The sequence below is a fragment of the Corapipo altera genome, unplaced genomic scaffold (assembly GCF_003945725.1).
Source record: "Corapipo altera isolate COAL_440 unplaced genomic scaffold, ASM394572v1 113, whole genome shotgun sequence".
Lineage (NCBI taxonomy): Eukaryota > Metazoa > Chordata > Aves > Passeriformes > Pipridae > Corapipo > Corapipo altera.
In genome coordinates, this window is record NW_020884895.1 from 10,247,804 (window position 1) to 10,303,878 (window position 56,075).

Below are 56,075 nucleotides of genomic sequence, written 5' to 3' on the forward strand. Positions count from 1 at the left end.
GAAAGAAAAACAAATAAAAAGAGGAGGAAAGAAAAACAAATAAAAAGGTAGGGAAAGGAAAGAAAAAAAGGACGAAATCCCCCCACTTTTAAGTGGTTTCTGTTTGATGTTGGGCATCAAGCACAGGGTTCCCTAAGGGTCAACTGCAGAGGGGACAAAAAAAACTGGAGGTCCCCAGCCAAGAGTTTACTGTATTTACCAGATTCCAGTGGGTTTTGTTGTTTTGTCTTTCACTATTAAGTGTTGACTTGTTTTATTTTTAGATTGCAACATGAGCAGTATTCCAGAGGTTGTTCCATGAGTTGTCACCAAAGGTTAAAACACTCCAACCAGTGCCCTCCTGGACTTTGGGATCACCCACAGCGCCCTGGAAAGTGTCAGATAGAGCTGCAGAGCCAAGACCTTTCCAAATCCATGGACTGTGAAAATACAGCCTCAAAACTCACGATTAAGTACAGCTTCTTCTAAAATTAATCACTTTAGTTGGAAGAGGTGTTAATATGAATAAAGGCCACCCGCCCTGGATTTAAGGTCGGGATCAAAGCAGTCACATCATTCCAGGGTGTGCCCTGAGTGCCACCATCAGCTCCTGTTCAGCCACAAAAGGCAAGTTCCTTCCAGAAAAGAGAGCAATTAGGAGAGTATTAATAACCCAGCCAGGTCTTTTTGGCCATGAATAAATTACAACACAACCAGACAGTAAAACACGCAGCGGCTGCTGCATACGAGGTGTCTGCAAACTGTTAGTGCTGGGAAAATAGGATACAACATTGCACAACAGAAGGGCACCTGGAATCCCTTGGCAGTGATTCCTGAGCCCGTCCTTGAACTAAATCAATGCTAAATAGATGTGCAATGTTATCTGTGTGTCCATGGAAAAGTGTGTTCTTCACCAAAAACGGACTTTAAAAAAAGCAAACAAGAAGTTCAGGGTAGGCAGAGCTCTGCCCAGGCACAGGCAGTGACCTGGAGATCCAAAGGGTGATATTTACTTCATTTTGGGAATTGTTCCATGAACTATTCCTCCATTAAGATGGCGGGGGACAGGAATAGTTGGAATAATGGGATTCCAACCACTGTTTGCTTTGCTAAGGACACACCTGTACCCATCACGTGGGGCAGATACACAACCCCAGCACCAGTTCTACCAGTCTAGACCACTAGTTGGGAATAGAATTCCAGTTGCCAGCTGGGAATGCTGTGGGAACACCCCAGCAGCTGCACCCCCAGAAAGGCTGGCTCTGGCTAGGGTGGATTATACTGGTCTAAGTCACATGAAAGTATGGAATGAGTGACCTGGGACTCCAAAAACAGCTTCCTCGTGTCTTTAGTGGAGAAATTGAGGGAAAAAATAACTTTAGATCATTTTGGGCCCCTCACAAGAAGGACACTGAGGTGCTGGAGCATGTCCAGAGAAGGGAAGGGAGTTGGGAAGGGGCTGGAGCAGCTGAGGGAGCTGGGGGGGCTCAGCCTGGAGAAAAGGAGGCTCAGGGGGGACCTTCTGGCTCTGCAACCCCCTGACAGGAGGGGGGAGCCGGGGGGGAGTCGGACTCTGCTCCCAGGGAACAAGGGACAGGAGGAGAGGGAACGGCCTCCAGCTGTGCCAGGGGAGGTTAAGTTGGATATTAGGGAAAACTCCTTCATGGAAAATGTTGTCCTGCCCTGGTACAGCTGCCCAGGGCAGGGATGGAGTCTCCACCCCCGGAGGGATTTAAAAGCCCTGTGGATGTGGCACTTGGGACATGGGTCAGGGGTGGGATTGGCAGCCTGGATTAACAGTTGAACTTGATGATCTTGGAGGGCTTTTCCAACCTAAACATTTCTATGATTCCTTAAATTTGGCCATTTGAACACTTTCTGCACCACATCAACAATCTCCCTCCATACATTTGTTATTTGGAGAAGACTCCACATTGAAAAAGAGCTTTAAAAAGTATTCCAGCCATCTGGAATTCAGAGATGGCCCAAGGACTGACCCCATCCTAGTTGGCACATGGGAGCAGAGGCTGGAGAGCCAGGGGAGGGCTGAGGAGCAGGACATAGAAAGTTCCCAGAAAACAGGCTCCCACTCACACAGGGGAGAAAGAAGTGCTTGTAACTGGAGATAAAAAACAAGAGTAACATGGACCACAAAGAAAATTCTCACTTTAAAAAAAAAAACAAAAAGAAAAACAGAAAGGTAAGAGGAAGAAATCTAAATGAGAAAGAACATGTCCAAGGAGCATCAGGAAAGTGCTGTGAGGCACCTGCCTGGTCACAGCACTACCCCAGGAGAGGTCTGGGAGAAAATGCTGATGGTTCTGTGTTTCCAGAAAGGTCATCCTGCCCTTCTGGGCAGCCCCAGCACAGAAATCATCTGCATCAAGCAACAGCAACTTCTTTGGGAGGTCATTTTATCCTGAACTGATCCTGACTAACAGTGCCTTCACAGGGTTCAAACTTAGCAAGGTGGATAAACCTCATCCCTGAGATCAGACTGTCCAGTGCCCTGGTTTAGGCTCAGCCTAAGCCTGAGGGACATTCTCAGAGGCAGGTCAGGTGCAGAGCAGGCACAGTATGACCCATCATCCCTTCCCAACCCTCAGCCCCCTCCCCCTGGGGTTAAATGACAGGTTAAATTTACTACAAGTGTTAGGGAGTTCCTACAACCTCAATTCCTGAGCCCTCACAGGCTTAGTCTGCCAATCCCAGACTGGACCCTCTTTACCTCATCCTAACCTCCGTTTCATATCTTTAAGTTGCCTCTTTAGAGAGAGGGGGGGAAAAAAAAAACAAAAAAAAAACAAACTCTTGTTGGCTGCCAAGAGATGCTGCAACTCTAATTATGTCACAGATTAATTTAGTCTCCTTTGGGAACAGCAGGTAATAATTTGGATTTTTTTTTTTTTTTTTCAGTTTCAGGAAGGTTTTATGAACCTCTGCAAAAAAAATATATATGTTCAGGCACTTCTTTTTCCAAGTGATTTTCCTTAAAGTGACTGAGTCTATTACAACCAATTGAGTGGAAACATTTATATTGGTGGTAAACAGGGACAACAACAGTGACTAAGGGATGGCAAGATATATTTGGGAATAGCCAGAGAGGCTGTGGCTGTTTATAACTCTGATTACTGCTTTAATAGCTTGGAGTTCTTTTCCATTATTGTTCTTCAGCTGGAAGTTAAAGCTGTCCTTAGTTTCAAACTATAAATTCTCATATTCAGGGATGAGAGTTGGGATTGGGCACAGGTGAACCCAAGCCTTGGGGCATCATGGAAGCCTCTGGGCTGCAGTTGGAGCCAAATTTCTCCTCTCTGAGTGTGCCTTGAGCCTGCTAAAATAAGTGTTCAAGGCAGGGAAGGACCCTCTGGAGTCAGGGAGATAAATCCCAGAAGGAACAGAAGAGAAGCTGCACAACAAACACAGGATCAGCATCTAATCCCAGGACCATCAACATCTTTAGTGTAACCACAAATCTAAGAACCTGCTCCCTTCCCAAGAGCTGTTTAATCCTCCTGCCTTAATCCCAGTGTCAAAAATTCCACTGGAAAGGCCTAGAGAGACATATGAACACTCAGGGTGCTCTGGTATCAAGATGTACAAGGATTGTCTCAAAAGGAAGCCCATCACACTCTCCCATTCATTGCAAATGGTTTGTCCAGTTTTCCAAAGCTTTAGTGATGCATTTTGGAAGCAAAAATTCCCAAATCTGATGTTTATCACCAGCACAGAAGACAAATTTGCCCCTGGAGGGATTCCTGGTTAATGCACTTCCCAGTGATCTCCTACCAGTGCACAAGAGGAATTTTTTTTAATATGTTTAAGACACCCAAACATTGTGTCACTCTGCACAGTTTTACACCATGGGAAATGCTCTGTTCCCACGGGATCTGGAGCAACCAACCCATCCATAAACACCACAGCTGCAGTGTCAGGCCCAAAGGTTTATTTGTGACCCCATAAATATTTTTATTCCAATGCACCTCAGAGTTAAACACTATTTCCATCCTGTAGACACAAAAGGAGTGTTTTTAAATTAATTCTTTGTAAAACCAAAAGTTGCCAAGTCTCCCAAACAAATCTGACTCATCTCATTTGGAATCACCAGCAGGTAAACTTCATGGAAAAACCTTCAATACTGAATATCCAATGCACTGAAAATGGTGAATAGCATTTTACCCTCATGAAACTCTGCTATTCCAGAGCTCTGAGCTTCCAAACACCTTTTCTTGCACTGGGGTTTCTTTGTACACCAGCCAGCAGAGCCTGTGACTGCTTCCCATGTGTTAAACCCACAGGAATAAATCTTACCAAGCTTAAAGGCAAGTGGTTACTGCACCTGTTTGGTGGATTTATTACCCCCAAAACTTGGGGCATTGATGGGAAATGCAGGAATGAATTGAACAGTTCCACAGCCACCATTAGTTGTGTTATGGAAGCAACAAGGAAGTTGATAAGATGCTCCCCTGGGATACTTAACAAGTGTCAAAGCCTGGGTTGGAAGATGAGAGTCAGTGAAGATGGATATCCTCCCACACAGCTAAAATTCACTCTCAGAGCACAGGAAAATAAAGGAGGGGGGCGGAAAGGAGATTAAAATAATTTAGGTTGAAAAAGATCTCTAAGACTCTCAAGTCCAAACATTCCCTGAGCACAGCCAAGGCCACCCCTGACCTGTGTCCCCACATGCCACATCCACAGAGCTTTGAAATCCCTCTGGGGATGGTGATTCCAGCCTGTTACAGTGTCTGACCACCCTTTTCACAAAGATATTTTCCCAAAATCCAGCCTAAACCTCCCCTGGCACAAACTTGAGGCTGTTTCCTCTCATCCTGTCACTTGTCACCTGTCACCTTCACCTCCTCTTCTGTCATTTCAATCAGCTTTCTGCAGGTGAAGGTTCAAAGCTGACCCTGTTTTGGTGGGACAGTGGCCCAAAACCCTCCAACCCAAACTATCCAACAGCTGTTTTTCCAGCCAAGCCTCATGTCAGCTCCCCCAGCCCACAATTCCTGGCCAAAGCACTGGATAAACTGGGAGTGGAGGTTTTGGGGGGGTCTCTCCCCTGGACAGGAAACCCTCACTCAAAAAGCACAAAACTGAATTTTTGAGGAACGCCAGAGAGCAGAGTTACAGTTCATCATAAAGATTCAGTTTATGAATTTTAGTGACACAAACCACATCTCCCCCCTAAAATTGTCTGACCTTTGAGAGCCAGGGATTAAATCCTATAAAACCACCACCTGAGGGATGAAGCAAACTCATCTCCCTTGCACAGGCTGGTCTTTTGCTAAAGGTCACAGTTGTTCTACACCTACTTTAGAGCCTTGCTCAGCTTAAGTGATCCCTACATCTGCTTCCAGCCTGTTCTACATGACTTAATTCCTTCCCTCAGTGATGTTAACAACACTTTTGTCTCCCTTCTAAGCTGACACTGTTCATGTTGTCTCCTAATGAGACATTTTGCTGGTGTTACTCATTTGGGTGTCCTGGCACATCAGGATTTGTTCTTTCCTGCATATAAACTGTGTGAAAAATCAGCTTTAAACCCTTTGACTTTAAAGGCTACTTCCATTAAGCTACACTGAATCAAACCCAAGCTGCTCATCTCCTCTTGCTCCCATCTGCTTCAGAACATTGCAGAGAACATCACCTGGACTTTCCTGGTGAAAGAAATAATTATTGCTGCTCTAAAATAGCTCAGACTGATGTGAGAGGGACTGACAGTGTTAAAGGAACCATTGCACTGCAGACTAATGAGAAAAGAAGCCTTTATTTTTTGAAACAAATATCATTTTATGCTTGTGTGAAGCAGTATGAATTAAAGTCCCAATTCAGAGCTCTTTGGGGGCCACAGTCCAGCCCAGAAGCCAAATTTTACACCCCTAAAGTACTTGCAACAGGTTGTTATTCCTGCAGTCAGCATGTGCTTCTCAGCTTTGAGACTGCACCAGATATGGAAAGAGTTTAGATGTAGAGATTTAGGAAATGTGATTAATTTCTGTGTCAATAACCAATTGGCCCAAAACAATTCCCAAATTCCAGCTTACAGCCAGGGAAAATATTGGATAAAATATTGGAAACATAGATACCCAATTTTGATCCTCTTTCACCACGACTTCTTTCTTTTCAAGGGCTTAAAGGATTATTCAGGTGGGTGGACAAGTGGTGTCCATGGGACAGGAGCAGGAGGGAAGTTAAATTCTCATATTTCCCTGGTTCATTATTTAGACCAAGTATTAAGCAAGGGGAAAACATACTTTTTGTAATATAAAAAAACTTTCCACAGTCTCCAGGGCTTTGTGTGTTAGTTATGGGATGGAAACCCCCAGCAGCAGCCCCTCAGTGCTGCACAAATATATTTGAGGGCCCCAAAATGGTTTCGTTTGCTCAGTAACCACAACCCTGTTCTTCAAAATAACTCCCACATCACCCCTCTTCTCCCTGCTTTTTCCATCCAAAGTGAGCTCCTGTGCAAAATGAGGCACCTGGGAAGTCCCAGCACCTGCAAAGAAACCCAGAGCATCATTTTCTCATCTTCCAGGCACTGAAAGGGAAAACAGAAACCTCTCACTGCAAACCCACTGGATTTATCGATGCTTTGGGCTCCAGAATGTCTAATGAACTTCTCTTATTTTTTTTTTTTAAGGACCATCTCTAATTGTGTACCACTAATTTGCCATCCAAAAATCAATGGCAGGTGCAGACAACACCATTTGGATGCCTAATTAATTGAGAAGTCTCACAAATCAAGGAGGTGTCCAAGCTGCATTTACAGCTTCTCTGCCTCCTAATCCTGCACACATGGAGACACCAAATATGTGGAGTTTTAGGTTTTGTTTCATTTTTAACATGAGGTTTACATTAAAAACAGCGAGCACCGAGTCCCCCAGGGGGTCACAAACTTCTTGGGACTCTTGAGGTTGGGGACTAACACCCAAATGACACGCTGAGGTTTGCAGTCTCTGCACCCAGAGCTCTCACTGATATTTTATCACACATCCTCCGTGACAAAACGACATTTGAGCCAAAATAAAAACCAAAGCTAAGTTCAGGCATTTGATCCAGCCCTTTGATTTCTCAGCACAGCCCCTCTGGAAAGGGCCTGCCCACTTTGGCAGGCACACATGGGTCTGCAGGGTCCTGTGCCTCAGTGACACCTGTCACAGTTCATTTTATGGCTCCCAAAAAGCGAGGCTGAGAGTGAGGAAGAGCCTGGGAGGAAGAAATGGGCGGGAAGAGGTTGGTAGCAGCAAAGACAACAGAAAATCCTGTGATGAGGCACTAACAGAGGCTGCCCAGGGAAGCTGTGGGTGCCTCTGGATCCCTGGAAGTGTCCAAGGCCAGGCTGGATGGGGCTTGGAACAACCTGGCCCTGCCCATGGCAGAGGGTGGGACTGGATGGGCTTTAAGATCCCTTCCGACCCAAACCTGTCTGTGATACTCTAATTCTATGGTAACAACCCAAAAAAAACCCCACAGGGAGCCCCCAATAAGCACCAACCACTCCATTGTGGACCCAAGTTTGGCCTTTTATGCAGTTTCCAAGGAATAAAGTCATAAAATGACCTCCCTTAAGTGGAAGGGACCCTCTGGCAGTGCCCCACCACCACAACAGCCCAGAGCTCTCCAGCCTCACCAAAATCCCAGTTTGGCAAAGCTGACCCAGAGTTCAAGGATGATGGACACAGCAGCACAAATATCCCGAGCCTGGGGGCAGGTTTCCAGTCAGAGCAACCCATAATCACATCTAATTATGTTGGAAAACTGCTCACACACCCCTGACCCCACCACAGAGCCCCTCTCTGCACCCACCCCAAGGTCAGGACGAAAAGCAGGTCCCTCCCAGCAGCGGTTCCCTGGATTTTTCAGGGGACTCTCTGGCCCAGCCCAGGGTTTCCCGGAGTTTTCGGTCGGTTTGCAGCACCACATTGCCATCTGCTGTCCCTGCTTCCCCAAAATCCGTGTGGAACACTAATCACAGCCAGCACGGGACACGCAGAGCTGCTCAAAATGCCAACAGGTCCCAGAGCCGTCAGTTTGCAAATGGAATTCAACGTTTGAATTAATTAGTTAAGAAATACAAGTGATGAGCTTGTTTGGGGGGGGGGGGGGGGGGGGGGGGCCGCGGGGGGGTGCCCCGGGGCCCTCGCTGCCCACCAAAGCCACTCCATCACTGCCCTCCCCAGTTGGGCAGGGGGGGAGAAAACACAAGGAAAGGCTTGGGGGCTGGGAAAAGGGTATAGAAGGATCACTCAGCCATCGCTGTCACAGGTAAAACAGGCTCCACTCGGGGAAATTTATTACCAATAAATCAGAGGAGAGTAATGGGAAATTCAACTACATCTTAAAAAACATCTCCCCACCCATCCCTCCCTTCTTCCCAGGCTCAGCTTCACTCCCAGCAGGGGGGACAGGGATTGAAGCCAGTTCATCACTCGCTGTCTCTGCTTCTCCCTCCACAGGGTTTGGACTCCTCACCCCCAGCAGCCCCTGCTCTGCCCAGGGCTCCTGCAGGAATCTGATCCAGGGTGTGCTTCCCACGGGATCACAGCCCCCTTCAGACCTCCCCCTGCTCTGCTGTGGGGTCTCCACAAGCTGCAGGGGATTTCTGCTCCCCCATGGGCTGCACCACAAAACTCCAGGGAATCTCAGCTCCAGAGCCTGAAGCAGCTCCTGCCCCTCCTTCTCCACCACCCTGGGGGTCTGCAGGGCTGTTGCTCCCACATATTCTCACTCCTGTCTCCAGAAGGTGGTTTTTCTCCCTCACCTTCTTAAAAACTTTATCCCAGAGACACTGCTGGGTTCAGCCTTGGCCAGCACTGGGTCCTCTTGGATCCAGCTGGCACTGGCTCCCTTGGACTTGGGGGAAGATTCCAGCAGCAATTCGTGGAAGCCACCCTTGCAACCCCCCACCAGCAAATCCTTGTCCCCCAGATCCAACACACCTTGCAAGGACAGTCAGCTAAAGCATCACAAACAACAAGCAACCCAGGAGTTAACCCTGACACTTCAGGATGATGGTTTGCACAGGTGCATCACTTCTAAAACACTTTTTAAAAGCCCAGCAGTTCAGCCATCCCCCAATAAATCATGTCTCTGCAGCTGATAACATCTTGTTTTAGCAGCCAAACACACACCACTATTTTAACTGGTTCCTGAAGTGATACACCAAGTTACTGGCAGCAGATTTAACCTTTTGCTTAAATCCTGCACGAAAGCTCAGCAACCTCCTTGGGCAAACAACCTTCATGGCTTGGCCTGAGTTCTTCCTGAAGAACTTGCATGAAGGTCTTTATTAAGCACAGGTTTAAGTGGCAGCTTTGGGGCAAACCCAACCAGGCTTAGGGGCTGGAACCTGAGTCTTGACGATGGTGGGTAATCAGAATATTCTTTTCCAGAAAGTTACCTGGGCATAAAAAGGGGGAAAAAAATTGAATCTAGCCAAAGGGAATCCTTCTCCAGCAGCCAGGAACATGGAAAACAAGGCATGAGCCTGTTCCTGGCTGGTTCTGACTGGCCTAACTTGCATTCCTGCTCTACATCCATTAATCCTCTTTGCAGCTCCCAGCACAAGCTCAGGAGGGAGCAAACAGATGGACAATGACTTATCATTGGAGAGACTTGGATCAGCAACTTAGAAATTCAGATTTACCCAGGAAAAGCAAGTTAGTCATCCAAACAAATAGATATGCCCTGGGGAGAAGAAAAATCTGGATAGCAATAGAGCTAAAATAAAACCTTAAGAAAAAGTAGAGGCTCTGAGGATGCAGAAGGGAGAACTGGATGTAAAGTGAATTTTATAAAGAGAAAAGAGCCACAGCAACACAAAGCACAGAGAACTCTGCTAAATGCTCATTTCTTGTGTGGTTGTATTTATGACACAAGGAGGTAAAGATTGAGAACTTGAAAGCACTAAGTGTGTTTGTAAGATACAGGTCTGTATATTTGTGTTTTCCCCAACACTTTAATATTTCCTGGCCTCAGATTCTGCAGAGGAAAACTGAGGCTGCCGAGCTCCCAGCTGTGTATCAACAGTTGGATGGAGTAGGATATCCAGGATATATTATGGATCAGGATTTAAGATTAAAATTACTGGGGGAGGATGTCAGAGAGCAGGATCTCTTAGGTACTAAATTACATCAATCTCTGAAGTCATTTCTTAGAAATATTCCAGAGGAAACAGCCCTGCCAAGGCAGGAGATGGTGGGATGATCTCATCCCTCGTGGCAGGGCTGCACCATTACCTTGGGTTTGCAGCCCAGATCCCACGTGGCTGCAAATAGCACAGACACAGTGGGGTGTTCTCCTGCCCCCACTGCTTCCCACCTGCCCACAAATCCCCTGCCAGGGCCACAGATGCAAATTCTGGGCAGTAGGAGGTTGGCATCCCATCCAGCAAGAGGACACGGGGATGGAGGGATGAGCTGCTGGTGGTATTTACCCTTCACAGGAGGCAGGAGAGGGAAAAAAGAGGAGAGAGGATTCAGGATTGTCTCCAGGAGCCCATCAGACACCAGGATTACACCTGGCAGTGAAAGGCAGTACAACCAGTCCCTGCCCTGCTTCCATCTCCTTGGTAAACGAACAAGGATGAGCTACTCATTACTCCTGCTGCTGCTTCCCACTTCCCTGAACACCCAAACAGCAGAGGAAATGATGGGACATTTCCCAGGCATGTCCCAAGGGATTGAAGTGTGTAAACAATGACAGACAGCATTTAACTGCTCAATTGCAACATCATCAAGCATTTTTCACGTGTGCTATTTTATGAGCCTCTCCACTCAAGGGGAATGATGGCAGGAATGCCAAAGGATTAATCCCGCTTAAAAACTTAAATTTTCAGTACTCTTAATTTCTTTCAATTTTGGTTCAGCTTTTACATAGTTAATTATCAAACTGACCTTAAGTTCTGCAAGATTTTAAGAAAAGTCAGTTGTGCAACTGCTGTCCTTTTTGTGTGTCCTGGGAAACACACCCCAGGAGAGGCCCAGCCCAAAATACACAACAGGATCATTGGATTAAAGCAGGAAAGCTCTAAAGGCTTTTTCTCAGATATTTCCAGATGGAAGCTGAGATTGTTATTATTATGATTCTTAAAGCTAATGTATTGTTTAGATAAACACATCATCAATATTCAGTGACTCAAAGAAAATGTTAGTTAAAATATATGTAATTTTGGTTTTTTAAATACAACCCACAGCCTGTTTTGGCCACGTGGATTCAGACTTTCTCCATCAATAAGAATTCCTGCATTTTTCCCTTAAAACCTGGAGCTTTGGCTAACTAAGGATTTTAAGTGCTTGAAGAGCAGAAACCAGAAGAGGCTGCACCGGTAAAGGAATTACACACTCCTGTCCTAAACACGCAAAGATCCTGATATTCCAGCCTGCTTCCATCAGCACTTTATTCCCTCCCATTGCCTTGGAGCTGTGCTAGGAAACAGAGATCTCACCTTTACTCTGCAGAGAGGTTGGAACCTCCCCTTCCAGCTGTGTCAGCCATGGGAATTAACAGTTTTCCACAGGCAGAAATAACATGCCATCAACTCCCCTGTCCCCATTTATTATCCAGCAGAAGCAGAACTAATTAAATATCAGCCAGTGCTTTCAGCATGAGGGAGATGGTGAAAAATCCCATTCTCCCACTAACTGCCCATGCAGGGCCCTGAAGAGCAGAGTCAGGAACCCCCCAGCCTGGAGACACTTCCTCCTGCAATTTAGATTTTAATGGGAGAGCAGAGGATGGATTGCTGAGCACCAGGAGCCAGAGCTGTGCACATTGAGGGGCCAATAAAGGCACTGACCCATATTTTTCACATTTTATGGGATGAGGGGAAAAACTGCTGAGAGAGCTCATTCCCAGCTCTGCAATTCCACTGTCTGGGAAAGAGGAGGGATGTGCCACAAAGCTGCTGCTTTTCTGGGACAGTTTGAGCCACTGGTTAGAGCAGGGAGTTGCAGCTGGACCACTGGGCTCTGTGGTGCTCATGGTCAGACCTTTCTGGGCTGTTCAGACCCCTTAAAAAAAACCTCTAAAAGCAGCAGAGCTTCACTAGGCTAAAAAAAAAAATAAAAAATAAAAAAATTGAGTTTTCTCATGTAATTAGGTCCTTCCCTGTAAGTGAGACAAATTACAGAGGAGTTCATAAGTAAGAAGTTCTCATCTGTGGCATCAAATCTGTCTGATTTAGCCCAACACTGACTGCAGGTGTCTTGTCACAGTAGGGAAAGAGGGACAGGTACATCCCGCTCATCAGCTTCCAAAAGCAGAGCAGTTTGAGGAATATCAGTCTCCACCCACATTAGAGACTCAAAATCCATGTCTTGTGGCAGAGGAGAGAGGCTGGGGGTGACACTGGTACATGTGAAAATGCAGGAAAATGAACTGTGGGGCTGCCAAGAGAATGGCTGAAGTTAAAGATGGGGCTCCAGCAGAGGAGAAGAGAGTTGGGTTTATCCTCTTCCAGAACCCACCACCCAACCTGCCCTGCAGAGACCTTCCAGAACTCCAGGAACAAACCCCTAAGAGATGCTTTGAACGCTCTGGTGGGGAAATGGGCTCAAGGTTTCTCAGTAATCTCCTCACACCACCCACTCAGGTCAGTCCCTTTTCAACCACAGCCACCCTAAGAGGCCCTGTGCTCCAAACACTGATCCCTGATGCACTGGAAGCAGATGAATCCCTGGTTATTTTATTCTTTTACTTGGGGGATTTTAAGAAGGAAAAACAAAAACTGGAATTGAAAGTAAATTTTAGGAACACTGATTTTCAAGAGCTGTGGTTTACACATGACAGAGATACTCAAAGTTTTAAGAGGTCTTGTCAGGTTTAATAAGAATTTTCCTTTTATATCAAAAAAACTACACGACGTTTCCAAGTTTTTAGTAAAAGTTTATTTCTCTGTTCCTTCCCATTCCCAAGATCTCCTGCAGTTCCAGCTGTACTTTCCACAGCTCTCAGTTGCTTCACTCACTAAAGAGAAAAATCTTCTGAACGTACTGATAAGAGTTTTATCCAGCAAGAGGTGTTCAGCAGCATCCTGCAGGCTTTGCATCTAAATTACTGAGCTGCTGTTTATAAAGCCATTCCCCATAACCCCAATCTCACACCTCTAAAGCCCATTTACTGCCCTGTGTTACACAGCTGAATACCAAAGGGAAAAGGGCAAGAGTCAGAGTGAAAAAAAAAATAACAATTTAGCTCACAGAAAATGATCATATTATCCTGGCATTTTATTGACTCTTGAAAATGAGAGAGACAGAGACAGGTATCTTTATTGACTGGGCTGGTGCCCTTTCAATACCAAACTCATGAACTAGCACATTAAGGCAGCCACAGATTCATGAGCAGCCTAAGGCTTGATAAACAGTTATGGAGCAAAGAGAGTTTATTTGGATAACTAGAATTGTGACCATAATATCCCACAGGCCCCATAAAATAGAGTATCACCCATTTGAATCACAATCCTACTAAAATACCCCCCCCCCAGTGCTTGTGTTCTGAGCAGGGTCCTCACAGCAAGCTCCAGTTTTGCAGCCCTTTGGTGACTCAGTACAGATGTAATTTTGACTTGCTGATAATTGATTTATCATTAGACAGCAACAGCCTTAAGTTTAAGGTATAGAATGAAAAATTACAGAAATAAAAGTGGGCAAGAAGCAACTATAGAGGCAGTTCAGCAATAAAGCAAGAGATGTTTCCTCTGGCAGGGAGCAAAGGTGCACCAGCAACTTCCCTCCTGCCTCGTGGCTGCTTCTAAGAGAGGAGTAATTAAGAGTTATGCTGTCCAGAAGAGACACATTTACATTGATCTCTTACCAGAAGAGCATAAGGGAAAGAAAAATCAGCTCTCTGTGTTTATCTCTTCTTCCAGACACTCACCTGGCTCCCTCAGACAGAGCTGGGCTTAAACAGACCTCACACAGCAACCCCTGTGCAAAGAAAATTAAAATAAAACCTCTTTTCAGATGATCTGTCCCCCATCAAACACTTAAATCAAAAGCTGCTCGGGGAAGAAATGGGAATCTTGATTTTTTTTTTTTTGGCAGCCCCTCCAAGACAATATAAGTGTTCATCTGTTTTGTGCATCATCCACCCCAAACACAGGAAGGGACCCTAAAAATGAGTGTTCAAGCTGCACCCTACCCCTCCTGTGCCCAGGTGCTCTAAAGAAATCCCAGTAGGCATAAAAACTCTCATTTTCACCTGAATGAACCCCAGCTTTTCACCAGCACTAGTGAGGGAGGGAAAAGTTGGTTCTCCCAGAAGCAACACTATCCAAGGATTTGCTGAGCTGCTCTGACACAGGAGGAAACAGGCCCAAAACCCTCACAAATTGAGCAAGAGGAAGAATTTGAGCTCTTCTCTAAAACTCTTCTTGATTAGTAAAATATTTCACACAAACACACATCTCTGGAAGCTGGTCTGTTATCAAAACATAGTACTTTTAGACAAAAACTTTCTCTAATTAAAAAATCCTACCTGGAAAAAAGGACAGACTGAGGTAGGGAAACAGAATTATAATCCAATCAATCCCATCAGGGAGAACCCAAAACACCACCCTTGTCTGATCCAGAAGACACAAAGCCATTAGGACAGAGCTGGCAGATTTAAAAAATACTATTTATATTTTTAAAATAAGACATTCCAACCTATTTTGCTTGTTCCCTTCTTCTCCCACTACACCTTTGCACCTTTAGTCCAGACTGGTTTTTTTACATCTGACTACACAAGAAATATATTAAATATTAATAATTGCATTGACCAAAAAAAGGAACTGAACAGCAATGCTGATACCAATACAAAGACCAGCCCCAGCACCCAGCCCAAATTTGGGTGCTGGAATTCACAGCATCATGGACACACAGGGAGGAACAGGAACACAAAAACAGGTGACAATGACATTCCCAAGTCAGGATTTACACAGTGATCTCTGCCAGCCACAGCCACCAGGAAAAACAAAGAATAAAAAATACTCCCAGACATAATCCCATAATTAATTTAAAATCAATCAACCATAAAAAGGATTTCTAGAAAACCAAGATTCAAATATTGTGGAAACAGTTGCATTTTAACCAAATACTGAAAAAAACCCTCATCAATCAAAATAATTTAGCAGCTTAATCTCTCAAGTGGTGGTTTTTAGCTTGATTTGGGGACTATAATGTCACAATGTGATACCAAGCCTTTAACTTGGTACCTCACTCACCAACCCACAGTGTCTCAAGTGCAAATACCTGTTCCATGAAAGAAGGAAAAAAAAAAAAATCAGAGATATCTCAGTTCCAGGATGAGTTATTCCTCATTCCTTCCTTTTTAAATGAGACTGGAGAGTCTCAAACTTAAAGCAGATTGGGTTGGAGGTTGCAAAACCAAGCTTAAACTGAGAAAGATTAGCTAAAACAAAGCCAGTGCATTTTCTGCCCAACCTGAATTTCATCTTATTGAAATATTTCCTATAAAAGGAGCAAAGGATCAAAGTCCTGGCTGCAACAAGAGGAACTTCACCCAGAAGATAGAAAATCTCTGCTTAAAAGAGATTTACAAAAAACTAGAGCAATTCAAAAAAGACATTAAAATGCACCAAGTGATTCAAATCTACTGCAAAAGAAACTTTGCAACTATTAATAAACACATCTAAATTCAGGAACTTTTTTAACAGGTTATATTAATAGGAAACCCAACCTCATGACACAAAGCAGGAGCAAATCCTTCTGGTTTGAAATTAAAATTTTGCATGATGAAAAAGCTGAAATGGTTTCAAGGGATAGTGCTGAAACTCCAGCCTCAGAGCTGCAAAAAATACTGTGACAGAGCTTTTCCTGGGAATCAATAACAATGAATATACCTGGAGAACAATCCCAGCTTCCACACTGTCTCAGAAATACCCCCTACTGAGGAGCTCCAGCATTCTAGAAGCACTGGATAACTGGCAGTGATCACACCATAATCCACTTTAATTCACAGCAAAAGGTGGCTTTTATTCTTTTCAAGAAGGAAAACACCTTTCTCCTGCCGAGGAGTTGTAAGCAAAATTACAAGTCTCTGAAAAAAACAACTCGTATTTCAGCTGGAACACCTGCACTTGGATTATTACATTGTGTTTTCCACCCTGTTATGAATTCCTACATGGAAGTCATTGTGAATTCACTGAAATACATCCATATTTTGAAGCAAACTATAACAAAAACCAGTTGCCTACCTGGGATGCAGCATGTTCATCCAGGAGGGAAGGAGAAAAAGCTCGGTGAGGATCGCACCCTTGTCCCTGCTCCCATATAATCCCAGAACTCCCACCTGGGGCATATTATCCCATTTATTAACCAACCACCAACCCTCAGGATGCAAAGGTGGGCTTTGTTCTGGGGCAAATCCAGCTCAGCTGGGGAGATTCCTGATGGAAGTGGTGGCTTGGGAGCACCTGGAAAGCCACAAGGGCGAGAAGCTCAGGGAGACTCAAGGTAGTGGTGTAGAAACATCAGAACATTCTGACAATGTTTCTAAGAGGAAAATAGACAAATTCCCCCCAAAAAATTATGGAAATAAGTGCTAATCTGTGTGATATCTGAGGTAGGGATGAAAAGGCATGAAAACCAGCTGAAGGGAGGTGTTTCAATGGCCTTGTGTCAGCTCAGAATAATTTCATTTATTGAGAACAGCTGCTCTTCTGATTATTACCCTGAGCATTAATTGTCTTAGTCCAGAGTCAAAATGCTCCATTGCAGCACAGAGAGGAGACACTTTTACCAAACAAATCTGGCCTAAGAGAAGCAGAAGTGAAATGGAACAAATATTTTAGCTTTTTATTTTGTTTAGCGGTGCTCTGCAACAAGGCAAAGCACATCCTCAATCAGTTCATTCACTGCATGAAAAATGAGGAAAAATGTATCAAAATGAGGGATTTTTTTGAAAACTTCACGATTTATGGTGATGTTTAAATACAGTGTGAGAACTGATTTAAACAAGGAAACCAACTGGAAGAGCTGCCTAATTCACCCTGGGAGTGTTGGGATCAGACCCAAAATTCGTCCCAGCATTGGGAAAACATCCCTGGTTTGCAACTGCCCGAGAAAACAAGTAAATCCCAGTCCCTAACCATGGCACTTGAGCTTTATTTCTAAAGAAAACCAGCAACTGGGACAATTTTGTCGTTGTGTCATAGTTAATGTGCCAAAGCTGGTGTAAAGTTCCTCCGATGAGAGGAGGTGAGTTAATAAGGAAATATATCCAACGTGACAGCCAGAGGTTATTTAATGTCATATTTTATTTCACAAGATTTTGGTAAATCAGCTTTTTAAAAACATGCTCACAGACCCTCTGGGCCACCACAACCCCTCAGGACTGGTGTGAGTGCCAAAGTGTCTCCCTGGCTGCCTCCTCATCCTCCCAGCAGCCAAGGGATGATCCCACAACATCACTGCCCCATCAGGAGCTCAGAAACAGGAATTTTCAGTAGACTAATAAAGTGAATTATGCACCTCTCAGTACTTCTGAAAGTTTCAGATTTATTTGTGTCAAAGAACAATAGTTTTGGGGTGTTTTTTTTTAAACTCTCTAAATAACTTTAATACTCCTTTAGACAAACCTTTATATAATTCGTGACCATGTCTAAAGTACTAAATAATACTGATTCAAAGATAAAATAGCTTTAAATCTTTTCATGTGATTTTAAGAAACCTACTGCTCATGTTCACATCTGACTGAGCTCTATAAATCAAACTCTGCAATCTTTACCAACACTTTTATTTTTTTAGATTATCAGAACCAATTCCTGGTGGGGTTTGGACCATGGGAGGATTGCAGGATTAAAATTACAGTCAGGCCATGAGTTTCTTTACGTAATTTGAACAGGCCAATTACAAACCTGGAGCCTGGGATGGGAAATTCCCTTTCCAAGCTGGTCCTGCTGGGGTTTGGATGCTGGTTCCTCTCAACCATCACAAAGGACATGTCACTTCTTGGGGCTGCCAGTTAAAACTAATCCATATATTCACAGAGTCACAGAATATTCTGAGTTGGGAGGGACCCACAAGCATCAAGTCCAATTTTTAAGTGAATGGGGATCAAACCCACAAGCTTGGTGTTACCAGCACCCTGCTCTAACCAACTAATATTGCAAATATAAACATTTTTGTGAAAATATAATTAAAAGCAGCCACTAAACTGACTGATGGTCATTTCTCCTCTCGCAGGCACAGGGAAAATCCTGTTTTCCAGTGACACTGTGAAGTAAGATAACACACAGGTACCCCCAAAATGTCAAGCAGCGGAAGGAGTTCTGGAAAATTTATTCCAAAGTCCAGAACACTGCACTTACAAGGGAAAAACTCCTAGCAGTGCTGCAAAAAGCACCTCCTGTTCTCTTCAGGGCTTTTTTATCTTTGCCAGGCCCTCCCCTGTAGCCTGTGTGAGTTTATCTCTCCTCCCACCACAGAGGCTGTAACTCTCCTCTGGAACGCAAGAGGAGAAAACATCCAAATTATCTTTGACAAAGGTATTTTTTTCTTAGGCAGGAAAGGCTTCCTAAGCGAAACAAGGCCTAATCTCCTCGTTACAAATCTTCTGGAAGGGTATCTGCACTTGACAGAAGGCACCTTCTCCCTCTAAATCTACCTCAGGACCTCGAGAACATCCGGGTAGAGGAGGAAGCCCGTGAAGACGCTGTCGTCCTCCGCGCCCGCGTAGACCCCGTTCCAGTCCCGCGCCACCTCCAGCCACACCTGGTCTCCTGCACCGAGCTTCAGGATGGTCAGGAAGGAGGCCTGGTCGATCTCCTGCCCGTGGACGGTGTCCCTGGCCTTGGCCACCCTCCTGGTGCGCGCCACGAGGCCAACGCGCGCCGGCCGCCCGCGCACCGTCAGGTGGAAGGCGAAGACGTAGGTGCCGGGCACGGAGCAGTTGAACTTGCCGGTGGAAGGGTTGTAATCCCGCTGCTCGTTGTACAGGACCCTGTCAAACCTGATGGGCACGTTGGGGGGAGGGAAGGGCTTGGACAGCCCGGCGCTGAAGGCCGATCTCGGGGCCTTGGCGGGGTCGCCCCGCATGCCCTTGGCCCCGCGCGAGCCCTTCTTGCCCGGCGCCCCCCGGCCCCCCTTGCTGCCCGCCACCCCCTTGGGACCGGCAGGTCCCATCATGCCGGCGGGGCCCAGGTCCCCTTTCTCACCCTTAGTTCCTCGCTCACCCTTTTCTCCCTGTTTTCCGTCCACCCCTCGAATCCCCTCAGCCCCCGTGTCCCCTTTGCTCCCCTTTTCCCCCTTGGTCCCCCCTTCCCCTCTGTCTCCCTTCGCCCCTCTCCCCCCTGGCTCCCCACAGTAGCCCTTCTCCCCCGTGTCTCCCTTTTCCCCTTTGTCACCCTGTTCTCCCACCACTCCTGGGTCTCCGGGATCCCCCCTGTCCCCCTTGGCTCCTTTGGTCCCGTTCTCACAAGTGTCCCCTTTGGACCCCTTTTGGCCCTTCAGCCCAGGGAAGCCGTAGTTGCCCTTATTGCCTTTGGCTCCGGCTTCACCTGGAACAGGAAAATTGAAACCAACAGTGTTGGACTGTTTTGGAGACAGAGAGGCATCACCAACAGCAAATGGAAAGGTCAGGGCAATATTCCTGGTTTCCCAGACTGTGTTACGTACCTTGCAGCCCAGGTTTGCCTGGATAACCGGGATTTCCACTTGCTCCTCGCTCACCTTGCTCCCCTTTTCCTCCTAGAACATTTCACCATTAATGAATTCATTACTTGGTGCTGGTGTCTGCAGCCAGCAATCATCACACAGCAATCAATCCATTGGGATCATTTCCATGTGTCCCTCACTTCCCTGACAGAACAGACACCAGCAGTGTGTGTTTGCAAGAAATCCCTTCAGAACCCTCGGCTGAATCTCACACCTCAAGAACCATCTCACTTTGTGCTGGATTTCTGCCTCACTGGGAGCCAGTTCCTGCCGTTTAATGACAAGATGGAGAAGGTGACAGCATTCCTCATCCCAGGATTGCCAAAAGCCTTGTTCCAGAGGGGAATCGAGGCCTAAAAGACTGACTAAACAGCTCAGCATTCTGCTGCTGGAAGCCCTGTATCAGCTTTGCTGTGGGATTCTCCACGATCCAAGGCAGCCACAGGATCCTGCCAGAGGTGTGTGGGGCAGGAATCAGCTGCTCCAAGCCCAAAATGAAGGGCAGGCTTTCCTTTTGGTCACTCCTGATGGGTGATAACTGCTCTCCATCTAAGCTGAAATTATTTTGCCTAAGACACTTCAACTGAAAAGCAGCTTCTACACCTGCTTGCATGATGGATTTTCCCACTTATGTCCCTCATCCAAAGCAAACTGAACTCAGTTTTTAAACTATTCAGAACAAGGATATCCACTGATATCTTCATGAGCAGCTGCTCTTATACTACCTGAACATGCACCTGAGTTATTGCCCCTGCACTAATGCCCCCTAAACCTCTCCAGGTGTCAATCCCTATCAGGACACTCCTTTCTCTTGGAAAAATATGGTTTCTTTAAATTTTGTGGTAATTGATGAGGACAACAGCATTTGCTTTACCTCTCTCTCCTTTAGAACCTTTTGGACCTTGAGGGCCTGGAGCTCCTGGCAGACCTGGCAGACCATCATCTCCCTTGTCCCCCTTGGGACCTGAAACACAACCACATGAACAAAATTATCTCAGTAACTCAAAGGTTTCACTTTATAAATAACATCTGCAATAATTGCTGAGCAACCTGGCACTGGGGGGTGTGTGGAAGAGGCTTCCATCACTCTGGGAAGAGCTGGGTGTTTTATTTGACATCATACAACCAGTACAAATCTTACAGTTCTGCATTTCACCCTTGGCCATAGTTAAAGACTTTTTAAAACCAACTTTGAGCTGCCTCAGAGCCACGGGAGCTCAGACAGTGATAAAACTTCAGAAGTAATCACTTTTTAATATCTGAGTGCATCTAAGGAGCTCCCATAGCTTCGGAATTGGCCCTCTCCTTAAAGAGAATTAAGTCTGCAGATATGGAAGTCAGCACCTGGCTGACAGTTCCTCGCTGCAGAAAGGATGGGTTGAAAGGCAAGCAAGTTGGCTCCAATCTTTCCTTCATTTTTACATCCACCTGGGAATTTTAGAGACTCCCAGTGAATGTCTGGGAGCAGATTGTGGCAGATTCAATCATCCCAAGGACTTTTCCATCAACACTCCAGAGACATAAGAAATCAAACTCCCTTTGCAGCCACTGAAACTTCCATCAGCCAATCCCTCCCGAGCCATGGGAAGTGAGAATCCCTGGAGTATATTGTATTAAAGGAGAATTATTTCATGATTTTATCACCTTTCTTCAGCTGAACAGTTTCTCTCTCCAATATTAGTGCTCTTAAAGTGAACATTTGCAGACTAATGCACTATTCATTCGAGCAGGATGAGAATAAGGTGTATTTTAGCAGTAGAAAGAAGAGACAAAGTGTGTTTTATGAAATATTTATAAAGAGCTGCCTCTTGTGAGAGGTCCTTTATTTATTTATTTTTGGGCTCGAAACCAAAATTATTCCTGTACTTAATTTCCTCTTTTCCAATGGGGAAAAAAAAAAAAAGAGAAAAAAAGAGAAGGGTTTATTACAAACCTTCAGCAAAGATGCAAAACTGCTCCAAGGTAGTTTTGAGGCTCACAAGCCATGGTTGGAGTGACTGGGAAAGTAAATCTGTGACTCCCAAGGGCTCAGACACAGGGACAGAGAATTGAAGAGTGTGGCCACCTGCCAGCAGGGATGGGGGACAGGGCCAGCTCTGCTCGAGTCCCACACCAGTGTGATCCCATGGGAGGGAGCTCCTTTTGGGAGCCTTCCTACTCGCTTTGGTGGTTTATAACTCCTGGGATGTGACCAGAATGCACTTTTTTTGCTCTGGATTTACGCAAGGTGTGATCCCATTCAGCATTACATTGAATCATAGAATATCCTAGGCTGGGAGGGATCCCCAAGGATCACAGAGTCCAACCCTCAGCCCTGCACAGGCTGTCACCCCCTGTGCCTCAGAGGATCAGCCAAACCCTCCTGGAGCTCTGGCAGCCTTGGGGCTGTGCCCACTGCCCTGGAGAGCCTGGGCAGTGCCCAACCAGCCTCGGGGGAAGAACCTTTTCCTGAGATCCAACCTGACCCTTCCCTGACACAGCTCCAGCCATTCCTGGGTCCTGTCCCTGGTCCCCCCAGAGCAGAGATGGTGCTGCCCCTCCACTGCTCACGAGGAAGCTGCAGTTTGCTGTGACGTCTCCCCTCATTTTGCACACAAATCATTTCTTGAAGGAAAAGCTCCTGGGTTTGGTGTCTGTGAGGGTAGTGAGAGGGTGATCCCCGTACCTGGGGGTCCCTGCTCCCCCGGCAGCCCCCGGGGCCCCGCAGAAGGGGGGCAGCAGTCGCAGCAGTTGAAGAAGAACTCAGCCGTGTCCAGGGTGTAGTTCTCAAAGGGGAACATTGTGGTGGCCCCTCGGCTCGGGGGGGTTGACTCGGCTCCACCTGGAGCTGCCAGGACTGGGATTTTCCCCGGGAGAAGGGTGGGAGGGGGGCGAGAGGCCACCAGCTGTGGGGGCTTTGGCTTCGTGTACTTCACGGCCGGGGTCACCTTCAGCCCTGCACACACGGCCACGGCCAGAGCCAGGAACACCCAGACGGGCCCCGGGGAGCTCCACATCCTGGCAGCTGTGGGAAAACACAAACACAACAATAGATCCCTCAAAACACCCTCTGCCTCTGCCCCACAAAGCCACAGGACTGAGCCTTGGGGCTGTGAGGGTGGGCAGGCCCTGGCACAGGGTGCCCAGAGAAGCTGTGGCTGCCCCATCCCTGGGAGTGTCCAAGGCCAAGTTGGGTTGTAAAGGCCCTTAAAGCCTTAAAGGACCTTAAAGGTCCTTAGAACTAAAGGTCCCTTAAAGGACCTAAAGGTCCCTTAAAGAACCTAAAGGACCTTTGGGTTGTAAAGGACCTTAAGGACCTCAAAGGACCTGCCATGAGCAGGGACACCTTCCCCTAACCCAGGTTGCTCCAACCTGGCCTTGGACTCTTCCAGGGCTGGGGCAGCCACAGCTTCTCTGGGCAACCTGTGCCAGGGCCTCACAGGGAAGAATTTCTTCCCAATATCTAACTTGAATTTTCCCTCTTTCAGCTTGAAGCCATTCCCCCTTGTCCTATCACTCCATGATCTTCTGAAAAGTTTCTCCCAAACTTTCTTGCAAGCCCCCTTTAGGCACTGGAAGGATACCAATAGAAATCAGTAATAATTTCAGAGTCCTACACAACTGCACAATTTATATAAAGCTTTGCTCCAAAAGAACAAATGGAAACAAAATGACACATCGAGTTTCCCAAAATGAAGTATTTTTGAATCAAAGCATCAAGCACCAAATATTCCAAAAATTTCACCTTGATTTTTTTTTTCTGATTGATTTTCTGGACTTCCATTTTTTTAGTGTAAACTGTCACATCTGTTCTTTTGATTTTTAAGGTGTTGATTCAGCTGAACCAGGAAAAAAGAACACAGTAAAAAGGACATTATTTTTTTCCTATAGAACAGGTGATGCCTCTCAGGTGACTTGTCATAAAAAGCATCTTTGTTTCTTTTTTAAAGCCGTAAATACAAACAGAACAGAGTCCCTTTCTTGCTGAACCTGTAACCCAACCTTCCCTACAGCCACAGCACAAGAAAGTCTCCAGGAGGTATTCCAACTATCCCTGCCATCCAGGGGACAAAAGGAGATCCCATTCCAAATCAGGCATTTGCAGGATTAGAATCTTTCCATCTTTAAGAATTCAGTTTTAGAGGAAAGGGTGGTGGCTTTCTTTTTTTCCATTTTCACACAAAACCAAATCATGTAGTCGAAAACTGAATATCCACATAAAATTCCCAGTGGTCGCTGTTGTCATTCAACACATTCTTCACCCCCTCAATTCCAGTAAAGGTTAAAATTCTCCTTTTGAATAATATACTCATGCAGGAGTGTCCTGCCACTGCTGGAGATAAGTAAAACAAAAACATAAATTCCACACAGAAAGAACTTATGACTTTAAAGATCAAGGAACTTTATGGGAAGTGGTAAATCAGTTCTCAAATCCCAGTAATTTCTGTGTTTTGCTGTCACACCCCACTTCTGCTGCAAAGCTCTAAACCAGACACACTCCAGTTAAATAGACAGATTGATGGATTGCTGTTAAATACTGGAAAAATATAATTAATAACAAAATTATACCTTACTGGTCTGTTTAAAAAATAACATGCTCAGAGCAAGGAATCATTAAACAGATTTTCATTATAAGGGGCAAGACTGTTCCTAAAATAATTATTCTCTCATATGTGGAAGGTGTCCCTGCCCATGGAAGGGGAGTTGGACTGAGATGATCTTTAAGGTCTCTTCCAACCCATTCTGTGATTCTATATAAAAGCATTTTAATAAAACTGAAATTCTGGACTTTTTCTTTCCATTAACTCATCACCACTGAATTTAAAATCATTCATTTGAATCTCCCCCACTAGGAAAGATTGTGGTTCACGGTGGACACAAAGCAGGAAGAATTAAACTTTGCTGCAGTGCCACCTCACTCAGTACATCTATATTTAATTGGATTTAAATACCTCCTAACTGTTTACATATATCCCATAATGACGTGGGAATAATACACTTGTTCTTTTATCTGCTCCCTAAAATTCTAGTATTTAGATACTCCAGTTCACGACAGGTATTTAACCCCCATCTGCCAGTTTTAGATACCAAGGAGATTATTTAGATATCAAGATTGCATTTTCTGTTATTTAATTATTTCTAGTCCTTATATGGGAGAGCAAAAAAGCCAGTCCTCATGTAGCCATAGATTCCTTATAGCAAGTCATTTTTCTGGGGTCAAATCCCACTGCCACTACGTCTTAAATTCTACAAGTTCCTCACAAATACCCGTCCTGATGCCTGAACAACCAGGGTGTGCTCTCTCCTACCTTATAAACGCTCCTGCTCCCAGGAAAACCCCCCCTCCATGGCACTTGGAACAAGACAATCTTATTTTGGGAGAGAATCAGTTTTATTTGGGGAACAGCTGCTCCCGTGGCCAATAAGAGCCAGCAGAGGAGAGAAGGGGGGGATTGGCAAAGTCCCCTGAAAGGAGCAAGGTGACATCGATACCTGGGGACATTCAAACACTTCCCTGGGTTGGGAGGCTGCTCTTTACATGGGATGGGTTTGGGATCTTCCCCCAACAGCAGTTTTTTGGGGATTTAGGGAAGCTCCTCTTTAACCTCACACGGTACCACCAGACTCAGAGGGAATTTGTCCATTAGCTTGAGCAGAGTCCAGGAGAAAAGAGTGAAAACCAAAGCAGCACAGAAAAGAAGCCAGTTTTGCAATATTAGATAATTTAAGTATTAATGCTCAAGTAGGCAAGCAGGAAAAGAGAATATTCACACAGAAGTGGGGAACGTGGAATTAAATTGTGCTTGAGTTGAGTAAAAAGTGTTAAAAGGAAATCACAATTCCCATTTCTCACAGATTTCCCAGGATCTAGCAGCCTTCTGGAAGAGCCCCTCCCACACACACCCCCCAATAACCTGATTTTCTGAAGCACTGCAATGTGTTCTGGTTTTCTTTGTTCATTGTCACAAAACAACTGAGCCAAACAGAAAACAGAGTGAAGTGAAAATTCTCTGCTGTGCTGCTGATTAGGGGAGGGAATATTTCTATATGAGCAGCGGAATAGATAATTAATCAATCCAAGATATAATTCCAATTTATTCCCATTTTCCTTTTTTGGGCCTCACTGTCCAGGGCCCCTTGTTTTCCTCCTTTCCCACTGTATCCTGATTTACCCACAGAAGGGTGAGAACTGTTAAATTCCACTTATTAAGAGTAACTTTGGATTCTAGTTTATAATTTTTTTCCAATGACCAAAATGCTTGACAGAAATAAAACCTAAAACTGAAAGAAAAATATCTTTGGATTTTGCTTTTAGAGTTGTTCTGTTTTCAGCTTAAATTTGGGGGAGAGGGAGTTCATTTGTGACGAGAACTTTAAATCCCGCGTGGTGTAAAAATTAAACAAGTCACGTGTGTGAAGAAAGGAGATGTTCCTCGTGTAGGATTTTAAATGCTTGACTGCAGAAAAATACTGCCATAGGGATTTCCAGTGGATGCAAAGGAATTAAATGATCAGTATCATTACATTTAATGTTATTATGATTCAGATATCAAGGGGAAAATGAGATGGGAAAAACCCTGCATCAGTCTGTGCCAGTGATCCCACAAACCTTCCACCATATGTTGCTTCAAATTCCCTAAATCTGCAGGATGGCAGCACAGTTGCACCTAAATAGAGATTCATTGCCCTTTAAAGTGTAATGGCCAGAAAGATCCAAAAGCTCCCATTCCCCAAAAATACCCATTTAGGGAGTTATTTAAGGACTGTAAGAACTTCACGGTGCCCATTCCATTCCACGGACTCAGTCATTTCGGGAGCCCCTAAATGCACATTTCAAACACCAGCATCACGTAGGGATTTATGGGAGAGAGCAGAATTCCAGCACGTGAGTTGTGGGCTGAATTCCCACACTGGGGCTGGTTTTTGAAGCCTTTTTGGAGTGTAAAACATATTCCCTCGGGTGTCACCCCGGGAATGGAGCATGGCCCCACTCCAAGCCCTGCTCCAGGAGCTCCTTTGTCAGGACCTGCGGGTGCCTCTGCCCCGGGCTAAGAAACACCTCCTTTGTGCTCCTCTGGAAATTCAGCACAGCCAAAGGTAAAAAGTGATAAAATTACCTGGCTCCCCTTTTTCACCCCGGTCTCCCTTTGTGTGCCAGGGCAGGGATGTCACGGAGACCCAGCTTGGCTGGGAATGCTGTTTACCTTGTCTGTTTGGGAAACAAAAGATCCTCAATAGCCCTGCCTTTGCTCATAGCCAGGGCTGGGATTGTTTCCCTCCTCGTCTCCAGTACCAACTCTCAGGGAAGGCTTTGCACAAAGAAATAACTGTATTTCTGACTTCTGAGTCGGATTGTGCCCTTGCCAGTGCTGAGATGTAAATGTAGGAACAGCACAGACCAAAATTCTGGGATACTGAACTCAGAGATGGACTCAGAGCTTTCACAGTCCTCAGCTACACTACCAAGCTTTTAATTATTGCAGGTTTTAAACAAATTCACATCCCAGCTGCACCTGCCCAAGAGGTGGCAACGCCTCATGTCAGGCACAGCCTGGCCAAGGCAAAGTCCTCTCCGTTAGCAAAGACTTTAATTGGGAACTCATTTCTCCACATTAACCACTGAAATTGTTATTTTAACACTGGGAAATCCATGGTCCATATATTAATAAGCATCTTATGAGCCAAAGGACTTAGAGACCTCCAAAGCAGCAGATTTAACTCACAGAGAATCTTGCCCTGCCCCAGAGCGTGGGCACAGGTGGCACATATTCCTTTGCAGGGGATTTGACATCAGGAGCTGTTGCAACACGCCTTGGAAACAAGGAAATGGAAATATCCAATTCCCTTTAACCCAAATTCTTCTCAGCTCTGACAAATACACACTTTGTAATAAAGCAGAGTTACAGCACAGGTCACACAGTACCTTAAAATTATGGCAGGAAGGAAAAAATCTGGGAATACAATTATGTGTGTGTGTACTGGACTCAAAATGTTGGGCAGTTTATAGTATTTGCAGAATTAAAAAGCAAAGGATAGGGAGAGAATATTTATTTTTGACATACAAACTACCTGCAAGGGGCTTTGGATCAACACTAAAGTCAGGGGAAAGATTCCCACTGATTTCTTTGGAATATGCCTAATAATCTCCACCTCCTCTGCACCTCACCCAGAAGAAGAGGCAGCAAAATATCTCTGAAAGAATAAACAGGGGAATGGATAAAAATAATAAAAAATACAGTTATAAACAAATTTTAAAATACATTGTATGTTTTAGACCTTCTGATTGGAATCACAGAATACCTTGAGTTGGAAGGGACCCACAAAAATCAAAGTCCAACTCCTGGCTCTGCACCGGTCAGCCCCAAAAATCACACCAAGAATCACACCAAGATTAGGGAAGGAGCAAAATTACTCCCTTTTCATCTCTTATTTCTCCCTTGAAAAGGGAGATAGAGCAAAATGTGCTTCAGTGGGACAGATTTCTGAGGCTCAGCACAAGAGGGCACTCCAGGAGCTGCCAACAGCCCAGCCAGGGATGGCTTTACAGCCGAAGCACAGCCAGAGAATCCCAGAATATCCTGATTTGGAAGGGACCCACAAGGATCATCCAGTCCAGCTCCTGGCCCTGCACAGGGGAACACCAAGAATTCCACTGTGTGCCTGAGAGCCTTGTCAAAACATCCCAGTCCTAAGCCTTAATCATCCCCTCCCACATCATGCCCTGCATCCTGATCCATCCAGGGCAAGCACAACAGGATAAAACAATCATTTTCCCAGGATAACTTACGAACAGCCTCCATAATGGAATTTTCTCAACACTGTGTGCATGTGATGAATAAATAAAACATGAAAAATCAGGTGTTTGTGAGACCTACACTGTTCAAACTTGTTTCCATTGAGAGCAGTAGCAAACACTGAACCCATATGGTCAACTTATATAAGGAAAAACAAAACAGAAAAACCCCAGATATTGGTAAGAATTGGTCATTTTAAGAAAATTTCCCATGGTAAATTGGTATCAGAAAGAGTAGGATTGATGACAAAGGGCTTTCTCCAGGTGAAAAACCTCTCCAGCAACTCCAAACTGCTGTTCAACGGGTTGTTCCTTCCAGACCACCCCGGAACAAGGCTGGTTTCTCCACAGGGAAACTTTAAACTCCCAAAGCACCTTCTTTTTTTGTTCTAAAACACTTTGGGATGGGTTAGAGGAGCAAAGCAGGCGCTCCCTGTCAGAGCCATGGGATGGGGATTTACCCCAGTGAGGGTGTGAGTGTGGACATGTTCAAATCTCCAGCTCAACAACGAGATTCCAGTCCTAACAGGAGGTCCCACACCTGCTTCTACAGAGCAATTAAGTGGCTGTAGCAATTTAATATTGGCCAGGGAGCTGAGAGGGATGTGAAGATGTGACTCAAGCGGGATTGTAGATCCTGCCCAGCCCTTGTTCTTAAAGCTGATTAATCCTTTTCCTTCTAATTACTTGTTCCTGATGCCAGAATGCCACCCAGCTCCTCCTCTAGCTGGGGACTGGCAGAGTTACCCCAGGACACCAGTTAAGATTCAGATTTATGAGGACAAGGCTGCTTATAAATAATTCACTACATGAATTCACTACATGATATAGATAGATATAGATATAGATAGATATATATGTATATAAGCAGTTTCCTGTGCAACAGAATTTCTCAGACTGGAGGAACTGAACAAAATTCCAAAAGAAATCACACCAGAAGACAGGATGAGACCTGGCCACCAGTGTCCCACCCAGCCTTTCCTGCCTTACAGGTACCTTTGAAGGGACACTAATCCCCAAAACAGGAGCTCCAGAGCGGTGTGGTGTCATCACTTGGAGAGATAATCACCCTCAAACGGTTGTCACACCCCCCCAAGAGAGCTGATTGTTTTATCTTCCCTGTCATTAGATAAAAGGTTAAACTCTAATTTGGCAGGTTGAATGAGAACAGTAACACCAAGTTAGTTAGGAGCACGATTAGCAACACAATAGTCTGAGGTTTAGCCACGGCATCACCTCTGCCCAGCATCCCAGCCTTTTACAGGAATATTCTGCAAACTCAGACAAATTCCATGCTTACTCTGGGAGTTTCCTTTCCATTCATTAAGGCAGCCTGACTAGGTAGACAAGATCTGAAGAATACATCCAGATATTGAAAAATGAAAAACAAAAAGAGTTCTGCCTGTTGTTCTGCTGGGTTTGAAGGAACATCCTCGGGTCAGCTCAGGTTGAACTTTTTGGAGATTAGGGAGAAATCCTTCCCTGGGAGGGTGGGGAGGCCCTGGTACAGGTTGCCCTGAGAAGTTGTGGCTGCCCTGGATCCCTGGAAGTGTCCAAGGTCAGGTTGGAGCAACCTGGGGTAGTGGAAGGTGTCCCTGCCCATGGCAGAGGGTGGAACAAGATGATCTTTGAGGTCCTTCCAACCCAAACCATTCAGTGATTCCATGATTTGAGGTAACCAGACCTTCAGAGGACCCCACAGTTATTTTCCTCCTGCTGTTAAAGTTCAAATAACCTTATCCAAAATGAGACTACATGGAAGAAAGTGAAGCTTCAGATCTCCCACCTGCAGCAGACAGGTGCAGACCAGGAAAAGGAGTTACTAAAAGCACCACTGTGGCACCCTGACATGACTTAGTCAATATTTGACCTCCAAAGCCACCCAGGGTCCGACCCAGCCCCTGGTGATCCGGGCTGGAAGAACCCTGCCTGTTGGCAAGAGTTTCTGCAGGAGGCTGTGACAGAGCCTAAAGGCTCACAAAATATTACAAATTACAGTTTTGACTTCAGAAATGCTCTGACAGCCTTTATGGCAGGTGTGGGATTTTATTCCTGTCTCGAGGGATGAGCTGGATGTTTCCTGCAGGAGCAAAAGCCAAGGGCTTCAATCCCCAGCAATAATTAACACAAATCCCCAGTGGCCAAACAAGGAAGGGAGTAGATCTTCCAGAGCTGCAGCCCCTGGGGAGACAAGGAAACAAACTCCTTTATTTTTATCTACTTCATTGAGGTAACAACTCTGGTCTGATTTTTAGATTTAGAGAAGGCTGAGCTTCCAGAAGGTTTGGAGCAGGAGGCTGGTAACCCCAAGGGAGTTCACAACCAGACCTAGTTTAGGGGTTACACTCATCTTTTAAGGTATAGGCCTGATTTTAAGGCATTGGGAGGATTTTTGGCTCCTTTGCTCGGGGCAGAGGGAGCTCCATGGGCCATCCTGCAGTTGGTAAATGCAAGGGTTAGATGTGTTTTTAATGTATTTATGAGACCACATAAAGCCTCTCCTTTTCAACCCCTGGCTGCTCCAACTGGTCCAATAGAACAGTTAATTCTTCATTTCCTTTTTTTTTTGTTCCCCTTTCATTGCTTTGCTTTTCATTTCTCTCATGAGCAAGCCAGGAGGCTCCTCCTGAGTCAGGCAGGAACCTGGCAAGAGCAAGAGGCTCAGGGGGAAACAGTGGGTGAAAGCAAAGAGCCTTCCCTGTCTCAGCAGCAATGGATGATAAATCAAACCCAGCCTCCCTTAGATTAAACTCTGTCCTACTTCTCATAAAAGAGTTATTAATCCTGAATGCAGTCAGTTCTGACTTGGTGAAGTTCTTCCCTCTGGGAACACTTGGCAGGGCACCTGCAGCCCTGTCTGGTCTCAAGGCAAACAACATTTGATTATCAGCAAATCTGTAATTTATTGTAAGGCAAATCCTTCTCCTTTTGATAAGACAGTGTGTGTGGCTAAAGGCAAATGTGAAACATTTATAGACACACTAAACCTGCCTCTAAACCAACAGGCAAGGGCAGCTGATGGGTGAAAGGGCTGAGCACAAGTGTGATGGGAGCTGGGGGGCTCAGCTTGGAGAAAAGAAGGCTCAGGGGGGACTTTCTTGCTCTCTGCAACTCCCTGACAGGAGGGGGGAGCCGGGGGGGGGGTCAGGCTCTGCTCCCAGGGAACAAGGGACAGGAGGAGAGGAAACGGCCTCAAGCTGTGCCAGGAGAGGCTCAGGTTGGATATTGGGAAAATGTCTTTATAGAAAGGGTTGTCCGGCCCTGGCACAGCTGCCCAGGGCAGGGGTGGAGTCCCCATCCCTGCAGGGATTTAAAAGCCCTGTGGATGTGGCACTTGGGGACATGGGTCAGTGCTGGGTTAGCAGTCGAACTCGATGATCTTGGAGGGCTTTTCCAACCTAAACAATTCTAAGTTTCAATGACTCTGTGACCATCAGCAGGAAGACTGAAGCAAGACAGTAACAGATCATGAGAGTGATAATGACAGTCTAGGACAGTTATTTGTAAACATCTCTTCAAAAATCACCCCAAGCAGTCCTCTAAAATACCCAGAGCTAAAGTTGTTGCATGGAGCAGGTGCCCTGATAACCCAGAGTGCTTTTGCAAGGTAGGAAGGGACACAGCTATTTGAAAGCTTAAAACAAAGCCTCTGCATAAGTATTTTTTAAGATCAAAGACTAAGCAAGCATTAGTTCCACGGTCAACATCCATAAAAAGAGCAGAAGAAGGCTCTGTTCTCACTGCACCAGCTGGGAAGGAAAACATCACATCCTGATCACCCCTTTGTTGCCTGTGCAGCTCTGTTTGTGCAGTGCCTTTTAAAGGTATTAACTGAGGAAAGAGCATTTTTAAAGCATCATTAAAAATGTGTTCAAATATTAAAAGAACAGCTTTAATACCAGCAGTTACACCTGGCCCTTTGAAACAGTTTGCATTCCTTTATGGCTTTTTTGTGGTTAGAATTCATCACTGGGTGCCAGAACAGGGACATGGTGGCCCCACTGTGGGGGAGGTGACCCCAGGTCCCACTGGGGTGACTTTATTTAGTGAATGAGATTATACCTGGAATTCACCCAGAATCACAGAATATGCTGAGTTGGAAGGGACCTACGAGTATCATTGAGTCCAACCCCAGGGGAAAACTGAATAAAATGCTTGTTGCTTTTATTTCTATCTTATACTGCAAATTTAAGTTCCTAAGTAGCCGTTTGGTAGCAAACAGGACATCAAATCCTGCTTTTTTATCTCTGGGACGGAATAAACTACAGGAAACCGAACCTCATGGTTATCATCATTTATTTCACAGGATTTCAGATAAAGTCCTGTAAGCACTTGCCCATCCATATCTCTCTTCTCTGGAAGCACCTGATAAACGGTGCTATCCCCCCCCGTTTCCCTCTCTCCACGCCCGGTGTCTCCCAGCCGTGCCGCAGCACCTCGCTCGGCTCCTTCCCACCCATCCCTTTGGAGCCGGGATGCTCCCAGTCACCTGCGGCCCCCGGGCAGCCCTTCCCCCCCCCGCTATGCCGCAAACTACACTAAAACCAGATACATTCCAAGGTCTGGGCGCGATGTGAAGGGCTCTCGGTGCCCGCAGGTCTGCGCGGGGCAGCTTTGGCGCAGCCGGTGCGCGCTCCTTGCGCTCCCCGCATCCCGCGTGACGCCGGCGCTTGGAAAACCAGGGAAACACCGCACACCCGGGAAACAGCCGGCGTGCCGGAGGGGCCAGCCGGCTCCATCCCACGGCATTCCCCAAGCCCGGCCCCGCTCCTCCCACCCCCCGAACGCCGCAAGCCCCAGCGCAGCGGCTGCGGCAGCGGGCGGGGCGGGAGCGGCCCCGGGGCCGCGGCCGAGAGGAGCCGAGCGGGGCGGCAGGTAGGGAGGGAAAGAGGGAGGGATGGAGCTGAGGAGGGAGGGAGGGAGGGAGGGAGAGAGGGGGGTATTTAAACAGCGCCGGGTTGAGGAGCCGCGGTGCGCGGCGCGGAGGTGAGCGCGGCGCGGGGCCGCGGAGCGCCCGCAGCCCGGAGCGCCCGCAGCCCGGAGCGCCGGTGTTCCCGCAGCCCGCTGTCCCCCAGCCCGCTGTCCCCGCACCAGGAGCCCCTCACGGCCCGGTGCCCGTGCTCAGTCCCCGCTCAGCTGCGCTCGCCCAAGGGCATCGCGGCGGAGGCGCGCCCCGGAGCATCCCCGCAGCCCGGAGCATCCCCGCAGCCCGGGGCCGGTGACCTTGGCCCGGAGGGTCTCCAGAGGCTCGGTAAGGAGCGTGGGGGGAAGGCCCGGGAGCAGCGGTGAAGCCTCAGGGGGTTTGCTGTGCTGTGCTGCCTTCAAGGTGGTGGTGGCGTGAGGGACTGACCTACAGCCTTCAGCAAGGTCCCTCTGGGCTTCAAATGCTCCCTGCTCGTTGGAAGGAGACGAGCTTCGAGGTCCCTTGGAGCCCGAACCATCCTGTGATTCTGTGACTTGTTGCTGCAGTTGGGGGGTTTCCAGGTGTTGTGGCTGGTGCAGCTGTTGGAGGATGGTTTGCCTTGGCAGGGGGTTACTGGAAACCAAACACCCAGAAACACAAAGGTGGAAACAGGGGATGGAGGAGGGAAGGTGACTGTGCTGCTCAGAGCAGTGTGCTGGAAATACTCACTGCTTACAGGCTCTTTGGTTTTCTTAGAGTTGCTGGTGGCTCCCAGTAATCCTTCAGTGGGAAGCAGGTGCAAGACCCACCTCCCTGTTGCAGCTGGGATAGTAGGGAAGAGAATCCCTGCAATAAAGGCTCTGCTTAGTCAGCATAAGGTACTTTGTGGACTGTGGATTTTGATGCTTTAGGAGTTGAGATGCTTCTTTACCTTCTTCTCACGGATATCATGAGTATGGTACAAATAACTATGTTTTGAGAGCAATTCCACGAGTCCTTGGAATGATTTCTAGATGGTGCAGGTTTGGTGGGGGAAAATAGGGAAGCTTTGCATGAAGCCTGTACATTTTTCCAGCTGGAATGGGAGATGTGGGGAAACAGTGTCTGGGGAGCAGCTCAGGGCCATGGGAATGCTTGTTCCATGTTCCCTGTGTCCCAACAGCATCCAGGACATGTGGTGCAGTGCACAGCACCAGGACACAGTGCTCCAGCTGGCTGATAACCATCCCTGGCTCTGCTCTGGGTCCTGCCAAGCCAGGTTTTATCAAGCTTTTCCTTTGTGCTGTGTCTGTGCCTCAAGCCCTGCCTTGCTGCTGGTGTAGAGCCAAGTGAACATTCCCAAAACCAGCACCCTGGGAGCAGAGGAGCCCAAGGGGTTGGGATGGGACACAATGCTTGGCTGTGTCCACCCAGAGGGGACCCCACTCATTGCTTTTCAGGGCTCAGCACCACGGGGTGCTGCAGCTTTGAAGAGCCTTGTCTTGCCCTGCTGTGTGACTGAAGGGTTCCTTGTGTCTCCCCTCCAAAAATCAAGGGTGGCTTTGCTCTCCCCTCCTTTTAGGGATATTCTGTATCAACAGCTTTCTGTGCTCAAACCTTTTTGCTCACAGGGATGAAGTGAGGGAAATCATTCCTTCCTACACCTATGGGGTTAAATCAGTTTCTGTGAAAAATGTGAGTCTCCCTTTTTCCTTCTTATCTGTTGCAGGGATCTCACTTCATTTTTATTTTTCCCCTTTCGGGCCAGTGGCTGCTGTGGTGCAACTCTGCTTCCCTGCATTAGATCTCCAAGGAGATGCACTTGCACAAGAGTTTGGTCCCTGTTTCCCACTAATACCTGTCATTACTCTGACAATACTCACCTTCTCATATTACACATAACCCAAGAGCAGCTGTTATTTTCAGCTGCTTCAGAAATGACTCAGAGCAAAGCAAAGAAGTCTGAATAAAATAAGAACTGCAGTCGGAAGTAAATCTTTTTTTAGACCCCAAACACCTCAGCTATTTTGTCTGGAGAGTGATGTGTTTACACAGCCTTCTGAACTTGAAGATCTTAAAAGTCCTCTTGAAGGATGTAGATGATGTCCCAAATCTCACAAGTCTTGCAGGAACTAAGGTTTATCACCAAGAGTAAAGGCAAAACTTCACCAAACGCCCTCTAAGATATTCCTGCAACAGTTCTTTGAGAACTCTTAATTTCTGAGTATTTGCAATTTAAACCTGATGCTGATCTCTTGTTACAAATTTGAGGGGATTTTTGGGGGAATCAGTTTAGTTCAAAACCATGTCTGTCCTAAACTGTGCTCGCCCTAAAAATACAGAGAAAGCTTTTCCTGGGATTTCAAGTTGCCAGTTCACCTGTGTGCCCTGGCAGAGCTGCTCACCAGTTCTGCTCCAGGGTGCAAGTCCTGTCCCAGGAGGAAGACTTGGAGGCCAAAACATGCTCAGCCCAGAGGAAGCTGGAAAGGAAGGGATTTGTGCATAAATTGTAAGGAGCAGATAGTTATGTAAGGAAATGACTGAGGAAACTTCAGAGGAGGGAAGAACGGAAAAATTGTTGAAAAATTAATTTGGCCTTGGAAGAAAATGGGACAGAGCTGTTCCAAGGATGTTGTTGTTGCAGAGAAGCTGCATCTCCTCCTTCCTCTGCCTGAATAGAGAGAGGGGGGAGGCTGATAAATCAGCCAGGCTGCAAAGTTAGGGGGAGTTGATTTATTCAGCAATGTGGCTTTGCTAGGAGCAGCCTACAGCTTGCAGGGGTAGGTAAGGCATGAAATCAGTCTAAACTTTACGTGCTTTCAACCTCTGTTCTGTTATTGAATGGTTGGGAGCCTCTCTCCAAATGAAATCTCTGTCAGTGCTGCTCTCCTGAGGGTCATCAGTTTGTACACCACAGTTAAAATTACTTCCCACACCATTGTGGGCCATAATACCCCCCATCTGTGTGCTAAGCTCAACTGAAGGAGCAAATTTGCCACTTCAACAAAAAAATAGTTAGGTATTTGCCTTCCACTGTTTATTGTTAAATACTTCCACCCAGGCTGACAAGAATCCAGGTAGGGATGGAGCTGAATTATAGCACCAAACCCCTGCTGGGGAGCCCAGAAGAGCTGCTGGAGGAGCATGGACGTGGCAGCACACGAGGGGGAGGTTTGGGGTCAGAGCTGGACATGAGGAAGTTGGGCCAGACTTTGTGCAGGAGTGGCTTTGCCACCCTGTGAGTGTTTTGCTGCCTTGTTTGGAGTCACCAGAGGTAAAAGGAAGTCTTCCCGAAGAGCAAAAGGTCTTGTGTGCATTATGTAACATATAAAAGAACCCAAACAGCACCTCTGTGCTCCCACTGAGGGCAGCAGGAAGGAGGGCTGGTGTTTAAAGATCAGGAAGATGCTGGAGTTCCTTCTCCTGAGCAAGGGAAAGCAGAAATGGGGCTGAAAACGCTTTTTTCTGCCTCACCCTTTCCACTTTTGAAGCATTTTTCCCAGTCCTGGAAGAATTTCTTTCATTCAGAAAACCCCAGAGGAGCAGTCAAACCATGTTCACCCACATGCAGAATGTCTGAGTCATGTAGAGCAATAAAATTTGACCAGCTCAGAGCTTTATCCTGCTGTTGGACGGGACACAAGCAGGAGCTCACACATTTCCTGGAGCACAGGAGCTGGCAGGAATGCAGGGCCCAGTGTGCTGAGGTGCTGATTCAGGAGGATGAAAGCTGAGGGAAAGGAACCAGAGATTGCCTCAGTGCTGCTCTGCACTGCAGAATTACAGGTGGGGTGTAAATCAGTTGTAATTATTTATTACAGTCTGGATGTCGAGGCATTTTTAACGGGGCCTCCTTCGGGATTGTTGCTGCTGTTCTCACTCACATCCTCTGCCTGGTGTTTCCTCCCTGTGAAAACAAGCTTGAGGGGACATTTAAAGATCCATGTGGAAGCACTGCAGTAACCTGAGGGGTTTCTGCTTCTCAGGAGGGAACAGGCAGCTTTCTAGGCTGAGCTGAGGAATTGGAGCCACAGGGATGCAACAGAGGAACAGGCTGAGGGTGTCCCTGGGATTCCCTGCACTAACTGCTGCCTCAGCGAAATTTCTTTCCCACTGCTGGTCCACAGGACCTGAATTTCATTCCTTATGCTCTGTGCTTGATGCTCACTGAATAAAACATTAAAGGAGTGAGTGAAGGATGGAGTGGGAATGGGAATCCCTTTATGGTTCTATTTGCACTTGGAGATGTCTGTCTGCACAAATTTGGAGATGTCTGTCTGCACAAAATCAGTGGGCTCAGCCCAGGATCCCATTGGCTTGTCCCCCCCAAGAGGGACAAGACTGGTGCCTTGGATAAATCAGGATATTCTGAGTTACAGCAGAACAAACCCATTTAACACAATAAAACGACAAAGAACAGCTGAATAACCTGCAGAAAGGATTTCTACTTCAATCCCCAAGGGGGTGACTACCCATTCCTCTTCTAATAGCTGCAATTATTTATATAGCAGACAACTTAAAAACAATTACTGCACTTTGCCTTGTTGCACCTGCCCACATGTGGGTGCTCAGGGGGTGGTTGGACTGGGAACCCCCTCAGGGGCTCGGGGCAGGATTTTATTTAAGCTTCAGCAGGAGAGGAATCCCTCAGGATGCTGCAAAACCCACCCACTCTTCCTTCTGTGCTATCACAGCAGTTATTTAGCAAATGGCTAATTTCTAGCCAATTAAATATTTGCATTTTGGGGGTGGATTGATTGATTGCTTGTTTTTCTTCTCTCCTTGTCCCTGTTTTACATTCAAAGTACCAGAGGCACCCTGTGAACGGGGCCACCTCCACTCCCAGGGTTTGTTTTTCCCCCTTCCAGATAAACTTAGACCTCAATATATGTTGGAAAGCCTTTTTCTCTGTATGTGTAACTCAACCAACCCCTCCTGCTGAAGGTGTCCAGTGTTTCTCAAGCATTCTTTGGAAACCAGTCTATCCCAGTTCCCCTCCAAGAATGTTTCTTTCCACAGGAATTTCCCACCAGGTGCTGTCCGGCCATGGGTCAGAGTTGTAGACCTACACTATGACCAAAATTCCCCAAATCCCAGCTGCTCAAAGCATAAATTCCACATTAAAGTCCCTTACACTGGCATCTTCAGGTTCCAACTCCCAATTAGCTCCAAGACCAGGTCACTAATAAAGCAATTTTTGAGATTAGACATGCTCTGAAATGAAACTTGGGGCATTTTGATGATGATTTATCTTTCCAGCTGCCCTAATCAGAGGCATGTATCAACAAGCAAGAAAATCAGGCAGCCACTTAAAACAATAAAAGCTGCTTTACAGGTTTCTCTTCTTGGGTTTGGTTCTTTTTTTTTTTTTTTTGGCTTGGAGGTGGAATTGCTGAAAATAACCTGAATGTTGCTTAATGGCTTGAGAAGGTGAATTCTCTTCATTTCACTCATAGCTGGCTGGTACAGTCCCATGGCCTCTAGAAAGGCATTTCCACAACACAATTGAATGTTTAAATCCAAATTTATAGGCGGACAAGTGTTAAGTTAAAATGGCATAAGAGCAAATTACCTCCTGCTCTGGAATACTGGGAATTAATGAGTGAATAACTCAGGACTCTTTCAACTCAGAGTCACAGTAGTAATATAATGAAACACAGCAATGCTTAAAAATGGAAGTAGAAGGACAAATCCTGTTGAAAATACAGATTTTTTTTTTTTTTTTTACCCTCAGAAGTTTGTGCAGTGATCTGCTATTCCCTTTGATTATTGGTACAAGTAATTTGGGTGGGAAAGCTGCTGGAGATGTGGAGCTTTGGGCTGTTCCTCGTGCTCCACACTGGGCCCAAATTAATGCAAACAGGGTTCCTTCCCAGAAGTGTCTGTGGCACAGGGCAGTCTGGTCTCTGGTTTCCTGAGGAGCTGGTTTAAGGTGCCTTTTTTTTCCTTTCCCTCCTATGTTTTCCTTCATAAATTATGCACCTGGAATGGCATTATCCTGCAACACTCTTTGTGCTGCTTCCCTTCTCCTGCTATCAGAGAAGGTCTCTGGGCAGATGAAATGCAGTGGAGGTGAGTTAGTGGTGAGGACTCTGTAATTCACTGTTTGGCTTTTACTTATCTCAGCCTCTGCCATTCATTAGGAGACCACAAAGCCTCTGCATTAAGACAGTGTGTGTTTTCCCTGGTACTCCAGGAGTGCCTGGGCATGGAGTTATCCCCCTGCACCCTGAACTGGGAGAAGCAAAGAAGCACAGGCTGGACTTTGTGGTGGAGCTGAGTGGAAACACAATCCCCAGGCTGGAGAAAGAAAGTGTGACGAGGTCTTTGGTTAAATCAAAAAGGGCTGCTCATCATTTTAATGACTTCATCCTTTATTCATGTCTCCCTCCAAGACAGCAGTGCCTGGGAAGTGATAGTGCTGAGGCTGCAGCCTGGTTGAATATCAGGCAAATCAGCCTGGGGAAGGTTTCTCCTGGCTTTGGCTGCTCCTTAAACCAGCTCTATACAGAGATACACAAGTGTATGTGCACCTCTGGTGCCCCAGAGCCTCAGCCACCCACAGCCAGTGCTCCAGCCTTGCAGCAGGCAGGATTAGCAGGTATTTACCCAAGAAAGGTATGAGTTTAACTAGCACAGGTCTAACCCCAGTGTAAATACCTTAATCCTAGAGAGTATCAGAGGGCCCTTATCATTCTCCTTCCAACTGTAGAGGAAAGGGCTTAACCTCTTCATTGGAAATGCTGCTCTTTTTGCACAGGGGCTAAATAGAGACACTTTTGGCTCCCAGGGAGTCACAGTTTGCCAGCTGTGCCATTTTTATTGAAGGCTTTGCAATATTTACAAGGCTTTAAGGTCTCTCTTGAGTTCTGCTTTAAAATAAATTATCTTCCATTCATGCCAGGACAGGGACCAGTGGTGACATTTCTGCCCAGCCTGAACTCTTGGAAGTAAAACTGTTCCCAGCAAAGACAGTCATTGCTGGATTGAAAATGGGAGTGATCTTCCCCCCCAAAAGCACTGGAGGCAGTTTCTTGGTCTAGGAGATATGGGAAGATGGAAATGAAGGAAATTAACTGCTTTATGGGAATTGGGGGAATAAAGGGTATATTGGGAAGGTACTGATGGTTGGAGGACACAGAAGAAAAGTTGGTGGGAAGGAAAGTGTGTTTGTTGGGGGGTGATGGGGCAAGTACAGAAAGGTTGCTGCATAAAAATCTGGACAGAAACTTGAGGGATGGGAGGAGAAAATGGGGAGAGGTGCCTGCACATGGATGAGGAGGGAGAATAAACACAGTCAGGTTCTCAACAGCAGCTTGGACAGGCATTTGGAGTGTCCATCAGTCAGACAGCCAGGCTTAAGGTCAGCCTGTGGTTGTTGCCTTCCCAGAGAAAAAGGAAAACCCCCAAATCTACCTTGCAGCATCTCCAGGCAGTGAGGTGTGAGAGCACCAGTGACCCAGGGGAAGAAAGATGGAGAAACACAATCCAAGGTGTGTGCACTTGACTGGGCAACCACCAGACAAAGATTTACACACCAGCAACCAAAATAAAGCTGTTAGAAAACAAACCAGGCATCCTTTGTATGGGTACCTTGTCTTCCCTTTGGTAAATACCCACAAACCACCAGAATATTGTGGACAGCAGCAAACCACTGAGTGCTGTCATATTTTTTGGCCTGTATCAGTGGCCTCTCATTATTTTAATCACAGGCTGCAAATTTTTCACTGCTGCCTTAGTATTTGTGGCTTTGAGGGATGGGAAATTTCTGGTGCCCAAAACTCGCTACGAACACAAGGCCTGAGGGATGTGATGTGTCCAAGTTTCTCTGTTCCTGGCATTTTAGGCAACAGAAGTGTAGAAAAAACTGATACATTGGAAGGTTTTCCAGCAGGAAAATCTGCTGTGAGCTGACCTGTGTGTCCTTAAACTCAACCCCCAAAATTAAGAAGTCCCTCTGGGAAGCCTCGTACAGTTGCTTGTCATTCTGTTTTCTTGAAATACATGTTTTTAGCCTGCATTTAAAGGTTATTTAAATGCCAAAAAACAATTTTAACAATAAGCAATGGAAGGCAAACCCCATTTCCTAGTTAATACTTACTCAACCGTTCCCCTTTCCACGTGGAGCTGGGAACAGCAAATGCAGAAAGGTATCACCTCAGAGGAAAATCTTTCCTAGACTTGTAACTTCTATTAAATACATTTAATCTGAAATGTTTCTTATTTCTTTGGAGTGAGCTGGAAAAACTTCTTCTGCAATTTGAGGTTATTTTTCCCCTCCCTTTCATAGCTTGTCTTTTTTTTTATTCCCAACAATTGCAGAAACAATAAAAAATATTACCAGAAGGAAGCACAGGGGGTTTTAGAGCAGTTTTTTGAATCTCATCTTTATCCCAGGGCATATCTGTCTGCCACCCACATTTATGGAAGCTGACCCAAAGCCTTCCCTTTTAAATGCCTATTTCCCTGATTTCCATGTGATCCCTGTGCCTTTGTGGGATCATGTGGTCTTAATTCCTAGAACAGAACAAATAGGAAAATACATTCACAGTTGGAATGTGGGAATTCTTAGAATCACAGGATGAGTTGGGATGGAAGGGACCTTAAAGCTCATCCAGTCCCACTCCCTGCCTGGTCACCTTTCACTAGCCCAGGTTGCTCCAAGTCCCATCCAACCTGGCCTTGGACACTTCCAGGGATGGGGCAGCCACAGCTTCTCTGGGAATTGAGATTGTCCAAGTGATAGAGCTTTGATAAATTCAAGAAGCAGCTGCAGAGCTCAGCACTGTTCCCTGTGCTGCTGCTGCTGATGGCACTGATGTGTTACCTCTGCTCGAAATTCACTTTATACAACGCTCACATGCGATATCAAACTCAAAATGATGGTCACCACATCCTGGTTCAGTGCCAGGCCTTTCCAGCGCAGTTTAATCCAGAGTTTCCTGTCGTTCCAGGTCGTCTCCCAACCTCCAGGAGCTGAGGATGGATGTGAAGCGAGTGAAGGACTATATCTACTGGCTGTACTACCAGTACCTGCTGGTGACCTGCAGCTACGTGCTGGAGCCCTGGGAGCAGTCCATGTTCCACACCATCACGGTGACCGTGGTGGCCATGGTGGTGTACACGGCCTACGTCTTCGTGCCCATCCACGTCCGCCTGGCCCTCGAGTTCTTCTCCCAGATTTTCGGGGCCCAGCCCGACGGCGCCGTGTCCGTGGTGAACTGAACCCGCCCCAGCAGCTCATGTGGAATGTTGTGTGTTTGTTCCAAAGCACTCTGGCACGTAGGAAAACACCGTTTTCTCTCACGACACACGGCTTTGCTTCATTCCCAGAGCTCTGAGGTCCTGCCTGCACAGCCCCTCTTAAACCAACCCAGGCAGCACATCACCTGCAATGCCACATTTGCCTGATTTCAACCACTTTCAGCAGCCTAATTTAACCACTCTGGCATGTGCAGAACAGCAGAGACTGCGATGGCTGAGGGGTGCAACACTCATCACACACAAAGTTCACAGTGCAGGGGAAAAACACCCCATGGCTTCTCTGCCCAGGCTACAGAATATAAAGAAATTAGTATATCCAGCATGATTTGAGTGCTAACACCTGGCTGGTTATTGACTTCTAATTTTTAATGGATGGGAGAGAAAATTCGAAGAGAAAGAAACAGGAGGATGAACTTTAATCCAACGTTTTTGCATCTAAGTTGCTGCACCTGAGTTCAGATGGTCTAAAAGAGATTTTTTTTTTTTTTAATACAGTGTGTAATCTTGCAGTTTAGTGAAGGTGACAGAAAGAAGCAAACTCAGCTCTGTTTCAGTGCCCTCCTGCCTTATTTGATAAAACCCAAGACCTTTTCTTTCTGCTCCCACTCACCAAGGCAGCAAAGTGCATGTCAGCACCAGGGGAAGATGATCGAGGAATCAGCGTGGAAGTAATATTTTAATACCTGCAGGGAAGTCTGAGGGCTTAAACAGATCTCCTTTCTAAAGAAGAAATTAGATTTATAATCATTGCCCGTGGGGAGTTTCTGGAACAATGAAAGGTTGTTTGGTTTTCACACTACACCTCAATCACATGTAAATCCTGAATCATAAATTACAGCTGCACATCTCTAACAGCTGATGCTGCTGTTCTTAGAAGTGAGAGGTGCAAAATGTAAATAGCTTTCAAATGATGATTGCACAGTTATAGGATGTGAAAAAAAAAACCTCTTAGCTTCTTTATCAAGCTGTAGTGGGGTCCTGCACCTTAAAAGCACAAATCTGTTTGCAAACGAAGACATGTTGTGAAGGTTGACCAGATCTGAACATGTGTATGCAGTTTTTTTCAGATAAAAATTAAATTTTATTCTTCTGAAATGACATTCTGGTGCTCATGACTCAGCTCTCCTGTGTTTTCTCTTCATTCATAAATAGTCTGGATGTGTGTGGGCCGGGCTGGCACTGTGGCAGACAGATTATTTTGGAATAAATGTTCTGGGATGAGGTTTGAGAGCTCCCTAAATGGATCCATGGGGGGACTGCCACGTTCATCCTCACTGGATCCAAGCCCTCTCCTGTCTCTGGGGGGAAAAAAAGTCACTGATCTGCTTCAAATTAAGGCAACAAATACCTGTGTGTGCTGGTGGCACAAGTGGGTGGTTTGGGCTCAAATGGAAGCCAAAATCTCAGCTGTCCTGGCAGTTTAATCCCAGTTGTTATCCTGCAAATCCAGGGTGCCAAGCTGTAATCACACTTCCAGTTATCCCACAGCATGGGAGGAGAAGAAAAATGGCAATACCTGTGACATTTTCTATGGAAGCAGCCCGTAAAATAGACTCAAAATAGACTCAAATAGACCAAAAAGTTACAAGCCAAATGTCAGAGGTGAAAAAATAAAAATACTTACCCAGCAAGTTGGTGCTTGAACCAAAAACCTGTGCCAAATTTTATTTTCAATTCTGTTTGTTAACTACATAATATGATGATGTAAATGCCTTGGCATCTCCTCATCAATCCTGTTTCCAGTAACATCACATTTTTTAATTTCTGAAAAAGGGGATTTCTTCCCCATGTCATCAAACCCAACTGACCTGCTTTTTGGAGGACAAGGAAAAACACTTCTTCATAGTTTTGCAAAGGCTGGGTCTCCTGTCTCCAAGGCACACACCCCGATGCAATATTGCTATTTAAACATTTAACTGAGAGCAAACAGAACAAGGAAGTTCCTTTACTCAGGAAGAGGGTTTTCCATTGCCCTCCCATGATGGGATTCATGGAAAGCACTTTTCTTCCTTATTGGGTCTGTTATCTTTGTCTGGCTTTGCAGGAGGTGCAGGAAGATGGAGGAAAAACAGCAGCAGCTGCTTTTTGGGAGGGTTCCAGCAGCCTTACTCCAGTGAAAATTCCTCTTTTTTTGAGTGAGTTCTTCAGCTTCACTAAATTTCAAAGGTTTGGGGTGAGAGGTATTCACCAGGAAGGAAAGAAACAGCTGAAAATAACCTCTGCTAAAAAGCCTTTTGAGATTTTTCCCAACCCTTTGCACTTCTTGCTGCTGGAAAAGCTGGAATAACTCTACCTACTTATTATTCAAAATCTGTGGGTTCCAGCAGGAGACTTCAAGGCATTTTTGGCACTCAGCAGTGAACAGAAGCAATTTTTTCCCCCCCAACTAAAAGAGAGAGGAGGTGAGGTAACACTTTTGACAGCTTGAGACCACACCACAGCTTGGGAAACTCTGCTCCAGCGCTGAAATCCCTTTCCCTGTAGATGAAACCATTCATCCAGGATGGAAAGAGGTTGTAAGGTGGAAGGAGGGTCTTGTTTTGGAGCTCCCAGTAACACCAGTATGTCCAGCACATGGGCAACAGCCCCGTTGTGAGAAGTGTGTATAAGTATAAAGCACCTTGGCAGGGCACTGTTTTCTCCTGCTTCATTATTGCTCTACATTAATTGCACTTAATTGCTCCATTATTGCCCTGCTCATTGTAGTTCAGGCTGAGCACAGCAGCTGGAGGTTTTTACACAAAAAAAAAAAAAAAAGGCCAATGAAAGGAGTGTGTTAAGAGTGAACAGGACCAATAATCCAACAGTGAAAACCAAACCAAAAGCAGGAAGGGGAGATGAACCCATTCCAGCTGCACTGACCCCGAAAGTACAAATGCACCATTAAATTAAGCCAGGAGAAATCTGGGGGCTCAGTTGGCTGGCACCATACCTCTCTCTTGTTTAAAACTCATTTTCTTAATTCCATTTCATCAAAGCTCCCATTTATCCTGCCATAAAGGTTTCCCGGCCAATTTCATGGATCACCTCCCAAATCCATTGCCCAGGGCGACTCCACATGAACGTGGTCAGACCATGAACCCTCAGAACTTTCTCCCTGAAGCCCCTCCGGGCAGCTTTTACCCACCATGAACCTCCAGAACTTTCTCCCTGAAGTCCCTCCAGGCAGCCTTTGCCCAAGACTGTTAAAAGCAGCTTCCCAAAGACCTTTTCCTTAGCTGGAAATATATATTCCTTCCTGGTCTTGCCCAGCAACACGGATTAGGATCACCACCAATGCCCCTGCACATCTAACAGGCTTATTTCTAAGTTATTTGGATGTACTTTTATCACAGTAATTAAAAAGTTGAAATTAAAATAGGACAGCAGCAATTTTTAGCTCAAGGGTCATCAGTGGGATGCGATGTCCGTGACTAAACTCAGCTTAGCAAGCAGTGACTAAATGTAGTCCTAACTTAATTTGAAGTGTGATATTCCCACAGAGAGCCTTAGAGTGGCTCCTCCTCACTGCTTATCAACAGAAGAAAGAGAAAGCTCTGTTTCCATCCTTTCCCCTGATCTTTCTGGAAAAGACTGGAAAAACAATCCAAGGTGGTTGGTGGGGAAGCGCTGCCGCTTCCTATCCTACAAACCTTGTGGGCACCTGCATCCAAACCAGTCACTTGTGGAGATAAATCATCCTCTGAGTGCCCAATTTACATGGAATTCCACGAAAAATGAACCCCCGTGTTTATGAAGTTTTGAAATCTTAAGGAAGTTCAAGTACTTTTTTTAGTTTTAAGTTTTATTATTGCTGTGGTTCGGCCATGATTTAAGATTCTTGGTTTGGATGAGAAATTAGTGAAAAGGTGGGGTTTTTTTACTCATAATGATTCACACCGTTATGGTTAAAAGTTAAAAGGTCCTAAAGTTTTTATCGAGTGAAAAATGTCATTAACGTACTTTAAGTAATAATTTTTTAGAAAGGTCTTTTATAAATCTTCCAAACCAGTGAGTTTATATCATCAACCAATAGCACTCAGAACCTGCAATGCATGAGAAATGTGCCCCCACAGAGATCCCTCTCAGAAACTTCCTACAAATGAAAATGTGTGTACAGGGAAGGGAGCCCAAAAGAAAGATGGAGAGAAACTATTGACAAGGACATGTAGTGACAGGACAAGGAGGAATGGCTTTAAATTAGAAAAGAGGAGGTTCAGATGGGATTTTGGGAAGAAATTGTTCCCTGGGAAGCTGGTGAGGCCCTGGCACAGGTTGCCCAGAGAAGCTGTGGCTGCCCCTGGATCCCTGGAAGTGTCCAAGGCCAGGTTGGAGCAACCTGGGCTAGTGGGAAGTGTCCCTGCCCATGGCAGGGGTGGGACTGGATGATCTTCAAGGTCACTTCAACCCAAACCATCCCACGATTCTGCTCTCCATGGTAGGAAGTTTCTGCTGCGAAGGACAGATGTCCTGAGCTCCTTGAGAACACCCACCTCGTCTCTGTCTGCCTTCACCTCTGACCTAAGCAATGCTCCACTTCCAGAATTTAATTCCCTAATTACCTGGAAGTTAGGGAAAAGAACCAGCTATTTAAGCCACGGTAAAAGAAGCACAGCAGGTGTAGTAACAGCAGAACCACATGAACCACAAATCACACTCGAGCAGCAGCAGTGTGAGCCGAAATTGGGACAATTCTCACAGATGAATTATTGCACCCCGGGGCACAGATGTGGACAAGTGGCCACGTGCCAAGCTGAGCACTGGAAATTAAGGCAGAACAGGCTAATTTTCAAATGAAATATTACTGAACTTTTAATAACTTCCTCACATTCACACAAAATGTTCAACATGCAGCGTTGCACCAACAGCAGTACTGTCCTCTTGCAGGGCACGAGTCGACCCCTGCCCAAATCATTTTAATTATTTTCTCTTAAAACACCACATCGAAATGGTTTTATCAGCAAGTTCCTGATATCCTACCACAAACTGAAAAACTGGGAAGTCAGCAGCAAAGCTGGACTCCTTCTGAAGTGAAAATCCTCAGCTTCTTCAGCCCCATCAAACCACCCAACACGCAGCCCCGTTACAAATTTGTTGCAGTCAAGGGAATCAAGGGAGTGGAAATTATTGAAATGTTCCAGTAAAATAAATCTACTTTGAATCTCAGGAAACTGAAAATGCTGTGTGCTGTCAGTGGCTGTCAGCTGACACAGGAGGTCTGATGCCTGTATTATTCCCGAGATCCCCCAAAGGCTGGATCTGAGTTTGTCCCACAACTCCATCAGCAAGAGCCAAAACAAAACTGGCTCCTCTTCACTCTGACCTTACACACAGGAGGCAAAACTCAGCCTGAACTAATCAAAGTGCTTCTAATCATGATCAGCTTTAATATATTTATTCCTCAGAGGAGGCAATCTTCTGCCTGATTTGAGGAGCCCAAATTATGAAAATGTCTCCAGGCAACTTCCATGGAAACTCCCTGGCTGTGGGGCTCTGATTCACAGGTGGAGGTAAGAATTAATTCTGAGAATTCCCACTTGTCATCATCCCTGCCTCCTCCACCCTAATTTCACCCATTGCTACATCAGGACAGGGAAGAGCTGATAAACTCTGCTGATTCTGGTGTTTCACTACAGTCAGTTTTTACCTGGATAACCAAGGCTTTCTTCATATTAGAATAACCTCCAAGCTGGAAATAGGCTCTAGAAATCACTTCATGTGGCCTGATATAAGTCGTAGCACCCCCCCTCAATTACCAACACACTTTAGTCTGGGCTTAGAAGTGAAGTTAAAAAGATGCCCATGTACCTTTTGCATCAAAATATGGATCTTACTGTTGAGAAGTGCTCAGGTAAGAGGAAAAAAAAATCAAGAACCAGGGAAAAGAGGAGAATGGAAATATCCACATGACAGAGAATAGGAAAAATCTACATGAAAAAGAGTCAGATTCTGCTTTTCTTACAATGACTGAGCAAAGAGGGGCAAAATGCAGGTAAATTGTGGCAGTGCCAGGGATAGATTTCTGTCAGCCAAGGTGTTTCTTCCATTAGTTTGTTCTGGCAGCTCCTATTTTGCTCCAGAATCATGAGATCAGAAATATCTCATTATTTTGAGGTCATCCTCAAGGACCATTTACACACTGTGAATCTTTATGAGCTTTTGGTATTTAGAAAGAGATGGACAGGAGGAGAAGAGAAAATGCAGGTAAAAAGCACATCATGGAGATTTTGACACAAAACAAGGGAGGCCAGGCTTGGGACAAGCACCCTGACACGGAGAGGGTTGGAATAGGATTGCTGGAATGGGATTGCAGCAATCTAATTAAAGGATGGTGAGCAAGGCCTCACCCATCAGGCTGGCAGAAGAAAGAGCTTCTATCGGTTCCTTGTGTTCTCCCCAGCCATAAATTGCACAAGAGAGAAGCCTGGTAGCTCTCACACACTAATTATCTGCCAAATGCAGAGATTGAGTGATTTATGAGGCAACAACTGGAAAAAGAGATGGTGCAAACCGAGTCAACACATCCAGCTATGGATATTCTGGTGCCTTGCTCAGGGAAGTATGGGATGGCCCAGATATTTCACTCCAGGGAAATAATACACCTCAAGGAGCTTTCTCCACACCACAGATGAACACTTTGGACTTCCCTTTCCAATATTTCTCCTCACGTGAGAATTGAAGGCAGAGTTTGATGGAATCCAGTGGGATCAGGCCACTGTTGAGGTGTGTGCACCTGCCCCCAGCAGGCTCATGGGTGGTCTGGAGGCACATCAAAAAATGCCAAGTGCTTCCTGTGCTCCAACCTTCCCCATTTTGTAAGAGGTGACTCATGTGCTATCAAAAAATCTGAGTATTTTGCTCTCCAGAAGCTCTTCCTTATCACAGATACATTTTCGTGGCACCAAAATACCTCAGAGCCCCACACCCAGTTCAGTATCAGTTTTTCATTCAGAACTGGGTATTAGGAGAAATTCTTCCCTGGGAGGGTGGGGAGGCCCTGGCACAGGTTGCCCAGAGAAGCTGTGGCTGCCCTTGAATCCCTGGAAGTGTCCAAGGCCAGGCTGGACAGGGCTTGGAGCAACCTGGGATAGTGGAAGGTGTCCCTGCCCATCTCAGAGGGGCTGGAACCTTTAAGGTCCCTTCCAAACCAAACCACTCCACGACTCTGTGAATTTCTGTGCCCTCTAAAACCCACTCCACTCATCACAGCACTTGGGCACTGCAATAAGCACTTTGCAGCAGCCCTGGACCCGTGGCTTCTTTTCCCCAAGAAATCTTCAATATCAAAACGAGCCTCACTGGGATTGTCTTTCATACAAATGCAGATCCTCCTAAATAAATAATGAGCTGCAGCATTTGGGAAGTTTCCACTCCCTCGTCCAATGCAGTAAGTTCTGGTTTTGCAATTTTCTGGCTGAGCAATACCTGCACAGATATCTTTTAGTAGCCATGTGTCAGCTCTCCCTGTCGTGCATGTGCCAACAGGACGGGAGAGGTGGAAAGGAAAATCCAACCCACCACAATTGCACCATCTCTTCTTGAGGATTTATCTCCGTGCATAATTATAAAATGCAAATGCCATCAGAGAGGGCTGCTGCATGCAAAAGAAAATAATAAACACATAAGAAGAAAGAGTTAATTGCCATTGCATTTATCAAACCCAGCACCTCAGCATGTCTTAGGTTACCACTGGTAGGATGATTCAATGTTCAAGTGGTCTGGCGAAGCTCTGGATGGGCACAGTGTCCCTGTCCTCCTCCTCCTCATTCCATGTTTTCCTTCCCTGACTGTTTAAGCAATATTCATTTATCAGTCCATGCTCTCTGGCACAAATTCCCTACAATCACACAGTTCAGTTCTCAGGTTCTTTCTGCCCCAGGTCCCTTTGACTTGGACTCTTTTGCAGTCCTGCCCTGCCTCAGAGGATTATCCCAGAGATACAGGGCTGCTGTATTCCCATGGCTGCTGTATTCCCATGGTTTACTGAAGGAGGCACCAAGTCTGGACAGCACAAAGGCACTCAACACCTCTCCCTGGCTGCACTCTGGAGAGGCATGGATTGAGCAGACCCCATGGATTGAGCAGACTCCGTGGATTGAGCAGACCCCATGGATAGAGCAGACCCCATGGATAGAGCAGACCCCATGGATTGAGCTGACCCCATGGATTGAGCTGACCCCATGGACAGAGCAGACCCCATGGACAGAGCAGACCCCACGGACTGAGCAGACCCCATGGACTGAGCAGACCCCATGGATTGAGCAGACCCCATGGATAGAGCAGACCCCATGGATAGAGCAGACCCCATGGACTGAGAAGACCCCATGGATAGAGCAGACCCCATGGATAGAGCAGACCCCATGGATTGAGCAGACTCCGTGGATTGAGCAGACCCCATGGACTGAGCAGGCCCCATGGATTGAGCAGACCCCAGGCTGGTCCAGCCCTGTGCAAGAAAACTCATCCAGTGGTTTAGTTTTCCATCACCTTCCCTTCCTACCCTCTCCAGCTGGCTCCACGTGGTTCTTTTGCAAAGCTGGATCATAGTTTCCATGTAGTTTAGCTCCCATTTCCACCACCAAATTCTCCTTTCCTTACTCCTTCTTCTCCCCCATAAACCATCAATCTCTGGCTCTTCCATCCACATCAAAACACACAATTCCTGCCTCCCCATCCTCCTGTCCTCTCCTTCTACCCCCAAAAGCAGAGATGGAGGGAGAAGGAATAGAGCACATCCCAAAGGACAAGGAATGCAAGTTAGATTTTAGAGGAAGTGCACTGAACTGTTTTTTGGCATTTTTTCTGGTTTTGTTTCCAGCCAGAGTGAAGCAAGCCTAGGAAATCTCAACATTATCCATAATTTTTGTGCACAGGTTTTTAACAGACAAAACATGCAAAATATTTTTACCTGAAAATTGCAATTCCCATAAAATCCCAGAATAGTTTGGGCTGGAAGGGACCTCAAAGATCATCTCACTCCAGCTCCCTGCCATGGGCAGGTGTGGAGTTCATATGGAGTCTCACATTCTCTCATAAGAGAACTCAAAGTGCCAAGAGTTGAAAATAAAAATTCTTTAAAAATCCATCCATTTTACTGATACCAATGCCCAAACTTGACACTGGTGTGGACCCTCTCCTGGCAGCTCCACAGCTCAGCACAACCCACCCTCTTACCAGGTTTCCTTTAGCCAGTCAATGGGATGTTTTTTTAATGGGATGAGGTGCTTTTAGCTGACACAGAAGATGACAAAAGGCAAGTGCAAAGCAAACAGCTACTGTTCAATAGCCTCTAAAATTCCTGTCATGTTCTGATGAGCAAATATTTACCTTTTTAAAACAATTCTTTCTTAATCTAAGGTTTAGGTCCAGTGCATCCTGGTGCAGGTAATAAACACACCAGGACTAAAGCAACCCCTCCTGGCTGCTGTCCACTGTTTCCTTAAAATGAAATTTTTGCCACGGCTGTTCGTGGTTATCGAGAAACAACAAGCTGGGATGTTTGACAAACACAAATTGGGAGCTGCTGAGGAACAGAAGTTATCAGGGGAGGATTTTCCTTTGCAGTACCCAGAAGATCCAATTTCACAGAATCCCAGAATCCCAGAATGGTTTGGGTTGGAAAGGACCTTAAAGATCATCCAGTTCCAGCCCTCTGCCATGGGCAGGGACACCTTCCACGAGCCCAGGTTGCTCCAAGTCCTGTCCAACCTGGCCTTGGACACTTCCAGGGATCCAGGGGCAGCCACAGCTTCTCTGGGCAACCTGTGCCAGGGCCTCCCCACCCTCACAGGGAAGACTTTCTCCCTAATATCCAATATAAATCTAATTTCACCAGTTTAGGATATCTCCTTGTTCGAGCAGCTCAATGCAAGCAACTTTATGGTTTGGGTTATTTTGTTTTACAAAGGCTACTAAGAAAAATTCCCATTTTTAAACACCATGACAGGTATAGCAGTGGCTTTTAAAAGTTCCAGGAATTTAGGAATGCCCTTCAGTGCAAAACTGCCCCTGTGCCTCTGACTGCACAAACCCCAGCAGCTCTGCCTGCAGCACTCTGAGATTCAGGCAAGATTGGGAATTATCCCCCTCTGCTGACACAGGGCAGCATTTCCCATCTCTGCACCCTCGGATATTCCAGAGGTATCCCTGCAAACCCGTCCCACGTGCAAGTTTCACACCGCACATTAAAAGGAAAGCAAACCACAGTTGTTTGTGCTGTGACGAAGCTCATTAAGGCCAATGATGCAACGTTTCATCTCTTCATCTGCTGAAAGTGGAGTGTCACAATATCCTGAGTCCTGTCCCAAAGCCACTTTAAAGGAGTTTCTTTTCGGCTCTCTTTGTTCCTGCCTCTGCAGCTCAGCAGGGATAATGTTTGTGGCTCACACCATAAACTGGGGTTGCTAACTGGATTCCTCACAACGAACTGAAGAAATAGGCAAGAACTGGAAAATAATTGGAGCATTATCCCAGTAAATTTAGTGCAGGTGAACTCACAGAAAGCAGCCCCTGGAAGTGGAGTGTCCTGATGGGATCAGCTGACATCATTCCTCCCATTCATATCCCTCCTTGAGACTACAGAGGATAAGCTGAACCAGCAGCTGAGGGACAGCTCTGCCTTTTGGAATTCTTAGTTTGCAACTTCCTAGCTGGCAGTCCATGAAAGGCAAGGAAAGCCTTGCTTTCCCAAAGGGATTACAACCTGATTACAACCTGAACAGGGAGCTAGATCCTGCATGGAATATAGCTGGAAGCTGGGAGTTGACACCTCACAGGCAGGCCAGGCACAACCTGTTCCTGCCCAAGAATGTCTCCCACAGCTTCCAGAACCACTGGCACAGGGAGCTGCTGCCTCCTCCTTGGATCCTTAAATATCCCCCTTGGCCACAGCCCTGCCTTGAATTCCCCTCTCCCAGTCCTGGTTATAATTCTGTTTTCTGTTCCCTGAATGGAAACTGCTCCATTCCTCCAAACTGTTACTTGGTGTAATAGGAAAAGAACAAAATTGTCAGGAGTGTGGGAATGCTCAGGACCTCAACAACTAAAAATACAGACGAGGTGTCACCGCAATCCTCTTAAAAACTAAACTGGGCATCAGCAAAGGTGATTCAATGTTATTGCTGTTACTAAAATCCTACAGTTAAATGAGGGCATTTTTATTAATTTGTGACTTGGAGGTGCTGAATGTCCTGGGAACTGTACACACTGCTCTGAATCCCAAATCTATTTTTGAGTTAATATTAAAAAAATGTGTAAAACAATGTCTTTGCTTTTGTTCTTAAATTTTTTTTAATTTTACATCTAAATTTCCACAGCTAATGAAAAGAGCAGCCCAGAGCAGGGCAAAACCTCTTTTGGAGGGTGAGAGCAGCTCCAACTGGACACGAGGTCCCAGGAGCTCCTCAGGTGGCTTTGGCACCTCCTTTCCTGGATCCAGTTTCTGTGAGGGAATAGTGACCTCAGGTGTCTGTTAAATTAATCACAGGAATATCTTTCCCATGAATTTATCATGGCCAAAACCCACACGGTAAGTTCTGGAATCCAGACCCACCATTGCTGAAGTTCTCAGGGAATTCTGTGCTTGGCTTTTTATCCTGTTTATTGTGTACAAATACATTTATCGCATAAAATTTTTCACAAGTGGTGCTGAGACAGTTTAAAACATACAAATTTTCCTCAGATGGGTGGCAGCCAGAGGACAACAGAGGCAATACAAAGTGCCTTGGTGAGCACAAAGAACCCAGTTCTGATATGAACTCAGCCTTGAGCTGAGGTAGGGTTTGATATATTAGCACCAAAATTAGGTGGAGAAAACTGCAGTTGAAAATAAATCTGAAGTGGAAACTTTTACAGCACTATTAGGATCAAAATCTTCCCCCCACGGTGACTTCCCAGAAGATCTGGTTCCCATAAATGACAGGGTTTGTCCTACCCCTCTTGAGATTCTCCAAGTGACAGCCTGGAATTCATAGAAAGTTTATTATTTCATAAATAAAAGACAACAAAGACTGAGTGATTCATCAAGGCTTGAAAGTAAAAACTATATAACACCCACTGTGTAGCAGAGGTTCTGAAATGAAACTTCGATGCAAGGAAACACTTTTTTTTTTCCCCCATTTTCTTTTCTTTTTTTTTTTTTTTAATAATATGGTCAATAGTCTCCAGAGAGGTCTGCAAAGAAACTTAATTTCAAAGGAGCAGAAGCGAGTAACAGTCTGTGAAGACAAGAAGCCCAAAATGTGCCAAAAAAGAAAAAACATGTCAGACAACTCAACAGCCTGTGATTCTCAGTCCCCAGCTGAAACAACTCTTCCTTTCCATCAGGAAATTACCACATTAAATAAATCCCACACGACGTGTTGATGCAATTCAGCTCCGTTTTTCTCTGTCACAAATGGTGACCCACAAATAAACCTTGGTATCACAAAATCATGGAATCACAGAAAGGTTTGGGTTGGAAAGCATCTTAAAGATCATCTCAATCCAACCCCTTGCTGTGGCAGTTCCTCTTTTCCAAAGGGTTGTTATGGTACACCATGACTGGAATCTAATCCAACCAACTCCTCCTTCTAAATCCAAGTATTTTTGTACTGGAGACAAGCACCAGTCTGGAAAGTAAACTCATAAAAATCCTAAAATTCTTTGCTAAGAACTGGCATCAGGAAAAACAAGTCAGTAGATGACTGACATCAGGATAATATCCTGTTATTCCAGTGTTGAAACTGGATCTTCCGTTTGGAAATTCACAGGTGCCGGTGGGTTCTGGGAGTAGTTTCACATCCTAAAAGTAAATTAAATTATAATTATCATAGTTTAATCCTTTAGAAATTAGTGACAGGATAAGGACTCTTATTTATGCTTCCTAATGATTTCAAAACAAGACTGAATCCCAGCTGGAATGTTTGCTTCTTCATTTACAAGCATCTGCACCATCATGTAATCTATTGTATCTAATCTAAAATCTGTGCTTTCAGGAAAAAAAAATACGTGATTTTATTGCTCAGATGCAGGAAGACTAAACAAAGGGAGAAGTTCAGGAACTTTGGGGTTCACCCATTTCTACAAGAAATACACTTCTATAAAAGCGTGCCTGTTCTAAATTTAATTCTGAAACTACAGGCTTTTTTTTTTTTCCAAAGAGGTTGACTCTTTTTCAAACAATTTGCAATTTTCTTTTCAAAATCAATACTGAAAGTAATACAAATTTAATGCCCAAACACCCCTATTCCTACTCTTTCCACCGAAGTTGGAAATTCTTTTCAAAAAGCACTTGGAGTAGCATTTGGAGACACTCAGCCACAGTCGAAAAATAGGTTAGAAAACAATAAAAATGCTTCAGAACAGTATTTATTAAAGGTAAGTTAGCAGCATCCTTTAAGCATTAATTAGGTGCAAAAGGGGCACCTCCTCAGGCACGGCTGACAACTCAAAATTCACGCCAATTCCGGTGGGGATTTGTGGGTGTGAAAACACACGGGAAAAATGAGGGGAGAAAAAAAATAACTTCACATTTCCATGTAAATAAATAAATAAA

General features: G+C 45.7%; 2 protein-coding genes across 5 annotated transcripts; one reads left to right on the forward strand and one right to left on the reverse strand.

Annotated features, from left to right (window-relative positions):
• Positions 1 to 17,466: 17,466 nt before the first annotated feature.
• On the reverse strand, positions 17,467 to 22,639 carry OTOL1 (otolin 1). Its single transcript, XM_027647447.1, has 4 exons — positions 22,309 to 22,639; positions 20,518 to 20,607; positions 19,605 to 19,676; positions 17,467 to 19,486 (listed from the first exon to the last, which is right to left on the reverse strand). The coding sequence occupies exons 1-4, from the start codon at positions 22,637 to 22,639 to the stop codon at positions 18,591 to 18,593; spliced, it is 1,389 nt and encodes a 462-aa protein (XP_027503248.1). The 3' UTR covers positions 17,467 to 18,590.
• Positions 22,640 to 33,239: 10,600 nt separating this feature from the next.
• SPTSSB (serine palmitoyltransferase small subunit B) lies at positions 33,240 to 43,657 on the forward strand. 4 transcript variants are annotated; one of them, XM_027647461.1, is made up of 2 exons: positions 33,240 to 33,280; positions 42,250 to 43,657. In XM_027647461.1, exon 2 carries the CDS (start codon positions 42,281 to 42,283, stop codon positions 42,521 to 42,523), a length of 243 nt encoding a protein of 80 aa, XP_027503262.1. In that variant the 5' UTR covers positions 33,240 to 33,280; positions 42,250 to 42,280; the 3' UTR covers positions 42,524 to 43,657. The 4 variants fall into 4 exon arrangements, with proteins under 4 accessions (XP_027503262.1, XP_027503263.1, XP_027503264.1 ...); XM_027647462.1 differs by having other exon boundaries at positions 33,242 to 33,291; positions 42,253 to 43,657; XM_027647463.1 differs by lacking the exon at positions 33,240 to 33,280 and adding an exon at positions 33,478 to 33,667 and having other exon boundaries at positions 42,253 to 43,657.
• The last annotated feature ends 12,418 nt before the right edge of the window (positions 43,658 to 56,075 follow it).

Coding starts and splice junctions, on each gene's coding strand:
- OTOL1 (XM_027647447.1), bottom strand. CDS start 22,639: ATGTGGAGCTCCCCGGGGCCCGTCTGGGTGTTCCTGGCTCTGGCCGTG. Junction 20,608..22,308: donor GGGGGAGCAGGGACCCCCAG/GTACGGGGATCA, acceptor GTTGTGTTTCAG/GTCCCAAGGGGGACAAGGGA. Junction 19,677..20,517: donor AGGTTCTAAAGGAGAGAGAG/GTAAAGCAAATG, acceptor GAAATGTTCTAG/GAGGAAAAGGGGAGCAAGGT.